Source organism: Megascapheus bottae, chromosome 8, assembly GCF_031878675.1.
Source record: "Megascapheus bottae isolate mThoBot1 chromosome 8, mThoBot2.hap1, whole genome shotgun sequence".
NCBI lineage: Eukaryota > Metazoa > Chordata > Mammalia > Rodentia > Geomyidae > Megascapheus > Megascapheus bottae.
In genome coordinates, this window is record NC_143516.1 from 12,665,973 (window position 1) to 12,738,061 (window position 72,089).

At 41.6% G+C, this 72,089-nt stretch overlaps 1 protein-coding gene across 1 annotated transcript; it reads right to left on the reverse strand.

Moving 5' to 3' along the window:
• Positions 1–8,951: 8,951 nt before the first annotated feature.
• Samd5 (sterile alpha motif domain containing 5) lies at positions 8,952–53,339 on the reverse strand. The gene is made up of 2 exons (XM_090337986.1): positions 52,717–53,339; positions 8,952–10,954 (listed from the first exon to the last, which is right to left on the reverse strand). Exons 1-2 carry the CDS (start codon positions 53,173–53,175, stop codon positions 10,892–10,894), a joined length of 522 nt encoding a protein of 173 aa, XP_090194112.1. The 5' UTR covers positions 53,176–53,339; the 3' UTR covers positions 8,952–10,891.
• Between the last annotated feature and the right edge of the window lie 18,750 nt (positions 53,340–72,089).

Below are 72,089 nucleotides of genomic sequence, written 5' to 3' on the forward strand. Positions count from 1 at the left end.
CACTGTCGCTTAGCTTGTTTGCTCAACACTAGTGCCCTAAATTTAAGTCACGGCTCTACCTCTGGCTTTTTTTTTTGGCTAGTTAACTGAAGATATGTGTCTCACACTCTTTCTTGCCTAGGGTTGGCTTCAAAGGATGATCGTCAGATCTCAGCCTCCTGAGTAGCTAGGCTTAAAGGCAAAGGTGTGAGAGCGACTGGTGTCTCAGTTACACCAGTCTAGGCTTTGCATGAGCTTCAGAGACCCTGCCACCTCCACCTCCATTACAAAGGATGCTTTCGGGAGCTAGGATGCCATGTGGTCACCTAGTGCAGTGCTGAGCTGCTGCACAGATTCCTGACCAGGGCAATGCTGAGAAGGGTGGCAGGAACAGGGTTGCCCTGGAGAACTCAGACAGGAAGGCCCAGTGTGTGAAGCCAGCCTGAATGACACACAGGCCCTTGAATCCTTTCAGGAGAGGACCTGCCTGGGTGCAAAGCCATAAGGGCCGAGTCACCTGGAATCCTGAGAGCCCAACCTCAGCCACAGTGTGTCCAGACGGTGGGATGTAAAGTCAAGAAAACATATTTGGCGGCTAATGATTGCTTGCTGGGTTTTGGCCTTACTTGGGGCCTCCTACTTAATCCTTTGTCCTGCTGTCCCCCTTCGGGGTAAAAACATCTGTTCTCTCCCTGCCTGGCCACATTGTATTCTGGAAGCACATAACTTGCTTGACAGATGTCACAGGTTTACAGCTGAACAGCAAGTGACCTCAGGATTCAATCTTTCATGAAGTGTCCCCCAAATCTGATTAAGATGGATACTCTGCACTTGCATTTTTCCAGTTACTGGACACTGGAAACTACTGGGAAGGAAAGAAATATATTTCTGCATATAATTTTGGGGCACCAAGAGAGAGTGTTATGATTTAAATATGGCTCCTCCAAAACTCATACTAGCAAGGTAACTATATTAGAACAGAGACTCTTTTAAGAGGTTCAAGAATTCAAGAGACTGCCTTCCCTATGAGTTTAAGAGCCCCTTAAAAGAGGCTTCACACTGCACCTGCTCTCTTGCTCCTCTGCTTTTGTTGCTGTTGTTGTTTTGGTATTTTCTTTTTAGTGGTGGGGCTTGAACTCTGGGCCTGGGCACTGTTCCTGAGTTCTTCAGCTAAAGGCTACCACTCTACCCCTTGAGCCACATCACCACTTCCAGTTTTCTGGTGGTGAATTGGAGAAAAGAGTCTCATGGACCTTTGTGCCCAAGCTGGCTTTGAATTGTGATCCTCAGATCTCAGCCAAGCCTCCTGAGTAGCTAGGATTACAGGTGTGAGCCACTGGCATCCGACTCCTCTGCTTTCTGCTAGATAAGGTCACAGTGATCTCAGCATCCATCTGGATAAATCCCTCACCAGACAATCAAAACCATTGATCTTGGACTGCTAGGTGCTAGAGCCAAAATTAAACAATTTCTGTTCTCTATAAATTACGCTGTTTCAGGTATTCCATAACAGTAATATAAGACAGGTTAAGACACCATCTTCAACAGGTCTCTTCAGCCTTCCAGCACCTTTGGAAAACATGTAGATCTGCTGCTCTGTGGTTAGACATTATATTTGATTCTTGTGTTAAATGTGGCTCTAATATACAATACCGTTGAGACTTAAGCTCTACCTTTTCTTGGCTTACTGGCTCTGAGGCTTTGGGAAAACTATTGAAACTACTTCTTTCATACTTCTTTCTTATCTGTAAAAAGGGAATAAAATGTAGGAGGGGGGTAGCTGTGAAAATCAAATGAGAAAGTATGTAGAAATTGATGTGAATTGACCTGGCACATAGTAAATGTCCTGTTATGTGCTGGTAACTTCATCTGGTGGTGCCATTCTGGAATGGACTCATGAATAGAAACTTTTCCTCTAGCATTATCTTGAAATCAATTTCACTATAACTCATAAATCTCTTTCTTTTATGTCCCCACCTCTTCACTCTCACCGGACAACCGGGCCTAGCTAATACAGAAGAAGGACATTTCCAGGTGCTGGTGGCTTATGTCTACAAAAAGACTGAAATCTGAGGATCACTGATCAAAGCCTGGGTAGAAAAGCTCATAAGACTGATCTCCAAATAACTACTCTCCTCGAGTAAAAAAAAAAATCACAAAACCAGAAATAGAGTTGTGGCTCAAATGGTAGAATGCTAGAGTGCTTGCACATTTCAAGCCCCAGTAATAGCGTGTGCACACATGTGCACACGTGCGCGAGCACACACACACACACTTGTGTTCCTCCAACATAAGGCTCTCTCTCAGCTTTCTTTTGTTAAAGAGGTTATTAATCTGACTTTGCAGAAGACAGAGCACACTCAAATGGACTGTATAAGGTCAAATGGGAAGCTGGGATTTCTATCCAGGTTTTTGTGACTTGAAGCTTTCATAGTCTACAGCATCCATGCATATGGTATCAGAGGAAGAGAAGAAAGACAAGCCATGTGGCCCCGCTGAGCAGTCAGGTGCTGGGAGGTCAAGCAGCCATAATTACCAGCTGTTTTATGGGCCTCAACCTGAAGTCCGCAGAACTCCTGGCCATTACTAATTACTCTTTTCTTTTTCCTTTCGGTAAAAGGTAAAAGTAACTCTCAAAGAAGAAAATTAAGTATTTCCAAGGACAAAATCATGAGTCACAAAGGTACATCAAATATATCTGAAAGAGAATATGGCAAAAATGTGTCCACAAAAAAAAAGGTAACATTTGTGTAGAACAGATCATTAAAACATCTTTTTATTTTGTCTGGCAGCATACCATATGCTAACACGTATGGATAAGTTCATTAACCATAGTTTGATTAGCTTTAATTGCAGGGATAGGTGGATAGTTATTAGTTTTAATTGCGGGAATAGATGTCATTCCTCTCACAATTCAGAGGAAGAAAACATGATGAAAGGAAAATCTTAATTCAAATATGGTATCATTTTCGCATTTGCAGGTGCCTTCAAAATTGCTATGCCAAATACATTTCTGCACAAGATAATTGTATTGTGTGTACACAATTGTCCTGCATGACTGATTTGCACTGCTTTATCCCAACACAATCAGAAAAATCCTCAATAACCACAAAACTACACCCCCAGATCAACTTCCAATCAAAGGAAACTTGCCTTCCCAGATTTGAGAATGACAGAGACGCGACATTTCAAACAGAACAGATCAAAGAATCCTCCAATTTCCTCAAATGCTTGAAATGCCTTGTGGAACCAAGTTGTACATCTTCACAGGTCAGTCCTCACAGGCATGAGAATTCATCTAGCCCACTCATTCATTCAGTCATCCATTCGTGAATTCACTCATTCAACAAGATGATGGAAAAGCAACAAAAAGCCAAGCAACACACCTAGCACTGAGGACGTGGGGTTCACGGCCTGGAGAAGGTCACCCAAATCATCACATCACACCACATCCATCAGCAACTTTCCCCTGAAGAACACGAGGTCATTCATAGATGCCCTGTGCAGCCTCTCCCCAGGCATGTTTGGGAATGCTGTCGCTGAACACTTTTACAGATGGGAGATGGAGGGTAGAAGAGGACAGTGGCTTACAGCGCTGACTCACCAAGGCAAACAAGATTGGACTCAGGGTTTCTGATTCATACGTAAAGCTTTAAAAATAAATCCAGAGGGATAGTCTTCACTCTAAATGGTTATTTGTGCCAACGCTGTTGTGTAGATAAAACTTACAAAATGACGTGGAAGATTAACTTCAAAAATGAATTGACCGAGCTGAATGTAACGTAAAGGAATGCACACTGAACAGATACAGCTCACCACCGTTGCTCAAACAAGAAACAGATGAAACTGTCTCCACTGACCTCCCGTTACTGAGACCTGGCGATATTTTAAAGTGGAGGAGTTTGGCCAGAAATGTGTTCAAAATTACATGAACGCACTCCATCTTCAGTTATTCTCAGAGGGGGCAAACAGTAAGGTTTTCATTAAAAATTGTTCAAAATGCCTCTCAAATTAAAAAAAAAATCTGCAGTGGGGTAGCAGATGCTGTGGAATGAGTCTAGAAGTATTCAAGACCCAGGAATTCAGATGAAAAGCTGCCTTAAGTAAAGTGATTTCATAAATGACATAAGCCAAGCTTCCTTCCTTGCCTCTTTCCTTCCTTCTTTCCTTTTTCTGGTACTAGAAATTGAGCCCAGGGACTCTCCAATGCCAGGCAGATACTGTACCACTTCAGCCATGCACCCCCAAGCCCAGTTGTTGGAATTGGTATCCAAGATAGAGTTTCATTAATCTTTCCTGAGATGTCCTCGAACACATGATTCTCCTCCCTCCATCTCCTGGTTATAGATATATGCCACTATAGTCATCTTATTCCTTACCAAACACTTAACAGTGAGCTTTACTAATATATGTACCTTCCGATTCAAACTTTGTGCTGCCCACCAGTATCTTGAATGTTTCTAAATGTATTCATGAGGTTCAGAAGTACTTGAAGCCAGAAGATAACATGCGGGGCCTCACAGTGGGGAAAGCTTTGGCTTCTGGATATAAGGAGCCAAAGCCATGTCTTGAAAGCTAAATTCAAACTAAATCCAATCTAGTAAGACCAAAAACCATTGTAGGTACATAGTCTAGGATATGCAGCAGACAACGCCAGGAGTAAAGGAGCTAGGAGAATGGCTATCACGTGCCAGTAGCCTGGGCTGTCATCAGGGGCTACTGTGTAGATTATGACTCCTTGATGGCTTAATTACACAATTTCTTAATCTGATGAGGTCATTCTTAAAAGTTCTTGCCATGTGCAATTTCAAATGCGTAAGTATTTCTCTTACAGCTTTTCACCTTACATTTATCCTCAGGGTGGGCAAATACAGTCATAATATTCAATGTACATATGTAACAAAAGAACCAGGAAACTTGAGGACATGGATGTGGTTGGGAGAGATGAAGAGAACAACCAAAGGGCTGACAGTCAGTCATCAAGATGCTTAGAAAAAATCAAATTAAGTAAGTCAGATTAAGAGACAAATATTGCATCATTCCCCTTATATGTGGAAGCTAGGATTAGTCTGTAAACATGTAAGTAGACACTGGGTAGTATGCAATTGGTTATAAATACATTAACTATAGCACGGTAGATTCAAGGGAGAACTCAAAATAGTGTAATTCCTTAGAAAGGCAAAGTCAAAGCTCAACAAAATAAGCAGCAGGAAGTGAGTACTTGTAAGAGGTATGGGTGGGGCCAAGGGGAGAGCAAGAGACAAATGGGAGAAAATGGCAGAAAGAATGCAGTCAAGAATGCAATGTACACACTACAGATTTGAGAAAAGTGAGGGGGAGTAGGTTGGGAGGGATGGGTGGGTCTGTGGAAAGGGTGACATGGCTCAAGATACATTGTATTCATAACCACTGTAGAATGGCAACTCCTTTGTACATCTACTTCTTTTATTTATATTTTGCCAGTCCTGCCCTTCCGCTCAGGGTCTGAGCCCTGTCCTTGGACTTTCTCAAGGCTAGAGCTCAGCACTTGAGCCTCAGCACCACTTCCAGTTTTTTTCTATGTATGTGGCCTCGAGGAGTCGAACCCGGGTCTTCATGCATGCAAGGCAAGCACTCCACCACTAGGCCAAACTCCCGACCCCTCCTTTGTACAACTACTAAAAATAATAAAATTAAACCAAAAAAAGATACATTGTATTCATAGGCTTACATATTGAATTGAAACCCATTTGTATAACTACTTAAATTTTTTTAAATAATTTTCCTTTCATATTCAGTGGAAATCAACAATCATTCGTAATTATCATGACATTTAGCTGAAACCCAAAAAGCTGTCACAAAACTTGTTCAAATTATTGTTTGGGAACTAGCAACTGTGCTAAGCAAGCAAAGAAATTATTCCATTTGTCTAAAGCCATGAAGCCAGGAAGGAAGTGTGTGGGATTTGAATCCAGGACTCTTTGTCCAGTGACCCCTGAGAACTTGTTTCTCTACATCACAACGATCTTCAGGTAATGGAGCTGCAGTGCTGACGAGACGATGGCAGAATGGCATGTTGAGAAACTCCACACAGGACCCCTTCCACCAATCCAGGCACCTCACCACTCCATCTCCCATTGTGTGAGGCTGACAACTGCCCCAAAGCCCTCAAGAGAAAGCCACAGGACTCCTGCATAGCCAGCACAATGGTCTAGGCCACGCTTTACATGCCATGAGGGGGACTTGTTGAAACTCCAATTCCCAGGTTGACCATAACACTACAATGCCATAAACACATGTTGTCAATTTAGACAGTGCACAAATGATGGCATTTATCAAAATGTGAACAATTTGCAAAAGAGGCCAAGGCAGAACTGCAATGAAAGCTGTAACATGTATTTATTTATGTATGTATGCCATAACATTTATGGAAGGGGGGACAGATGCTGGTAAATCACATCACTGGCCGGCCATACAAGACATGGTTCATGAGGGGGTCTCAATTAGGCTTTCTACAATCTTCACATACAGTCCCTTTTTATAAAAGATAACTGAAAGGAAAGAACAAAGGGGACAATTGGCACTTACCTTTCCAAAACAAAGAGTAGCTAGTCTGTGTTTGGCTACTTAGATAAAACACAGGTTGCTTTCTCAGACTTATACAGAGATTAACACATGGGAGAATGACTTCTCATATCACTACAGTATGTCATTTTTGCAGTAAAGTTAATCTAAGCAAAGGCATGATACAGAGTTTATGGACACAAGATACTTTTCATCTTAAGTGTTTAGAAGTTTATAAGTGGATCTTTTGGGTTTTTTTTTTTGAGGGGAGGAGATGAACCTGAATACAATTTTATGAAAGTGAATTAAATACTACACGAAAGAATTTGCATGAGTCCAATGTATTGTCCAGAACTTTATTTTCTTTACCTTGGGTACAACCCTCAGGCTCTTTACAGGGTGATTCTGCATGCCCATCTCAGTTCTCAGGCAGGTGCTTCCCAGAAGCCACTGCTGCTCATTTCTCTGTTCAGAGGAAAGAATCCATGATTCACCATCATCTGCATCATCTCCAGGCCAGATTCATCAAGGACAGAAGGCCATTTACACTCCTATTGTGTAAATCAGTCTTAACTCAGAGGAAAATGCACATCTGCCACTCACTCATTTTATACCCCCAGATGTGCAAACCTGAAGCTCTTATGAAAACAAAAATGGGAACAAAACACCTGGTGTCACATGGTGTCTAGGCAATTATTTTCTGAGATCTGAAAAGTGATAGCCTTTAAGAAAATGACCATCCGTGTTTTATTTTTCTTTAATCACATTCTTTGCATTTATTCACTACACATTTACTAAGCCCCTACTATACGCAGACACAGTAACCATCCCAACAAGGTTGAAATCCATGGATGGCCGAAGGTAGAGCATGGATGCTTGAGTTTTCCAATCCATTTTAATGTAATCTCGTCCACATACGGGGAAACCAAGGTCACTGGATGTCAAGAATGGAAGGCAGGGAGGTAAGCAGCACCTATTAAAGCCAGGCTGGGGCTATGAACTGGGAGTGTGTATAAGCTGTGGAACTCTTAGACCCCTTGAGAGCTGTAGGATGTACTCAATTTTTCCCCACATTGTGGACAGGGGAGTAGAGGCTTTAATAGGTTTTCTAATTGTGCAAGATCATTCCCCCAGCTGTACTTTGAACTTCTAACACATCCACCACTGGAAAACACGGTTAGGATAATTCTAGAATTCATGTTAAGCTCTGAGTACCTCCCAAAGAAAAACTCAATACTTGGCTCTCTCCTAATACTGCAAATTTATTGAGATTAAGAAATGCTTTGACCCAGGGGTTTTTTCCTTCCATTAGTAAGGATGGAGACCTTAAAATTAAGTGAAGAAATATTTCCCTCATATTTTTTCCTTCCTTTTACTATTCTTTGAATTATTTTTCTGAGACAGATTCTTGTTAGAAAGTGAGACTGGTCTCTTTTGCCTCTTGAGTGCTGAAATTCTAGATGGGCCTATCAGGCTCAGCTAACAAATATTCTATATGAGCAAAATATTCTACATGAATAAAGTATATTCATTCCTTGACTTTACCCCTCAAAATGCAATGAACTGAAGAAAACTTTGTTAACATCCTCTAAATTCCTAAATACTATGAAATAAATCAATTAATAACTTGACATTCTAGGAAGTACAATCAAGACTTGAATTCTGAAAAAATTATTTGTTTTTGTCAACTGCTACCTCCTTCACATTCAAATTTCAAATAAACAAAAAAAAACAGAAAAACTTCTTCCTCTTAAGCGTAATTATCTCTAGATACAATTCATGCTAAGAATTCTTTCCTCAGTCTTACCTCATCTTCTTTTAATGAGAAGGAATTAATTGTCTTCTTTTGATGCTCTTCTGCCTAAACATTTCTTCCTCTAGTTTTAACTAAGGCAGACTGGATAATTTCAAATTCCCATAATGGACACAGAGATAAAAGCTAAATTTGGCCAAATAATTGAAATCAGAACTTACTCAAATAGGAAATAAAACCTGAAATGACCTAACAGCCTTTTTGGGTTACAGTAAATTACATTATAATGCCCATAGTGAAAAATAATGGGCTTTTCAGAAATTAGGTCCTCTCCACCCAAATGTATGCAAATGAACATCTGTAAAATAAATCTGCCATATCTGCTGCACCTGGAAATGAGGTCTCAAACAAGAAACCGCTTATTATCATAATAAATTGTATCCATAATCTATACAGACGCCCCCTCACCCTTACAAAAGAATCTAACTTGGAAATTTCAAACACTACTTCACTGGGAAAAATGATGAATGGTTGACTAAAATATAATCACTACAAACTGAAGCTATGTATAGTGTAAAGGGTGATTGATACATGTACTAGAACTTAATTGCAGTATTTAAGAATAAGACAGAATTTACTTAGTGCCTACTTTAAAGTAGCTAAACTATTTATTTCAAGTTTTATTGTTGGGATAATGTATAAAGGGTTACAGTTACATTCACCAGGTAATGGGTGCATTACTTCTCACACATTGATACCCTTTCTCATGTTTTTGTCTCATTTCACTCCCCCAGCCCCCTTCCCTTTCCTATTTCAAATAAACAAATAAATGTGTATACAATATGCCAGGTAACAAAGTCAGATACAGCAACCACATGAGGTTTACTAAAGGGCAAAAAAAGAGAAGAGAAATAACATAGTACATTAAGAACAACAATCAAACAAGATAAAGCTCTTGTTTCCATATCCTAGAGTTCCTTTCATTTAACTAAACTATTTAAATCTTAGATTTTCAAAACAATGTTGTGCTAAAAACATGTTCTTATAGCAGAGCTCCAGAGGATCACAATTCAAGGCTAGCCCCATTTTTGGCATTGTTGAGATCCTATCTCAACAAAGGTAAGGTGGTACACCCCTGTAATCTCAACACCTCAGGAGATGGAGGCAGAACTCACGGTCTAAGACAGAAAGAACAAGATTTTATCTGAAAAAATAGCTAAAGTGAACAGGGCTGGAGGTCTGACTCAAAGTGTAGAGCACCTGTCTAGCATATTGAAATCCCAATATTGAATGATGGGAAGAAGGGAAGGAGAGAGGGAAAAAAGGGAGGAAGGAAGGGGGGAGGGAGGCTATAAAAAATGTGTATAAAGAGTGTATAAAGGGATATATATGCAGAAAAAAGAAAACAGAAGAGAGAAAGAGAAAAAAAGAAATATGCCCTTGGATGCCTAATTCCTTTTCATTGCTTATCTATTTCTAGTCAAAAGAAGATTAATGAGAATCTCATTTCCTCTAAGCTTCCTGTCATGTCCCTGACTAAGCTCATTTAATAGTATAACCTTCTAAGAGGTGGAAGGAAGATTAGGGGCTCTAAAACCCACCCACCCCAAGAGTCAGCTGTAAGTATGCATCTTCTTCCATGGCCTGCTTTCAACTTGGTTCCTATCCTATTGACATGCTTGTATTTTCTAAGCAGAAACTAAAACTCCCCATACCCAAAGGGAAAAGCTCTAGATTCACCTCCTTCTTTCCTCAGTCTACTCCCCTGGCTGGAGGTAGATAGGGGTCCTTGTGCCTCTGTCGCTGCCCTCTGCCCACCTCCAGACCTATAGTTGGAAGCCATTGATGGAAGCTTACAGCTCGAGAGGAGCTGAGCCTGGCTGTCACCTAGCAAAGAAAACACTGCGACCAGATGCCTAGTACTTGCTAGACACAAGTCAGAGCATGACATTCGTATCGCCTTCCACTCTCCCTCAACTGGATCCAATTTAAAGAAAAGAAGACATCTTCATGTTGTCACTAAGAGAAGGTATCAGTTGTATCATCATGCATTATATAAAATAACTCTACAGATGCTCCTAAAATAAGAATTCCTTCACCAAACCATTTTAAAAAATATAGAAGTGTGTGACCAATCATAACTTAATGAAATCTTTATAAAGTGAAGAAAGCTACTGTTCTCAAGATAAAGGGATAAAGCTAACAAGGAAATGATATGACTAATAGTTTTGTCATAAGCTTATGAATCAAACATAAAATGAGCAATTACAGAATTTCTTAGCACCATCTATTTTTATCAAGAAGTCACAGAAGAAGGAAGAAATAAATGCAGGTTACATATAAGACGTGTACTTTGAAAAGTGAGCTCAATACTTCATCTGTGAAGGGTTTGTTGTTGGTGTTGTTGGTGTTGTTTTTCCTCTATATTGGTATTATAAGCCAGTTTACAGATTTTGCTAAATTCATCATTCCAGAATTTTTCCACACAAAGAGTTAAGCTGATGAGAATATCCAGGGTCACCATCCAAGTTCCCTTTTTTGGAAGAAGATTCTAAATATGCCCTTTTCCAGTCGTCAGCATCTCATCAGTCCTCCACCAGGTCTCAAAAATGATAGCTAGCGGTTCTGTGATGCCTTCAGCCAATTCATTAAGTAGGCTAGGATGCCAGCCATAGGGACCTGTGGATTTGAACATATCCAGGTTATTCACATTCTTCTTTGCCTGGTTTTGTTTGTTTTTTTTTTTTAATTTCTCCTAGTCCAACATGTATTCACTGTCCTGTTCTCAAGTCACGCTCACCCCTTCCTGGTTATTATGTAGACTTGTAGAAAGAAAAAAAAAACTGCTTTAGGAGTCTGTCTGGAGGTTTTTGTTTCATTGTGTTGGGTCTTTTTGTGTATAAGGTTTTTTTTCTTTCAAGTTAATAAATAGTGCATTTTATTTTTCTCAAGCCAGTATTTCATTTGAAATAGTCTAATTTTTTTCTTTTTATGCTCCCTATAAGAAAAGGGAAGCAAAAAAGGATGGAATAAAAGACCACCTTATAATAGTTTTCATGGCTAAATCATACCACTCAACACTACACACTAACAAATTAATAACAGTCCTGGGAGACATTCTAGTGGTAACTTATCTCCCACTCAAAGAAATACTCTTCTGTGCAACTTAGATCTATAAGTGCTACTTCCAAATGCATCTTCCAAAATAAAATTAAAGATTCCCAATCATCTTTAATCATTCTCACTTGTTTGCATAAATAACCTATTTCGGATAGGCATTCCAAAAGCACGAGCTGGGTACAGATTCATAGAGATATCTGACAAAGCAGGAATCATCGTAGCTTGCATTTGTTCTATGATCATCAGCAACAAGGCTTTCAGGTTTATATTCAACCTAATTATCTCCAAGCTCTGGTGGGAATGGACAGTTGTTCCCTTCCTCATCACAATGGCCCCACTGGTCCCCAAAGACAAGGACAGATTACAGTTTTCTGCTCATCGGCTCTGCAGTGTGCTGAGGATCCTTTCACCGGTCCTGGGTGGACAGAGGAGAAGAAGTGCAGGAGAGATAACAGGGAGAAAGAGAAGGGTACTGATGTCAAGAAGTTTCCCGGGAGTCCTGTGCTGCCCACATGCCAGATGCTGCTGGTGTTGATATAGAGGCTGCTGTCCTTTTAATTTGAAAAACTGTATCAAACTTTGCCTTTTTTTTCTTAGAGTATGGATAATTGAACTCACGGCTTGCTAGGAAGGCCCGTTCTCACTGGAGCCACAACACCAGTCCCTTTTGTGTATTGATGAATTATTTTCATTATTACTTTTTCTTTTCTTTAAATTCACCATTATCCTTATTATTATTTTAAGCGAGGGTCTTGCTTGATACGGGGCCTGGCCTGGGCTTTGATATCCTTATTTGTGCTTCTTCTTGTCTCTGGGGATGATGGATGACACTACTGTACCCAGGTATGGTGCTTTCTCAGTAGGTGGGATGACAGAAGCAGACCACCATCTTGAGATGGAGTTTCACAAGTTTCTTTTTCTGTGGATACTGGCCTCAAACTGTGACCCTCCCCACACTTCCAGGCTCACCCCTGTTCCCTACTACCAAATAACAAAGCCACCTCACACACCCAACCTTGTTTGTTTGTTTATTTTTCTAGTCTGCCTCTCTCTCCCTCTCCCACACCTCTCTTGGCTTACCCCAGTTTTAGCCATGGAAGTTTTAATAAATAAGATAAAAAGAAAAAATGATATTGCATTGTAAAGAACAGTAATTCTGCATAGTTCTCTAAGGTACAATTAGTTGTACCACATAGCCCCTTTCCCCCCTGTTCAAATAGCTACCTGCTGATGGCTCCACATTAACTGCTGTGTCACTGCTCATTAGACTGGAAGATATTCTTAGGCAGTCACTGCTGAATGGGTAGAAAGTATTACCACACACGTTCAGCCATGCCTTTCTCCAAAGAAGCAAGCTATTTTCTGGCTTCCTTGTGTACGTGTGTTTGGCTATAACACTAAGAAAATGTCTTACTGGTAATTAATATATTTAAAAGTAACCCTAATGTCCCTTGGTTATCTCATATTGTTACAGTACCTCACTTTGTTACCTGATATATCGGCTATATTTGTATTTGGTTATTTGAAATTGGATAGGGAACGGGGGAAAACAAGATGAGGGGTGGGGGTAGGGGGGAGGGAAATGGGGACCAAGACATGTGAAAGGGTATCAATGTATGGGAATCAATGCACCATCTATCTGGCAAATATCATGTAACCCTTCTATTAATTACAATAAAAAATATATGAAAAAAGTAACCCTAAAACCTGCATTCAAGTTCAATGCCTCCATTAAAATTACCTCCAGTTATAATCAATGAAAAACACATGTTCAACCTATCTTGACAAAGTTTAGGGCCAAAGGGTATAAGAGAGAGTCCCACTGAAAAGGGGTACTGGTGCAATAAAAGAAAGTGAAGTTGTTTGGTTTTGACTGCTGTAGGACGTAAATCAATGAGAGAACATTAATAAAGTCAACTGCATATACTACAGATTGAAAGATAACTAGTTTTCATTTGCTTGCTTTGTGATGGCACTGAGTCTTGAATTTAGTGCCTGGCACTGTCCCCGTTAGTTTCTTCACTCAAAGCCGACAATCTACTACTGGAACCACATGTCCACTTCGGGCTTTTTGTGAGAGATGAAGAGTCGGAAAGACTTACCTTGTCAGGAAAGTCTTCCCACTTTCCTTCCCGCTGTGATCCTCAGATCTCGGCCTCTTGAGTTACTAGAATTACAGGCACGACGCACCAGCGCCAAAAACTGCTTAAAGGTTTATATCCATGTGGTCTGTTCCTCTCCAGCTAAAATTGAGACCATGTCTATCATAGTTCTTACATCAGGCTACCCAAACCTAATTCTTAGTTTTGTTTGTCCTGAATTTTTACAGAGTGGCAAGGAGGGGACTCTTGTGTGCTGAGATTTTAATTTCTCTTTTATCACCTCTGTGTGTGTGTCTGTGTCTGTGTCTGTGTCTGTGTGTGTCTGTGTCTGGTACACAAGCACCAAACCTGGGTTGCTGTCTCTGATCTTTTCTGCTCAAGGCTACCTTACACTCTACCACTTCTGACTCTTTTTTTGGTGGTTAATTAGAGATAAGAATCTTATGGATGTTCCTGTCCAGAATGAACCACAATCTTCAAATCTCAGCCTACTGAATAGCTGTTACAGGGGTGAGCCACTAGTACCCAGCTTGTCACAACTATTTTTAATATTCAAATTCTGATCTGATAAATGGAGTGTGGGGGTGAGAAGAAAAGTTACTCAATGAAGAGAAGTTATTACTCTGTGGTTACAAATTAAGATTTATCGGATTAGTATTTCCCCAGACGATTACTCTAATTTTTAACTGACTTCAAGCCTGTTACTCTTTTGAGCCTGTGATTATTCCCCCTAATTAAAGGCAGTTGGAGTTACATACAGTCTTCCCCATTGAGAAGATATTTCTCTGTGTGTTACTATGGTAAAGCCAACAGATGGAAATTCTCCATATTTTAATGCTTGAATAGAAAACAGTACAACTGGTCTGTGCCATTCATTAATGGTAATTTTCAGCCTCTTTGGAGTACAACTATCTCCCAGAAACAAAATAATTAAAGATGAAGACAAAAACATTGTCTTGTCTCCTCCCAGAATATAGGAAGGACATGAAACCCACCCTCTGGGTAGCTGATGACAAGGATTTGTCACCTCATGTCACACGCCTAAGCTTTCCAGCATTCATCCATGCCACACTGACTGCAATACATGGCCAATCAAGGCAAAGCCTTCCTTCAGTCCCCCTGCTAAGGAAGCCAAAATACAGTCTTATTTCAATAGCAAACCGGTCCCAGGGCAGTCACATTTCATACTTTCTTCTCCCTCTTAAGACAGACTGCATACTTGACGTTTGTCCAGTATTTTCATCAATTGCCTAAACTATCTATCTTCCATTAATTTTTGCATTAGTTTCTTGCAAAAAAAATATTTTTCTTTTCCAATGATACATAAAAGTGACCAGTTCACATTGACTAAGCCCATGTATCATGTGTATGCATGGGTATGAGTGTATGTGGTCAGTAGCGGGGTTTGAACTCAGGTACTGAATGCTATCCTTTAGCTTTTTTGCTCAAGGGTGGTTCTCTATTACTTGAGCCATACCTCCACTTCAGACTTCTTGACCATTACTTGGAGATAAGAGTCTCATGGACTTTCCAGACTATCTTCATATTAAGATCCTCAGACCTCAGCCTCTTGAGTAGGTAGGATAACAGGTGTGAGTCACTGGTGCCCAGGAAAGCCCATATATCTTAATGCTCTTCTTTCTGGTCCATGAAAGACCTGTATGGCTATCTTCTCAGACCTCTGCCATAAGGGAGGCCAAGGCTGGTCCCCAGATCCCCCCAGGAGGGAAGACCCAAAGTGATATTATACAAATAGCTAGCATACCAAGGTATACTAGTGTGTCATTTTTTTTTTTACAAGAGAAGAATCTTACAAGACAGATTCCTTAGAGTCCTACTGACTAGAAAACTGTTTGGACCACTCCAAAATGATGTAGATAATCATACATAAATACTTTCTTTTGTTAATTATCATCCAATTATAAACTGTCCTCATTAACCCTCTGATCCATCTTTATTATGGTATGTCTTTAGTAGGCGCTGATTTAGTGTTCTGTTTCGGGAACAAATGAAGCAGTTTCTAAAACACTGTTTCACGCTGCTTCCTTTGGACCCAGAAGTTCTAATCTTCACTCAGTAGTTCTCCACAGCTTTTCAGCAAATGTAAACTATACCAAGGAGGCTGCTTGGAAATTTTCCTGCCCACTTATTATGCAGAAATTTCTCAGGAAAAATTAAGGTTAGAAAACAAAAGCATCTTTGTTTATGCTATCCTTGGGGCATGAACTGATTTTATAATTTTTCCAACTGAATAATCATATAAATACCCTAGTTTCTTAACAGCTGTTTTGCTGTCCCTACCAGTAACTCTTCTGAATAAGCTAATTCACCACTCAGGACAACCTGCAGGATCATGCTTTGTTAGTGGCAGCCAGACATCCAGGGGAGTGTCCCTTCTGTCACCAGGCCCTCCTTATGGCCTAGAGTCACTGTCCTATCCATCTTATCTCCCTCCTCTGGGTAAAAGGATCAGGAAGTTAACTGCTGGGCATTTTGTAGTATGCTTTTATTAATTCCATAATAATGAACAGGTAGTCACAAGCAGAAGCCAGGGCTAGGTCTCTTGTGCAGAAGTGTAAAAGGCCATCTAAGGAGGTGAGATAGAGTTGAAGGGTATAGTGATTTTAAAAATAGATCAGAGAAGGAAGTATTCCATAGAGGGAAACTAAATGCAAAAGTACAGTAGCATAATTAGGGGCTGTAGTATTACTACTGGGGTCAAGATTAATGATTATGGGAAGAATTAGTCTCAGAGGGGACAGAGCTCATTCCTCATCCAAACACAAGGAAAGAAGACCAAGTGAGCAAAGATATGGACACCTTTGGTGAGGAGGAATGAAGGGAGAGTAGGCACTCGGTGGTGGATGTCTGCAGAAGCTGCAGTGAGGGTAGGGCCATGTCCCAAATTCCCACCCCTCCACCCCCTTGACAGCTGGGACAGGAATTGTATCTGGCTGCTACACAGAAGCAAGTTCAGATGGGAAAGCCGGAAGCCAGAGTAATGGGTGCTTCCAGGCTGTCTCTGTATTATGCTCCTGGAGCTCTAAATAGCAACCAAAATGTGAAGAAGACAAGGGAGTCCTATGAATGCTCAGAAAATGCTGAAGAGTGCACACCGAGCATGTCTGGTCCTTAGTGCAGCTCTTGAAAACATATCTGGTGGCCCTTCCTCTCTCTCTGCCTTGGTCTCACCTCTGCTTAGTAAAGTCATCCTGGCAATGGTAAGAATACCTGGCCTAGTATGCTTGAGACCCCGAGTTCAAACCCCAGTACCTAAATAAATAAAAGCATTCGTTCAGGCATCATACACGAACATAAATCACACTTTTATGAAAATAAATACTATTTTCCCAATAAAATCACACTTCTCTCAAGGACTTGGCCTGCCTGCTTTGACAATAGCAAGAGCCACTGAATTGATTCGGGAAATGCTAAGCACAGCCCATGAACCCAGCAAAAATAGCTGGTGGCTTCCTGGCATCAAGTCTCAGCCCCAAATACTGAAGCCTGGTCCTCCACTGGGCCCTGACTTCAGCTTCCAAATTGGAATGGGCAGGGAAGCGAAGCAACTGTCATAATCCTGCTTAGCAATTCTCAGGAAGGGTGATTTGCATGCACAGTGGCAGCCAGAGGGAAGGAAGAAGGCTGGTCTAAGACCTGCACTGGGCTTCGCATGCTACCTTGATTGGGGCAAGGTAAAAAGTGACATTTTCCTTCCAGAGCTCCCCTGGGACATCAAGATGAGGGATTCAAAAGGGCAGCAGGAACCCTTGGGTGGTTGATCCTCACCCAGTGAGCCTCAGGGAAGTGTGAAGGAGCTCATGAAAACAGCAAAATCTGTAAACAAGTCTAAGTCCTACCCGGTACTGGGGGCCTGAACTGGACACACACACTTCGGGAAAAGGTCTGCGAGCAATGTGTGGAACAGAGACAGAGATTAAGAGACTGAGAGACACGCAATGGGGGAGGGGTGAGAGGACACATGGGTGCATGACTTCAGATCGGGCGGCCTCTGGGTATTCCTAAGCTCTTGGTCTCACCCATCCTGCCAAGACAGCTGTGAAGTGCCCTCAAGGAGCAGCCAAAGACTTGACATCAGCTCAGAGTCTGGATTCAAATCTCATCCCTGCCTTTCAGGCTCGGCCATTCAACCTGACCACTCTCTGTTCCAGTCCCTCAACCATGGGGCGCACGTGTCAGGGGATTCAATGAGCTAGTATCTGGAACTTTGGTTAGAGGTTAAGCCTATCTAACTGGCTGTTTTTCCCTAGCACCTGCCTTACACCAAGACAAGGAATTATTCATCCTGGCTTGCTCACAGGAGGTGTGAGCCAGCCCCTAAGGAGGTGCAGATGCTTGGGTAACATCAGAACAAAAGCATAATGGATGTTCAGCAGTATTATTAAGTTAGTCTTCCACAAATGTTATTCAAATAAATCATGAATATGTACGCTTTAAGCACTATTTAGTCATTTTTGTAACTTTAAATTTTTATTTAGCATTGTGAAGCATACCCTACAGAACATAACTCCTATATAGAGTAATAGCTCTCGGCTTGTTGAAGCATAAAAGATCTTAATTGTTTTAAAATGCACTCTTTTCTCTACCCCATCCATATGTATGCTTGCCCATACATACACAAGAACCCAAAGATGGCATAACCTTACTATATATTTATTTCCTATTGCTTTATGCATGCATGCAGAAGTGTATGTGTGTGAGCATGTATGTGTGTGTGTGTACCAGTACTGGGCTTGAACTCAGGGCTTCCCACTTTTTCAACCCAAGGCTAGCACTTTACCACCAACCAACACCTTATCTTCTGTCTTTTTATTTGGTGATTAATCAGAGATAAGAGTCTTGTGGATTCTGCCTGCCTGGGCTGGCTTAGACTCAGGATGCTCACATCTCAGCTTCCTGAATAGGCAGGATTACAAGTATGAGCCATTGTCTTTTGACAGAAAAATTAAAGATCACAGACCAAGATACAGCAAAGTCTCCAGCACAGTCAAGTTCACTGCAACACTACTCATCAACAGCCAAGGTATAAAAATACCCCACATGCCCCTCAGTGGATGATTGGACTAAGAAACTGTGGTAGATATACACAAAGATGTACTCATCCATTAGAAAGAATGATATTGTACCATCTGTAAAGAAACGGAAAGACTTGGAAAAAATTATAGTAAGTGAAGTAAGTCAGGTCCAGAGAGATAAAGGCTGCATGATTTCCCTCATATGTGGAAGGGAGAATTAGCCTATACATCTGTAAGTAAGCACACTGGGTGGTATGAAAGTGGTTACAAATATATAAACTGAAATATGGTGGGTTCAAGGAAGAACTCCAATAGTGTCATTCTGCAGGGAAAAAAATAAGCACTGAAAAATGAATACTAGTAAAGGGTGGGGAAGGACGAAGGGGAGAGGAGTAGAAAAATGAAGAGAAAGTGGTGACGATGCAGTCAAGAATTCAATGTACACACTACAAAATTTTAAAAAAAATAAGGGAAGGGATGGGTAGAAGAGGCATGAGTGAGAATGTGGAAAGGGAGACATTAATCTACTGGAAGATAATTTTTAAAATGTAAATAAGTGACCAGGAATTTAAGAACTATAAATACATAGATATGTAACACATTATTTATGGAGAGATGTGCTGAAAACAGCTGATCTCCAAACAGGTTCTAGGACTCATACTAATTCCTTAGGGGTCAGTATTCCTGAGTCAGGAGCACTTTCCCGAGAGAAAGACATTGTCAGAAGCTAAAACTGGACTATGACAGATGTTCCAGTATGTATTTTGTGATGATTAAAAAGCCAAGTTTCAGAAAATGGACATCAAATCTAACATAATTGGTCTCTACATGCTTGCACTAGTTAGTGGTCATGGCAAGAAGGTCTCACAGCAGTATTTCAAGAAGCTAAATAAAGGCTAATCTTTTTTATGTCTTTACTCAGAAGAGCTGGTTTTCTTCTCCACCCCATCTTTCACAGTTAGACTTTGAAATATTTCATTGTTCACTCCTTCAGGAATCTGACCCAGAACAGCAGAGACATTAAGCAGACAACACAGATAATCCCATGTCGTTTCCACAGGAACCATAATTCCAGAGAGGAAACCAGAAAACAAATTTCTGTCCATAGAAACATCCCTGAGCAAAACCACAGCTCACTCGGCTGGCTATTTTTCAGAAGATTTAAGCAAGAAAAGGATCTTAGAATAAGAAGGATTTTCTAAACAATGGTTTTTGTCCATCAGATACACCACACATGACACACAAACACACACACACACACACACACACACACACCACACATCTCCTAAAATCACATTTAAGATCAGATTCTTCAATGCTTTGCCTCTGTGTTTCTCATCTCCCTATGAGACTAAATTTAAAATAACCTTTCACATTAAAGAAGTTGTTTTTATTTTCAGACCTAATGTGCAAAATCATACTACTTAACACTACATTATATTCACAGTTCATGCAAGTTAAATAAAGACACCTTGCAGGTTTCCTAATATAGCTTCAGCTAAGATTAGTTATGCATCTGCCACCTTAACATTCAGATTGAGGGACGGGGGGGTGGGTGGGGAAAAAACACCTTAGTTAAAAATCACACTTGCATTGTAAGTGTTTAGAATTTCATGGTTCATTTAAGAGCATCACAATCAAGAATTTAATTACGTCAAAAAGAACAGTATCTTCTTAACAGTCCAAATTATATCCCCCTCAATTCCTTTCCCCCACCCTAGCCAGCAGATTGCTTTTCTTGACCTGTACAGACTTGTTTCCTGATCTAAGAAATAAAGCAGTTGGCTAGATCATTTTAAAATTCTGTCTTTCATGCTGGGATTATTATTATGTTTTTATTTCCTAGGTAAAATGGTGCAGAGCTGAAAAACTACGGGGATTTGGGTCATCTCAGTCTCTAAACTGGAGCACTGCTTGTTAGAATATGGGCACTCTGTTGACTGGCCAGTTGGAGCAAAGAGATAGGAAGGTATTGTGGGATGGCAGCTCTTCGAAAACTTCCCAACTTTTGTGCTTTCAGTGTTTAAATATTTGCCTACCACTGACCTATTTAACCCAATACCTGAGTTCCACAAACATGGAATCCTCCCAACTAAAAGCTCGATGTTACGACATCGGGATGAACAGAGAATGGATGGATGAGCTAATGATGGGATGATGGGAGCAGATCTATGTGCCAGAGGTAAGGGGATGACTCATTTGTGGGCTAGCAAATCTAACAGTGACTTCCAGTGTGGGTATCAAAGTGTTTACTCTTGATATACTCTTTTTTTGCCAGTCCTGGAGCTTAAACTCAGGGCCTGGGCACTGTCCTTAGGCTTTCTCAAGGCTAGCAATCTACCACTTGAGCCACGGCACCACTTCTGGCTTTTTTCTATGGATGTGATACAGTGGAATGGAACCCCGGTCTTCACGCATGCTGGGCAAGCACTCTACCACTAGACCAAACTCCAGGCCCTCTATGATATACTCTTAACGTGCTGCAAAGTCCTTTAGACAGTGGAATTACTGACACAATTCACTTTGGTAGTAGAAAATGTTTAGCCTGGTTCACCTAAAGTCAATTCCATGACTCAGGATGAGTCATGCTCCTCTCATGCACACAGTGCAAAACAAAGGCTATTGCATAGGTAGTGTCTTTCTCTTCCTGAGAGTAGGGGAGAGGGAAAGGAAGGAGCAAAAGCTGACATAATACAAGGACTGGGGATGCAGCACAGAGCTGGCTATTGCATGTGTTGCTCAATTATTCAGTATTTTCCCAAGACCTTTGGAAACGAATCTCAGAACTGTGGGTGGAAGGGAGCAAGGATGAAAACATTTTCTCTGTCAGCCCCCATCATACCTACTTGTCAAAGTTTGTCTCCTAGGAACACAATTCCTTGCACTTCCTGTTTTTATACAGGGAGTGCTTTGTTGACTCCTACAGGAGTCCATGCCAAAGCGAGTAAAGCCATTGAGACTTAAAGCAGGAAGCAGAAGACTAACTCAATGAGCTGTCAGATGGAACCTAGGTGAAACCTGTGCTGAACCGTTAGCTCAACAGTGGCTAAAATAAAGCTTCAAGCCAAGATTCCCAAAGTGGCACATACACCATCAAGCCATACATTTCCATCAGTCCAGGATGGGCCTACTATGCTGTGGTAACAAATGACCAGCTGATTTCTCATTTGGGTTACATGTGCACAGCAGTCAACCACAGTTCTGTGCCATGCTGGATATTCTAGGTGCAGGGCTGGCAGAGTCTAGTCATTGAGATTAGGGGGAAAAGGTTTAAAGGGTGATCTAGGCACAGTTTTATACAGCTTATCCTTAGAAAATACCTATCTTGCTTATCTTTCATTGTCCAAAGTATGTCACAGTGCAAACAGCAGGGACACAGACTACTGCTGCTGGGAGGGGCAGTGAAGAAAGGTCACTGCTCAGCCAGTGATACTATTATACCATCGCCCTACGCCTTCATTTCATGGGCAGAAAGCCAAGGGTGGGAGGAATAATTAATTCACTCTGAGAACCCTGTGCAAATAGGTTCATCGAATCACATTTTCTTTGCCCACATGGCTGTGCCATATTTAGATAAATTAAGTCAATCAAAGCAGATCATTCCTGGTAGATACTTTTGTCCAATAAGAAAATAAAAGTAAGGCAAAGGAGATACCTTGGAGAAAGGATTACTGGGAATCACCTAATTTCTATATTGCAAACCCATTCATTTTATAGTACTGAGATAGTCTCAGTACCCAGAAATCACAAAGGAAGTGAGTGGCATTCTAGATTTCAACTCAGATGCACAGAATAAACAAATTCTGTCACACTATACAAAAACGGTCAGGGAGTAGAGTATGGTAGAGAGGGAGGGATAATGAGTAGACCAATTTTCAAATGATAATGTCTCTGAGGGGGCAACATGTAGGAAAATCATTAAACCTTTTAGGTAAAATTACAACCTGGTTTTATTTTAATAAAACACCAACTTCCACAAAGCATCATTACTCTGTGAAGATACTGTGGTTCCCACTAAATCTCTCTAAATTGGCCATCGCTGTTTTTTATTGTACTTATTATTCACCTGCAACTGAATGTTCTTAATTTTAGCCAAGCACATAAAGGATTTTGTATGCCAATTACCTAAGTAAAGTTAGTTCTGGAGTATTTTCTATATATCAAGTCTCGGCTCACACTTCACATCTAACTCTTCTAATCTGTATCTGGGCAAATGCCAGGTTCCTGTAAACAAAACTTTCCTTGCTAATGTACTGCAGGCAGAAACATGCAATGGACAGAATTCTCAGAATGACCCCTGTAGAGTTCTTGCCCTTGTGTTCTCTCCCCTGCCCACAGGGACTGGGTGGGTCCCTTGATTTCATGAGGAAATGTCACTTCCATGTGGTTATAGTACCTCTGACTAGAAAACAAGAAGAGATGTAAAGGTCAAGAAAGAAAACTCAACCTACCATTATTTGTCTAAACGTAACGGGAGCAACGAGGAAAGAGAAGATGCCAGTCATTAGGCTTATAGACTAAGCCATGGCTAACAGCCAGGAAAACTCAGAACCCTCACACCAACAGCTGCCTGGAACTAGATGCTACCAAAAAAGTTAAATAAGTCTGAAGGTATATGTTCCCTCAGAAGCTTTAAGTAAGAGCTCAAGCTTCATGACACCTTGCATTTGGAAGTGTAAGACCACTGAACAGAGAACCCAGTCAAGCTTGCAGCCTGAACAGAATTCTGACCTATAGAACTATGAGATGATAAATGGGCATTATTTTTAGCCACTAAGTTTGTGGTAATTAATTAGGTAGCAATAGAAAACTAATACAACATGTAACTGGATTTATCAACAGCAATGTTCTGTTAAACAGCTAAATAATGACTCTTTCCCACCTTCCAAATGTGCACCATTAATTCTCATGAAAGGAAAGGAAGGGAATTCACTGGGGACCAAGAGAGGAGGTTGGTGACAGCAAAGCTGGGCCCAACGTGGGACAGACTAATGGGAAACATCACCTGATCACTGGGTGGAGTCTTATTTTGTCTAGGCAACCAATGACTCTTAAGAGGCAGAATGACTAGGATAAATAACCACTAGGATAAGAATCTAGGTCCTACCAACTAATTTTATTCTGTGTATTTGAATGTAGGGCAGAAAATAGCAGAAAAATCACTAAATTATTTAAAAGATGTCACGTGTTAATAATATTTTGTTGACTGTGAATTCATAAGATTATATGTAGTCAGTTAGAAACAATGACAAACTGCAGCAGGCAGAAATACTGTGTATCCATCCATTATCATCTGAATTCTCTTTTCCTTAGCACCAAGGAAGGCACTGGTTCCCAGACTCCTTTACCAATAAAGCAGACTCTTTCATGGAGTCCTGGTCAATGGGATGTAGGAAGGCATACATAGTCAATTCTAGGCTGTAGGTTTTTTTTTAAGCATCCTAAGCCAATGTCCATGAAGAGGTGAGTACTGAAACAAGGAGGAAGCTCAAAGACCTGAATCACTGAATGAAAGAAAGCCCTAACCATCTCAACATACAAATTTGTCCAGTCAGAAACAAGTATTTGTTACGTTAGGGTTTTCAGTTGAGGGTTGAAGAGAATTCAGTTTAAGTTAAATCACAATCTAACCTATTCTGATACTACACACATATTTTCAACAGCTTTGTAAACACTCTTTCAGCATTTTCTTGATTTAGTATAATACCTAGACATTGCATGTGAATGTGAATATGTAACCGTGGTATCTATAAATTCCTCTTCTGACATGTCCTGAGATTATTCTGCATGCTTTCTCACATAAAACTCCAACAAGAAGCAGGCGGGGTGGCTCAGGCCTATAATCCTAGTTACTCAGGAGGCTGAGATCTGAGAATCAATGTTCAAAGCCAGCCCAGGCACTAAAAAGCCCATGAGATTTTTATCTCCAATTAATCACCAGAAAATCTTTGTGGTACTGCAGCTCAAAGGGTAGGGTGGTAGCCTTAAGCTGAAGAGCTCAGGGACAGTGCCCAGGCTCAGAGTTCAAGTCCCTCAACAAAAACAAAAAACAAAAAACAAAAACTCCAACAAGATGCACATGAATTCTAATTTACATACATATAGGTATACATATAAGCACACATTTATTCATACACATGTACATTTGTGCCTGATTAATACAAATAATGAAGGATAAACTTCATCTAGCAATGCTAGATTAAAGTACACTCATCCCTCACTGAAGCCACCTGAACCCACCTCCAGTCAGAAGAAGGGCCTGACTGATCTTTCCAGAGGAATTTGGAGAATATCAGCTTGAGAACCAAGAAGTTCCCATGAAGACTACCATGTGCCAAACATGGGGAAAGACAATAAGAAGCTAAAATTATTTTCACGGATGTCCAGAAAACTTTATACACCAAGAGATTGAAGGTGGTCTACCCAACTACCCCATTTTTTCCATTTATTTGAAATGAATTTCAAAAGACCTAAGAAGACACAAAAGGCTAGTAATACATATTCTTTAAAGTACATGATTATAATTAACCTAACGTCTGTTTCAAATTTACTATTATCTATTAAGGAATAAATAATTTTACAGCCCTCTAATGTAGCTCTTAAGCTTTAAATCACTGACCATAACTAATAAGCAGCTTAATAGCAGGAATACCCTAAATAGAGCCACAGACCGCAATTTCACTGAGCATAAATCATCATCATTTTTAATGCAAAGGCAACAGCAAATCTCTGTAATTACTGGGTGCATTTTGAATCATTTTTATTATTACTGCACTGGCCCCATTAAAAATCGAAAACACTGAACTGCATGGAATATAAAACTGGAATTATGATACACTACAAACTCTAATTGAAATCCATAAATTTTCTACTACTGTTCAGAATGATTTTGTTGCCCAAGAATTTCAGTTCTGCAGAATTGAGTTTGAAAGCCCTTGGTCAGTACAACAAAAAGTACAAAGGTTTTACACTGTCAAATTGAAGGAGTCAGATCTGAAGCCAAAGTTGGTAGACCATTTTTTATTCCCCTTTACCTTTTGAACTGAAATAATAATACGCAAAATGGTAGAATAAAAACATTAAATAGAAGTCCTTACCAAACCCACCTCAGTCGTCACAGCTAGCAGCAAGAGACACGGATACATCAGTGTTAATCTCCTTATTAAAAATGGCAAACCCATGACACAAAATCTACACAAGGGCAACAAAGACATAGTAGCATCTCTCTTAGTTATGTCCGCAAGATTTGAGCACAGGATGAACCATCAAGCCGTTTGCATGGATAGCCATACACTAACCATAACTTTGGAACGTAACTTTGTATGTTAAATGGCAAGGAACTTAATAGCAGCCTCTTTAAAAAAAAAAAAAAAAAAAAAAAAACTTTGGTAACACTCCTTCGAGAAATATCTTTGACTATTGTGGTTCGAGTCATTTTGCCAGACATGGGATTTTATATAAATGTAAGTACACAGACTTTCTGCTTTGTGTAGGAAAATCTGATATTTAAGTTGAGTATCCCTTTTTTAAAAAAATCAACATACAAATGTTCAGATTTCCAATCTGAGAATATTTGCATAGAAGAAATGAATACTCAATCTAAACACAAAATACATTTCGTTACATATATCTTACACAAATAGCCCAAAGGTAACCTTATAACCGTCTTTTTAATATTTGCATTTTATGAAAGTGTCATGATGTGCCATGTTGGCATGTATTAGGACTTTCTGATTTCCCAATTAACAGTATTGAGCCTGAATGTTTTTTAGAGTGTCAAATAAATAGTCCAGAAATACTGGAATTCACACAAATTCAGGTAAACACATTACTACTTATATCAGACAGCTTGATCATGCAGTATAATTTCTCCTTAAAAACAGAACTATCAGACCAGGAATATGGCTTAGTGGTAGTATGCTTGCCTAGCATGAACTAAGCCCTGGGTTCAATTCCTTGCTACCACATACACAATAAAAGTTGAAAGTGGAGTGGGGTACGGTGGCTCACGCCTGTAATCCTAGCTACTCAGGAGGCTGAAATCTGAGGATCAAAGTTCAAAGCCAGCCCAGGCACTAAAGTCCCTGAGACTCTTATCTCAAATTAATCACTAGAAAATGAGAAGTGGGGCTGTGGCTCAGGGTAGGGCAGTAGCCTTGAGTTGAAGAGCTCAGGGACAGCGCCCAGACACAGAGTTCAAGCCCCATGACTACCCAAAAAAAAAAAAGGAAAAAAAAGCTGAAACTGGTACTGTGGCTCAACTGGTAGAACACTAGCCTTGAGAAAGCTCAAGGACAGTGCCCAGGCCCAGAGTTCAAGCTCCAGGACTGGCAAAAAAAAAACAAAACCCTATATATTGTCATTAAAATGAAGGTTCCCGTCTTATAAAACTCAGACTTTTATTATAATAATGTTGGGATGCCACAGAAAGTCTTAGATATATTAGATGCACTCTAAATTTTCCATTCAAATTGTATCAGCATTTGAAAGGCCCTAGTTGCTTTTGAGTATCTTCATTTCAAACATACCTTTCCAATTAACTTTAAGAAATCTTGCTCTTCATCCAGCATTCCATTCCCAGGCTTCATATCTGCAATGACTTCAACATTTTCGAACGTCCCCACACTTGATCTCCCAACACCCAGACCAACAGAGCCCAAAATTATATTCTCAATGCCCAGAACACTTCAGCCTATTCTCAATTCTTAGTGCACTTGATAATCAATCAGATTGCTCACCTTTGACATTTTAAAATGTCTTTTAACTCTTAAGCACTTAGGATTTCATAAATTTCTTCATTAGAATCAACCATGAGTTCACTACAAACTCAATCTCAGTCTAAAGAGTGTTGTCCCTGAATAACTACTTGCCTAATTTCAGAATTACATGTCCTTCCTCGTGTCATTTGTAACTAAATTTTAGTGCACTTCAGTAGTTCTACCCAATTTAGCTCCAAATCACTCAAATGCACAAAAACTAACATGAACAATAGAGATTTCAATAGTAAGCAATTCCATGCAAAATGAAGTAATTTTCTCCTTTCCACAAAGGTTCAACTCATTCCACAATTCTGCAGTTGGGTCTTACCTACTGAGAAGCTCTCATTTCAAGCTATAAAAATATTTCCAGATAATGGGACGGGGAAGGGGATGTGTAGATAAACCAAGGCAAGCAAGGGCAAAACTACAGGCTTTGTACCACAGTGCACTGATCTTGGCAGTGAGGAGGAAGCTGGCTTCTAATCTTGACATTCTGTGATCTTGGGTCAGGCACTGGTTCATTGGGACAGCAGGGTGAGAAAGACACTGACTGGTGGTTTCTAACCATACTTCTGTGATGCTCAGCTTCCCCTGGGAAGCGAGGCCTTGCTTTACTCCCCAAACATTTCTTTAGATAAGAAACTTCTGTCAGATGGGTTCTACAAGAAAAAATTCAAACTGTAATAATGATAATAATAAAAACCCTTACGATGTGGAATGTCTCTCCATTGTCCATGTATGCCTCTGGAAGGATAAATGGGCTTTCACCTCCCTCAGGCCAATCCCTAAACCAGTTAACATCAGAGCAGGGATCTGAAATCCTTCTCAATCTCCACACTGTGGTGAGAGATGATGGCCTTTCCCCACCCCTTCCCAGCCCTTCTCATGGTCTGTGGTATAATGGTTCATTTTTATGTCTATTTCACTTGGCTGATGTGCCCAGGATTTTGTCACACATCGATCCAGATGATCTTGTAAACAATGTTTTAGAGGTGACTATTATATAACCCAGCATTTTTGAGCCACATGATTATTCTGCATAATTGGCTAGATGTCATACAATCAGCAGAAGGCCTTTGGGATGTCCCTGGAAAGGGAAGAATTCTACTTCCAGACTGACTCCTGACTCAAAATTTCAGTATCAATTGTTCCTTGGATCTCCAGCTGCCAGCTCTACCTGAAGGCTTCAGACCTGCCCAGCCCCCCAAACTGCATGAGACATAAGCCAGAAAGACAGGCAGACAGACAGACATGCTATGGTCCTGTTTCTCTAATACATGGCTCCTTGTCATGCCACACTCAGGGTAACCCTCTTCTTACATCCTATTGTCCACTTTTGTCGTCCCTTACTTGATTTTATAAATGTTCCTTTTTAATCCAAGGCTGGGCCACTGTGAAGTTATAGCTTCATGACCTCTTTCTTGGGCTTTCTTCTTCTTTTTTTAAATCTAATTTTATAATCCTGTTCTTAGATGTTTTTAATGTCATGTCCCAGAATTGTGGATATGCCTTGGGCCCCAATGTCAGCTCTGCCCTGGCTGACTGCCCGGCCCCTTCCGTGCCCAAGGCCTGCCTCAACTCTGCCTCTGTGAAGTTCGAAAGTCAGAAGGTGCTGTTCTGTGATGAATGTTGGACATTGACATTGCGGAGCGCAGTGATAATAAAGGGACATTTTTTGAGCATGTCCCACACGTGGGCTGCCTACCAGTGGGATGGGCTCAGTAGAGATGATGAAGACATGGGCCTACCTTCCCAGGCTGGGGAAAAGAACACTAAAAGCAGCAATTATTTTAATTACTCTGGTAATTATTCTAAGAGTCACAAGTAAATATAGTTTTAGGTATGGTCTATGTGTGTGTTTCTGTGTGTGTGCCAGTATTGGGGCTTCAATTCAAGGTATCACACTCTGTCTTGGCATTTTAGTCAATGCAGGTGTGCTACCACTTGAATCATGCACACCTCTGGTTCCAGCTTTGTGCTGGCTAGTTGGAGACAAGAGTCTTACAGTTGTCTCTGTTCAGGCTGGTGTTGAATGGTGATCTTCAGATCTTAGTCTTCTAAGTAGAAAGAAAACATTACAGGCATGAGCCACTCGTGCTTTGCTCAAACATGGTCTCTTAAGGCTTAGCTAGATTGAGTTCTACAACTTACAGAATCATAACTGATCATTATGACTTTAGTGTAATTATATAGGTAGACAGGTTTTTATTCACACAAACAGGATTAAAGTACTCTTATGAAACTTAATTGAATAATTTTGAGCCGAAGGTCTTTTACCTCTAAATATGGGAGAAGGTAGGGAGGAAAAGCTGCTATTTTTAAATCCTAAAAAGTATAAATTCCCTAAGACAATGTAATATATATTCTGGTTTTGTTATACAAACTTCTGGAGCCAGAAAGGATCTACAATGGTGGGAGGAGGAAGCGTATGTTTTATAAACAGAACACTGCTTAATGGACTACAGGCAGGACAGTAGTTTACAATTCTGAACAAGGCCAATTCCAAATGAAAGTAGGTCAAGTTGAGAGGTTAACATGGATTAACTTGGATCTGTGTGGTGTGATTTTATACTTCTCGGAACAACAGATTAAGATGTCAAATAGAAATTGAATAGAAGGCTGATGACACAAAGCACCCAAGGCACAGAACCAGACAGTGATTCTCCTCTACAGTTGTGAACCAGTGGCACAACTCCACCCCAAGCCACACCAGGCTGCACCCTGCTTCCTTTCCACCTTTTTAGCATTCACACGAGTTCCTCTGTCGCAAGGTTGGCTCTTACCATTTTATTTTCTGCTTATTAAATTAATTACACAAACCTCAAAGAGAACCACAAGACAAAAAGTAAAACCACAGCCAACTGTACTTAGGGACGCAAGGGTTGGGCAGGATTTCAGATTTCCAGAAGGCCAGGAGCTGGCTGATCCCAGAAGCCACTACGAGCTGCTTTGCCTCGTATTTCTCAGCTGAGAGGAAATGAGAACTGACATGCCCATCACAAGAAAAAGCCTCTGCACCTGCCTCCCGAGGGCCTGGCGAGGATCTTGTTCCTCCAAGGAAAATCCCAGGAAGATGTGCATGCACTTGTGTGCACACAGCATGCACACCTGTCCACACACACCTGAGAACACACATGCAGCATGGTGAGCTATTGTGTACCTCAAATCCTCCCTCCCTCCATATGCATGTCATTTCTGCCTCCGTCATCTCTACTCAGTTAAAATCTTAAGGTTGCTTATGCAGAACAGAAATTGCAACCCAAGAACAAATACTTCCTATTCTGCAAGAATGTTTGGGTTGACTGTTCTGTCTTGTTTTGTTTTGTTTTGTTTAAGCAGAATCTAATATCAAAAAATCATCTTCACACACAGCAAAGAATAATAATATTTTAAAGAAAAAAAAGATCATGGTAAGAAAAAAACTGCTAAAGATGCTATACTGTATGTATTTTGTGTTTGTTTAATTCTACTTTCTAATACCGCTAATCTACAGTTTTAAATTGCATATAAGTTTAAATGTCTTTTCAAGTCATTTCTTCCTCTTTCTCCACATTTTTTGTTATTGTTATTGGTCATGGGGCTTGTGCTCTGGATCTGAATGCTATCCCTGAGTATTTCAGCTTAACGCTAGCACTCTACCACTTAAGCCACAAACCACTTCCAAATGAGTTTGTTTTCGTTTGTTTCTTTATATGGTGCTGAGGAATAAAACCTAAGGCTTCATGCATGCCAGGCAAGCACTATTCCACTAAGCCACATTCCCAAGCCCTTTCTCCACATTTTTATCAGCCTAAGTTAGTTGTACAAGGAGGTTCCATTCTCACATGTCCATTTGTGCACACCTATAGACCTTGACAAGTTCACGACCTCCATCACTCCCCCTCCGCCCCACTCCTCTTCCCAAACCAATCTCATTGCTCCATTTTCACACATATACATGAAGTATTTTGACCATTCATCACCCCACTCCTTCCCACTCATAATAATAACAGACCCTGGATGGGGCCTGTTTTACCTTCCTGTTATTCTTGTTTTCAAACCATTTCTAACTCCAGAAAACCATTTTCCGCTACTTTTATTCTTTCAAAACATAAATATCAGCCCTGACACAAATAGTTATAACCATAAAATAAGTACCTAAAGGTAACATTTTTAAAACCATATATTACAAAGGATTCATAAATGCACAATTCATCTACATTTTAAATGTTTCAAATGTTCTAAAGTTAAAGTGCATAGAACTAGTAAAAATCAGTGCTTTGAAAAGTGCAAATAGTAACTTGACTACTTTACTCTCTGGTAAGATGTAGGAAATCAAGAGTGAAGAAAGTCCAAAGAAAAGGAAAGGAATCAGCCTTTTCTGCATGCTGTATCTCCTTTGTACAGATCTGCAAAACTTCCTCGGGAGTTATCTAGAAATGTTAATGCTATTAAATGTCTTAACAACAAATGAAGCCTCTGTTTTAGAAAATAAATTGGTTGGGGTAACTCTTCAGGCTAAATAAATATGCCTGATTTTCTAGTCCAGGGAGTAAATTCCTAACTCATCAATATTTTGATAAAATAATGATCCATATTTTGATAAAATAATGATCCAGAGGTTCCGATCTGATGTGTTCTCCATAATCTCACAGGTTAAAGAAGGCTTGGTGGTCACTTGAGGGAGCTTTTAGGAGGAGGTAGAAATCTTCCAGGGAGGAAGTTAGGTTGCTGGGGGCGTGTCCTTGAATAGATTTTGGCCCCTCCCTCTTTTGCTGCCTTGCCACCAAGATGTGAGGCACTTGGCTCTACTCCACACTGCCTGCCATGAAGCCCAGCTTCCTCACAAGCCCAGTGTACTCAGGAAAGTAACCACAAGACTACAGCTTCTAAATGCATGACTCAAAGCAAATCTTCCCTGTTTTTCAGGTGCTTAAACTCAAGTATGTTGTCACAACAACCGAAAGCTGACAAAAACGAGCTGTTTCACACATTCACTCATTCAAGCAACATTCATAGCAAGGTGCTGAACTTTTAAATGTTCATGAAACCTTCATGATCCTTCTGAAACCCCCAGACTCACCCTTAGCTTCCAGTGTCCAGTCCATGCTGTAGTATGCCCTCCTCTCATTTATTTTATCCTGTTTCCTCCTCAGACCCTAAACGAAACGAATAGTCCATCTTCTGGGAGGACCCAGGAATTCTGTTTATATTTGTTCTTGGCATTTGTGTCATGCTGAAATGTTGACAAAGGAAACATATTCAACATCTATTTATATACAGATGAATCTGTGTATGTGCATATCTGTGTGGAAGTGTTCCTCCTGATTATAAATTCCCTTAGACCATAATTAAACCTTAGTCACCCAGGGCCGGAGTTTGGCCTAGTGGTAGAATGCTTGCCTAGCATGCATGAAGACCCGGGTTCGATTCCTCGGTACCACATACATAGCAAAATGCTGGAAGTGGTGCTGAGGCTCAAGTGGTAGAGTGCTAGCCTTGAGAAAATCCAAGGACAGTGCTCAAGCCCTGAGCCCAAGCCCAGGACTGGCAAAAAAAAAAAAAACCTTAGTCATCCTTTAGTTCCTCCATGTCTTATCAGTGTTTACATATATCCAATGTTTAATAAGTATGTGTTGAGTGTAATCAGCAATAGTAAATTATTTTTAATAATATTAATAAAATAACAATATGCAATGCACAGTTTAAAAAACATAAATATGAAAACCATAAATCTAAGCCTAATGATCTGGACTCGTAGAGCTTTCATATTTGTTCTGCAAGTAAATTCTGCAATGTAGCTGGGCTGCAACGAACCTAGCTCATGTTTGAGCTCTGTCCACTCTGCTCATTTCTAGAAGGCCATGTGAAGCGGATGTTGTGTAGCTGACACAAACCAAGTGTCAAATGGCAGCCTGGTGTGTACTCCACAGTATGTTAGAAGACAATCTGCACCTGATTACCCTTGCTTCTTGGAATTTAAGATTGGTTTAGAGATGGATGTTTTGTGGCCTCCATAAAACTATTCATCTAGATTATCAGAAGACAAGCTGGAGTTCTCAGCTTGTCTACCTTTGTGGTAGACAAAATTACTCTCAAAAGAGCAATTGTACACAAGAGGGGGAATCTATCAGGCACATTCAAAGGCCAGGGCAGTAAACAGTGTTCCCCTTCAGAAGGGTGGCAAAGCTTTCTCTCTAGCACACTGACAGATGCCTCTAATTGGTTTGGATCACATAATAACCAACCAGCAAAGTCTGAACCTTCAAGGTACTTCTCCCTAACAATGTCGAGTGCAGGGACAGTACTCAGTGGAAAACCAACTGGATAAATGCAGAAATGAGACTCAGTATCATGAACATCAGTGATTATGAAGTAAACAGCCACTACTCCTAAGTTCTTTATTCAGAGTATCAACAGCACATGGGGATCTAGCAAGCCAGATCCCATTATTTATAGAAAGGAAAGTAACATCGACATCATCACAGATGGATTCGTCAGTGCTTGTTAGGTACTTTGTATGTAGTACCTAGATCCATGCTCACCAAAATGAAAAAACAGACCACTACCCCTACCAATAACAGCAACAAAGCAAGGTACAGTGGTTCACATCTATAATCCTTGCTACTCAGGAGGATGAGATGACAAAGAATGATGTGGCTCAAGACATAGAGCACCAAGCCTTGAGAAAAAACCTAAGGGACAAGACCTAGCACTTGAAGTCTGAGTTCAAGCCCTAGTACTGACAAATAAATTCTTAACATAATTTTATTAATGTCTTATTTTAGAATTTATTTACATTTATAGAAAAACTTCAAGGCAAGTATAGATTTCTTATACATCCCTGAAGCTCATTTTTTACTGCTAACCTTTTATATCAGCATGTTTTTTTTTTCTTTTACAAAAGTACACATTTGTAAATTTATGTCGATTACTCAACATCCTACTTCTGTCTGGGTCTAGCTCCAGTTGTTTGCTTTTTATGTTGGTAAGTCTATTTTTTCTCTTTCTCTTGTAATATCTTGTCATTTTTTATATTCAATGAAAAACACTGCATTAAAAAGGAAAAAAAAAAGCCAGCCGAGCCTGAGATAAACCATATTCCATTCTGAAATGGGCAAATTTCCCCTGCTGCACATCACAAAGGTGGTCTGAGTCTAAAGTTGCGCTGGGTTTTGTTGTTGCTATAGTAACTTTCAGTGCAGCAAGGGCCTGCCTGGAGCTCCTCCTGCAGTAGAGTTCAGCCAACCTGTACTTAATGCATGGCCTGAAGTGTCCCAGGGTTTTCTGCAATGTTCCTCTACCACCTCTCCCTTCCGAGGTCCTGCACAGCTGTGGAACAGAGAATGCCTCCATTGTGTTCACCTTCTTTCTCCTGCTTCAGACTTATGATTATCCCACACAAGTGTCACGGTGGGTCAAGAGTGATTTGATGGGTCAAGAGTGGTTTGCTCAATTCTTCTGCCACCTCTTCTGTCTGTGATACATTCTGTGCACCAGGGCTTTAAGAATGGGAATTCCTTGGCATTCTATATCTTTTTCCCACCAGCCTATCTCCATTTTGTTGTTGCTGGGGTGTTTTGGGGGTTCTATCTGATTCCAACTATGGTAGTTTGCTCAGTACACAAGTACAGACCCTGGGCAGAAATGAGTTTTCGAGCCTCCCCTGGTATAGATGGTACTTGCCTTGAGTGAGTCGGAAGGGCTAGGAAAACATTTTTTTTTTCACCTCTATGCAACAACTACTTGGTAGATGGGTTGTTAGAAAGGTCCCTTGCTTACATGTAGTGTTTGTGTCCCAAGGCAAAAGGACCTACCTAGACATTGGCGAAGTATGAGCCTGTTCATCAGGCAGTCACCACGCCCTGCGTGCTTGCCTTCTCTCCCGGGGTCCTGTCTAGTTTCTTATTCTCCTTATTCGTCTCATAAGCACTCTGTGAAGGCCTGTGATAAAAAGCCATCAAATGAATACAAACCTTCTTTCTACCCATGATTCAGAGAAATGCCAAACTGTCGTAGTAGCCTTTAAAATGTCACAAAACTTTGAGTTGTTTCTTTTAAATGCATTCTGATGGTTGCTAACCCTCTCTCTTGGGTTCTGTGAAAGACAAACCAAGGATGCATCCCACTTCCCTTGAAATTTAGATCATTTGGCTGTCTAGCCTTCAGGGCTCTGAAGGGAGGGAAAAATACACACTATCACAGATGATTCCACTTTATCTCGCTGCTGAAGTGGGAATCATGTCTTTGTGGAGCTTTCATCTCCTCTGTGGAAATAGAATTGCAGAGTTTAACATTATTTAAAATGAGGAATCAGCTCAATGGACATGACAGTGTAACTACTGAATTCTTACCACTTTGAAATTTTCTTTTCCTTCTTGCAAACACAGTCCAGAATATATATCTTCCGTTCACACTCAAATGCTTTGAAGGTAGCCGCCTAGGCTCATTCTCACTAAAGCTCATGTGATCTCACTAGTGGAAAAAGGGCCCAGTCTTCCCAGAATTGTGTACTGTTCTTCAGTGCCAGGTAATTTCCCCTTTCCCAATCAAGGCCAAGAACAGAGCCTGTTCCCTAGGTTCATAATTGCTACTAACTAAATTTCAAATATGTCTTCTCAGCACTATCAGCAAAATCAGACTATTCAAATACACCAGTGTATGCAAAGGGGATATTGATTAAAATGATTGGGTATATTTCTAAGCATACAAATTAAGACTGTGAATGCAAAAAAAAAAAAAACCTTCAAAAGTGATTTCTGCTGAGAGATTTTGCTTAGGACAAAAGTGGGGCCACACATACATGCTCGTGACATTAAACAATGATTCTCTCCAAAATCATATTTTTGCCTCACTGTAGTTTTTATGTACTTGTCAAGATATGGAATTTATAAGAGTTCTCACTAGTTATCTACTAAATGATTTAATTTTTCCAATCTCACCCTGGCAGCCAAATAAGCTATTCTAGATACTCAGAAACTATACTGAAGATTTATAAAAATAGAGCAAATTAACATACAGAGTTGATCAGAGTAGGAAAAGAATCATTTGGGTCCATATTATTCTACCTTTCCTAAAAGAGGAAAAGGAAAGCCTTGGGCCTTAAGCATGTAACATAATCTAAACCAGCAAAGCATAGTCTGTACTAAAAAGTAAAGACTTTGATATAGTAAAAATCCAGCTAAACTATTATTTTGCATTGAATATAACACAGTGGCATGCACACAGTTAATGAACATAGTTAATAACCCCCTCATTCCATAATAAAATAGGGAAGAAGATACAGGATGCTATCCAACTTTTGCTAACCAATGTTGCAACTTGATTTACAACAAAATGTAGGTTCATTCCATGGTAGCATCTTTGAAATTTAAACTGAGTATCCTTCTAACTTTTTAAAGAAACAATTAAAAAAATAACCTCTGGGTTATTGATTCCTGATGCCGCACTATTTAAACAACAGAAAGATGTACAGATACAAATCTCATAATGCATTATTTCTAGGCAGAATTACAATGATGAGGCCCATAGGTTTTGCAGTATTTGTCTATACACGATTTTCAAATGAAGCTTGCTAATGGAATAACTTCATGTAATTTATTTAAAATCTTCATTTTCCTCATTCTATGAAATAGGAGTGGCAAACATAATTCACTTCGCAAAAATCACTTCTACTTCAGAGGCTGGTCATGAGATTTGGATAAACAATGTAGTAAAACACTCTTTTTTCCCTAAATAATAGGAAGTACAAAGCCAAGCGTGATAACTCACACCTGTAATCCTAGTTACTCAGGAGGCTGAGACCTGAGGATTGAAGTTCAAAGCCAGCCCCAGCACTAAAGACCATGAGACTTTTATCATCATTTAACCAGTAGAAAACCAGAAGTGGTACTGAAGTTCAAGGGTAGGGCAGTAGCCTTGAGCTGAAGAGCTCAGGGACAAGGCCCAGGTCCAGAGTTTCAAGCCCCATGACTTGATCTGAGGATCAAGGTTCAAAGCCAGCCCAGACATAAAATGACCTGAGACCCTTATCTCCAATTAACCTCTAGAAAATGGGAAGTGAGGCTTGACTCAAGATAGGGCCATAGCTTGAGCTGAAGAGCTCAGAGACAACGCCCAGGCCCAGGGGTAGGATGGTAGCCTTGAGGTGAAGAGCTCAGGGACAGTGTCCAGGCCAGAGTTCAAGGCCCATGTCCCACAAATAAGAATAAGAAGTACAAACAAACTCCTGCCATTAATGATCTATTTGACCTATTTAAGTCTATTGTCTTACTTATACAGGTTGACAAAATGTGAATATGGGGCCAAGAGCCAGTGACTCATGCCTAGAATCCTAACTACCAGGGAGGCTGAGATCTGAAGATGGCCGTTCAAAGCCAGCCCAGACAGGAAAGCCTATGAGACTCTTGGGTCCAATTAACTTAAAAAAGAAAAAAAAATCTAGAGGTAAAGCTGTGGTTCAAGTGTCGAGCACTAACCTTGAACAACAAAGCCTCAGGGACAACATTTATGTCCTGAGTTTAAGACCCAGGATGTCACAAAACAAAACAAAACAAATGGAAACAGCATTTCATATTTCTAAATTCTATTTGGATAGAATTCTATTCTATTTGAACCTTTTATACATGCATAACCTTGTCCACATTCACATTGCATGTTCATATATGTGCATATGCATGTTGGTGATAAAGTTGTATTTTAAAGGCTGTTTATCTCATCTCTTGGAGCTGTGATAAAAGTTTGTACCTCTGACATTTGCAATTATGAAAAGAATATTGCCAAAGTGAAAAAAAAAAGAAAGCCATGAGGAAAGTAAGGGAGGTGACTCAAACAGAGACACAGACACCCCCTCCAGATGTGCCGAAGAGAGCCTAATATATCCAAACTAATTAACATGTGGTCAAATGAAGACTACGCCTCATTATCACAATTAATGAAATCAAAGCACAGCGAAAAGATCTGCAGAACACAGCTTCCGTTCACTGTGAAGTTCTTGCTTTTGCAATATACCAGCCTCCCCCCCCCCTCCTGTCTTGACCAATCACTTTTAATAGAACTGAGCACATGCATCTGAAAGCATCTGTGTCACAGGCGAAGAGCAAGTTCATACCTCTTGTCAGAAAGCACATCCAATAGGTACCCCCCTGTTCACCAAGGGTGTTTTCAATAAGTGATCAAAGTCCAAGATTCAATTCACTGCCTTTTTCAGGTAGATAGAATCATACACAGATCATCTTAACAGAGATAAATATACTGACCCAAACTGCTATGCCAAAAAGTGGCCGTGAAAACTTTCCATTTGTTGCACAGCAGTGCAACAAAGCGAGCCTCACCAATCTAACTCTCCAGCGCCTCTCAGTAATGAAGTCTCAAGACTAAATTACTTTGCATACCCTCTGGCTCCACTCTTAGGGATAATGGAAGCAGGAGGCGTCGCCTGAATTGTTTTCCTGGTATACAAGCCTAAGCAAGCTAGAGGTGAGAGAGTTTGCATGCTATCCTATGGCAACGCCATTCTTTCTTCAGATGCCTATAAATGATGGTGATTGGATGTAATTAACAACTTATCAAATTATCAGTTTCTTCTTTCATAGTAGACACAGCTGTTTGGTACCCTCCCCAGATTCCTGTCAGAAGCTACATGCTAAATATTGCTGTGTTTTTTTAAAATGTAAAATATTTTCCCTTCATAAAGCTCATCTGTAGCTTTATTACTTTCGGGCCATAAAAATATTGCTACTACTTAAAGCAGTACTATTTTTGTCAATCAAGGCTTCCCAGAGGAGCACTTCGTAATACAGCAGTGTTGCATTCTGCCTTGATACATGGTGCCTTGAAAGTGGCTCTATCTTTATTGCATGAATGATGGCTGGCCTGGGAAGTGGTGTGGGGTATCTATTTCTGCAAACTCAGCTGACTCCAATACCTGATTTACGAATCTTCTCCAGAAACATACTATATTCCTAGATCTCATTTTTAATCCTTGCTTCAATGACTTTTGCAATCCATCTAGTTGACCTTTCAAGGAATGTTTAAATGTAAATCAAGGTTTATTAAATTAATATTTCTTATAGAGTTTGCCCATTTTATCTCTGTTACACATTGAGCAGCTATTGCTGAGCAAAGCCCAAGATTCAAATTAAAATAAATGCCACTTCAATTTCTTCTGTAAGAGTTTTCAATTTGACATGGTATCTGACAAGCCAGTTCTGTCTGAATCCTCCACTCAAAAATCTGGGAATGCGCTGGATACAGGAATGGGCAAAATTGCCAGAAAGGAGCAGGAAAGAACAGGAGTGGGTGGAATAATAAATAAGAAGGAAGGAGAAAAATACAATTCTAAAATCTCAAAGGAACTTCCTCAACTACACTGTATGGGGGAAAATGCCTATCTTAGCTGTGAAAAGTTAAACAGGGATTCTAGCAATCTCTTAACCACCCGAAAGTCTCTGCCCTTTGATGCAAAAGGGCATATCTGCATAGGCCGATAGTACTCCGTTATTGGACTGAGACTTGGCTCATGTGTTAGAGCACTTGTCTAATAAGCACAAGGCTGTTAGTTCAAATCCCAACACCAAGAACAAAAGAAAAATATCAAAAGAAAATAGTCCTTATTACTCATAAAACATCTAGAAAGACATGAAGACTCCCTAAAAGTTATTGGCAGGAATTCAATTTACAATAATTGTTGATCTGGTTATAAATCTAAAGGTGAGTGTCAACTATTCATAAAAGATCAGGCACTGTGCAAAAAATAAAGATCTGATAATGAGATTCTGATAATTCCTCATCACTTCGTGTTTTACTTCATTAAAGCTATTGAAGAATGATTTGATTTTTGGAAATCACTTGGGTCATATATTTATTACTGGGTAAATCCCAGGTAAAAAAAACTATTATTATTAAAAATATAGTTAAGGCTGGAGATGTGACTAAGGTGGTGGTAGCTGTGAGCTAAAGAACGGAGTGAAAGCTCAAGATCCTGCGTCAACACCCAATAACGGCAAATAAAAAATAAAATAAAATAAAATAAAAAACTTCTCAGAATGCCAACAAAAATTCTTATAAAATTAGAAAAGGGCCAGATGCAGTGCTTACACCTGTAATCCTAACTACTCAGGAGGCTGAGATCTGAGGATCACGGTTCAAAGCCAGTCCGGCACTAAAGAACCTGAGACTCTTGTCTCCAATTAATCACTAGAAAACAGGAAGTGGGGCTGTGGCTCCAGGGGTAGGGTGGTAGCCTTGGTTGAAGAGTTCAGGGACAGTGCCCATGCCCAGAGTTCAAGCCCCATGACCCACTAGGAAAAAAATGAAGGGAATGTGTTTTTGTGTGTGTTTGTGTGTAGAACTCAGGGTCTTGAACTCTGGTGAAATCTCTACCACTCAAGTCATAGGTATCATCAGTTGAGAATTTGATGGTTAATTGGAGATAAGAGTCATGTGGACTTTTCTGTACAGGCTGGTTTTGAACCACAACCTCAAATCTCAACTTCCTGAATAGCTAGGACTACGATATATACCACAGTGCTCAGCAGTATGTTACCTTAACACCATGATGACAAACCTAACCTGAAAGCCAATAACCAGACTAACAGCAGACATCGCAGTATTGCCACTGAAATTTGAAATAGGAAAAGAATGCCTAATTGTAATTACTATTTAACACTGCTCTACAAATTCTAGCCAACGCAGTAACACCAGAACTAAGAAACAAGAGCTATAATTTCTGTAAAATAGGAGACAAAATGATTAGGTATGTAATTATGTGTAACCCTGGAGCTTCATATTTTATACCAAAATTAATTCAGACATATTAGAGAATTAAAAGTAAAAAAAAAAGAAAAGAAAAGAAAAGAAAGAAACTTAAAAAAAAAAGTTGGGGGGGGGGGAGACAGGGACAGAGAAATCCTAACAAGTCATGGAAATGAATAAGGATTTAGGAGAAATTTTTAAAAATCACAAAGACAAACAGCAATTTTTCTCATCTCATTAAAAGGAAAATATAAAAGACAAAGAAAAAATTCAGCCAAATTTTGTCCACAGGCAAAGAAACTATTATTCTTGCTAGAGCGTTTATTTTTTAATTAGAAAAAGAACACATATGCCTCAATAAAATAGCATGGAAAATAATAATTTAAGGTAAGGGTTCAGATTGAAGACAACTGTATAATCATTAAGCTGTGTATGATAGCATAAACATTAACCACACTTAGTGAATGCCCAGTATTATACTAAGACCTTTGCATGCTTCCTTAACTGGCCACCATACCCTTAAGTAATAGTTCGTGTTAGACCCATTTAATAAATGAGGTGATCTAAGTTGTGACAAAAAATAGTAAAAAAAACAAAAAGCAATTCTGAGCTCAGTCCATGCCTCTATCCTGCATATTTCTTCATCTTAGAAGAAGCCATTTTAACATCATTGATTTTTTTTAAAGAACACACTTTTTAATTTACAGGCACCCAAAAAATAGCATCAAATTCTCCCTCCCCCCTCTCTCCCTCTCTCTCTCCCTCTCTCTCTCTCTCTCTCTCTCTCTCTCTCTCTCTCTCTCTCTCTCTCTCTCTCTCCCTCCCTCCCTCCCTCCCTCCCTCCCTCCCTCCCTCTCTCTCTCTCTCTCTCTCTCTCTCTCTCTCTCTCTCTCTCTCTCTCTCTCTCTCTCTCTCTCGTGTGTGTGTGTGTGTGTGTGTGTGTGTGTGTACACATGTGTACTAGGGCTTTAACTCAAGACCTTGGCACTGTCCCTTAGCTTTTTCCACTCAAGCATGGTGCTCTACCACTTGGCCACAGCTCTACTTCTTGCTTTTTGGTGATTAGAGTTAGGACTCTTACCATCTATCCTGCCATGCAGAGCTCAGCCTCCTGAGAAGCTAGGAGTACAGGTGTTAGCCACCAATAGGCAACACAGAAAATTCTTAACTAAAACACATTCTGATGTTTTGAGGGGGAAAATCTTCAAAGATTCTATTTTTTAAAAAAAGCTATGTCCCCAAATACCTAAAGAACTTGTGCAAAACAACTGGAAACTGTGCAAGAGTAGCAGGGGTTAAAATAACAAAGTAGCATGAACAGATGATACATGATTATTTAAAACAAAAATACAAACAAGTCAGTGCCACTAGCTCCCACTGTGCATCCGAGCTACTCTATGAGGCTGAAATCTGGAAGATTTCAGTTTGAAGTTAGCCCAGGAAAAAAAGCCCATGAGACTCTACTTCCAAAGTAACAAGCAAAAAGCCCGGCTTGAGGCATAGCTCAAATGGTAGACTACCAGCTAAGTAAACAAGCTTAGCATGCATGAGGCTCTGAGTTCAAACTCAAGTACCACCCGCAAAAATAAAAACACACACAAAAAAATATGAACTGGTAAATCAACAAAGTATAAATCTAGTACCATTTCTCAGACTTGACATTTCCAATTAATCAAATTACAATGATCAATAATAATAATATTGGTAAAGGTTCAATTCAGTAAGGGAATGCTCAAATTAATTCTGATCAGCCAAGGATAGAATATGTCTTAGCACTAAAATCATTACTCAAGTGGTGCATAATGTTGGTTAAAGGGTATAAAGTTTCAATTAGACAGGTTGAATAGATCTACAGATCCATTTTCCAGCAGTGATTACAGTCAATATTGATGCATTGTATACCTGAAAATTGCCAAGGTGAGATGTTAAATGTTTGCCCCCATGAAAATATGATAAATATGTGAGGTGATGGATAAGTTAATTATCTTGATTGAATCATTTCACAATGAATACATATATCAAAACATCACACTCTCCGGTATAAACATATGCAATTTTTACATGTGTCAATTACATCTTAATAAAGCAGAGGCAAAGTGTTTTACAGATGATACCTGATGACACAGGAAGAGCCTTCCCTTATCCACATATGGCACCACACCAGTGTTAACATCTGCACAAAACAGATGTTCGGACACATAATTGCTTTTAAAGAAATACAGTGTGATATTAGAAATTTTAATACAGACCATCAATAGTATCTCTTGACCCACTTTCTTATACTCAAACTTCTCTCAATTCAATATCTATGCTTTTCAACAGAAATGTTTTAAAAATTGTATTATAAATGTGATGATTTATTTGCTATCAACCAGAACACCTTACATCTGGAAAGCTCTCTCTTTAGAGCTGACAAAGCAATCGCACATGTATTGTACCATTTAATTCATGCTACAATTCTGTGAGATAGAGGCAGGCAATGTTTTTTACAGAAGGAAGACATTTTCTTAAAATGAAGACTTGTCTATCTCTTGCACCAACAAAGCAAAGAAGGAAAATTGGCCCTAGTGGCAGACAGTAAAGGGTTCCTTAGGAGCAAAATAAAACTTTTTTTTTTTTTTTTTGCCAATCCTGGGCTTGAGCTCTCAGCCTGAGCACTGACTGTCCTTGGGCTTTCTCAAGGCTAGTACTACTACCACTTGAGCCACAGCACCATTTCCAGCTTTTTTGTGTAAATGTGGTACTGAGGAATTGAACCCAGGTCTTTGTGCATGCTAGGCAAGCACTCTGCCACTAAGCCAAACTCCAAGCTCATAAATAAAACTTTTTAATAAGATGTACACTGCTGATAACACTGAGCAATGAAAATGATAAGACACTGATAAAGATCCTTCTCCAAGGAAAAAGATTGCTATTCTCAATAATTGCTGCAGTTACTATTGAGTTTTGATAGTCTATGAACTCAAATATCTCTTTTTACTTGTCTTTTTTGCATGTGCATACCAGTACGGGGTCTTGAACTCTGGGCTTTGGGCTCTCATTTAGCTTTCTCTACTCAAGGCCAGCACTTCACCCCTTGAGCCAAGCCCCCCACTTCTTTTTCCTGGTTAATTGGAAACAGACATGCCAGCCCAGGCTATCATGACCCTCAGATCTCAGGTTCCTAAGTAGCTCATGATGAGCCAGCAGCATCCAACTGGCTCTATTGATTAATAAACAGTGCAATCTACACAAAAGTTAGTCCAAACTCCTTGTATATACCGTTGGTAGTCCTGAACCCCCATACCTGGTTACAAGTTTGCAAAGCAAACCAACCCCTCATACCATCTCCTCCTGAGTTAAGTAATCTATTTAAAGCCAACATGATCATTTGTTAAAAAAAAAAAAAAAAAAAAAGCAGAAATGGCCAGGAGTTTGGCCTAGTGGTAGAGTGTTTGTCTAACAAGCACAAAGGCCCGGGTTCAATTCCTCAGTACCACATACATAGAAAAAAAAGCTGGAAATGGCTCACTAGCCTTGAGGAAGTCCAAGGATAGTGCTCAGACTCTGCGTTCAAGCAGGGGGAAAAAAAAAGCAGAAATAGCCCTTGAGTTGCTTTAGTGATTTTTATTCTTGTATGTCCACTTGAAGTTTTCACTGGGGTTAAAAAGTTTAAACACAGAAATAGAGGGACAAAGGGTGTAAAAGAAGGCAGCAGTGATACTCAACGAACACTCTGGTGAAAATGAAATATATAACTTGTGGGCGGTGGTTGGGAGAGCGTGAGGGAAGGAGTGACAGTGTCTAAAGAGAAACATACTGTACCTGTTTGTAACTGTAACCCCGCTATAAAATTTTGTTTCAATTGTTAATTATTCTCAAAAAAATTAAAAGAAACAATATAAACTGTAAAACATAATGCTTTAGGTTAAGTGCAAATCTACTCAATAAATGAGCCACTGCTACTCAGGAGGCTGAAATCTGAGGATCATGGTTCAAAGCCAGTCTGGGCAATAAAGTCCATGAGACTCTTATCTCCAATTAACCAGCAGAAAACTGGAATTTGTGCTGTGGCTCAGGGGTAGAACACTAGCCTTGAGCTGAAGAGCTCAGGGACAGTACCCAGATCAAGAGTTCAAGCCCCACAATCGACCCAAAATAAAATAAAACTAAATTTGAATACTTTAGAAATTGAAATGTATTCCTTCTCTTGATGTTCACTTGCTTTCAAATTAAAGAAGGAATCAAGAAACTAGGTTAGCTGATTCTTTATATAATTTTGTTCAACAGGATGTGGTCACACATGCTATCAGCCCTCAGAAGGATTCTGATTGGAGGCCAGTATGACGAACAATGGTGACATCACATCTCAGATGGAGGCAGCGTCTGTATAATAATTCATTATGACTGGCTTGTTCACTGGCTATCCCTTTAGTCTTAATACATTCTTGGAGAAAACCTTAAAATGTATCCATCCTCTTAATTCTGATGCTGGCAAACAGGGATTGTTTTTCTTACGTTTCTAGCATGTGTCCTAACAGAGTAGGTCTTATTTTGCTTGTATTTATAACTTTATGGAAATGTAACCGTAAGCTTGTTAGAGATCCTCAGACCATTTATTTCAATTAGAAGCAGTAATGAAATCTCTTTAAACTATTAGATGTCACTTAGTCTTTATGTAAGACAGATTGTATGCTTAATGCCTTTTGGCATGATCCACAGTTATTGGCCCTTAATAGTTTTTATATTGACTAAAAACAAGGATTTGCTTTCTTCTGGGGCCTCTCCAAGTCCAAACCAGTGGCTGATCTGAAATGCCATTTTTTCATGAAACACAGAAAGTAGCTACAACAATCATGGCACCCCAATTCAATTAGAAATAATACTAAGCCAAGGAGTCACTGCAGAGAGTGTGGTCTTGAGACTTGCTATGCATTTTCTTTCACCACAGACAAAGTTCTTCTCTATCTCAAAATGGCTCTTGTTTCTCTCAAGCACCAGCTCCCATTACCTTTGTGTAACCTACCTCACTTTCCTTCAGGAAAATTCTCCTCAGAACACACCACTGGTAAACAGAATCTGGGTATTTAAATAACCCGAAAAGAATTACATTTGTATCAAGATGCCTCTCTTCCTTTTTCTTTTCTTTTGGGGGGGAGGGTCATGGTAGGTCTTACTATCCTTACTATGTCTCCTGTCTGGTAATTCTGTACCACTGCTTTAACATCTGGTATTTCTCTATGAAGTGAGGAATCAGGGTAAGTTCAAGTATGAGCCCCTAAGACCTGACAAGACTGTGTGGCAAGAGGGATTTCTAAAACAGCAGGAGAAGCAAAGGCCAGGTCTCAGTGCACCACCCCACCTATCCTCCTGCCCACCAACCCTACCACCCACCATCCCACTCACTATCTCACCCAGGCCATGGTGCAGCTTCCTGGGGTTGCTGCTACCCCACTCACTTGGCCCACAACACTCAGGAACTCTGCCACTTACTCCTACACAAGAATACCCACAATGAGCCTATTGCTTTTATTTCTTTTCTTTTCTTTTTTTTGTCAGTCATGGGGCTTAAACTCTGGGCCTGGGCGCTGTCTCTGAACTCTTCAGCTCAAGTCTACCACCCTGTTCCTGGAGCCACAGCGCGACTTCTGGTTTTCTAGTGGTTAATAGGAGATAAGAGTCTCAAAGTCTTTAGTGCCTGGGCAAAACCACGATCCTCAGATTTCAGCCTCCTGAGTAGCTAGGATTACAGGCATGAGTCACCATGTCCAGCAAGCCTGTTTCTTAAAGGGCTGAAAAGCAGGGGAAGGGTTATAAACATTGTACTTCTAAAAACCAGCTTGCAAGTAATAACAAAAGGAAAAAAATATATTTTGTTTTTGCACATTTTACCAAATGCTGTTCCTTTTTTCTTGTTGTTTTGTGGTACTGAGGTTTGAAGCCAAGGCCTTGCCTTTGCTAATAGACAAGGGCTCTACCACTTTGATCCACAAGCCCAGCCTCAAATATCAGTCCTTATGATTCCCTGATTTGATTCTGAATGCCTTTAGATGTTCAAACCAAACCACCTGAGAAAGAGCTTGATCCCACAGAAGAAAACCCAAAAAGCATCGGCAGTTACATGTTCCAGAAATACACTGAGTAGCCCGCAGCGCTGTAGTCTTCCTCAGGACTGTTTTAAAGAGGACATTCTAATTGAATATCCAAATTTATAAACACTTACATTAAAAAATTATTTTGACAGCCCAGTGTCAGTGGCTCATTCCTGTAACCCTAGCTACTCAGGAGGCCGAGATCTGAGGATTACAGTTCAAAGCCCACCTCAGCAGGAAAGTCCATGAAATTCTTACCTCCAATAAACTACTCAGAAAAAGCCAGAAGTGGAGCTGTGGCTCAAGTGGTAGAGCACTAGCCTTGAGCACAAAGAGGTGTAAAGCCAGCATCTAGGCCCTTCCCCCCAAAAAATCATTTTCACTATTTAATACTTAATACATAGAAATGAATAGGCATATTTGTACAATCCACCACAATAGATTTATTACTACATATCCATCTCATCCTGAGTGGAGACGGGTTTCCAGGTTGTCTCGTACACGGCTCTTCTGAATTCAGCTGTTATCTAACAGATATGCTCAACTCACAGTAAAAGATATATGTGTGTACATACATATAAACATATATATACTCAATACAGTAGAAAATAGAGCATATAGATTGTGCATGCTCCTGTACTTCAGGCACAGTGCATTTCCTTAAGATTTTAGAGCATGGCCCACACCTTCATGTTGGACCTGGAGCCTCCAGAAGAACGGTGAGAGAACACACTTCTGTTGTTTTAAACACTCCACGTGGGCTACTTGTTGGGGCAGCTCTAGACAACTGATGTAAATGTTCACCTGGCAAATTCATGAGTGTGAGCTCATCCCACCTCCATAACAAGCCTGTGAGGTAGTCCTATGTGCTGCCTTTTCTTCACAGAGGAGTCAAAGAGAGGCCAGCATGGAACAGAGCTGGGCCTTGAACTCCACAGCCTGGTTCAGAGCCTGTGCTTACAACTGTTACACAGTGGCATGTGCACAATGACAGATTACACATGCAAGAACAGTTCTGGCCTGGCTAACGTCTGGAAGTTGCTATAATGCATAGACACCATGTTTACTAAAGTGCAGGAAACCAATACTAACTCGATGCAAGAAGATGGGGAAACACAGACTGTGGGCTTTCAAAAGATGCCTGTGCTAGTTACTCAGAGTTGGTTATCCAGGGTAAAGAATTCAATTTGATATGGACGGTGAAGAATGAGCAACTCCTCATGCTGTGTGCCCTGGGTGACACTCCAGCCTCCTTCTAAATGTTCTACAAGATTAACATTTTAATTTCCAGTCCTTCAATAACCTTAAGGAATAAACACATTTGGGGTTTTTAATATCATCAGTAAACTGTCCTCGAGTTTCTACCAGTTGACCTTTTTATACCAGTTGAAGTAAACAGAAGTGCAAAATTCTTCAATGCTTCATGTTGACAGAAATAACATTTAACTGTGATATGGCACATTTACTATATGTCAGGTGGTAGATTAAACCTTTCACATATAAGCAAAGACTTTGTGTCTCCAGACCCCTGCAAACCTAATCCAAGGAACCAGGACACATGCTCATGGATGATGGCTGGCTGGCTGGCTGGCTGGATGCACCTACATTAAGTAAAAAATGGTTAAAAAGATCCATATAGGATGAGGCTAAATGAAAGGACCTCCAGGATATAGAAACAAGAGCCATATAATGTGTGCCTGTTGTTCTTAATGTACTATGTTATTTCTCATCTCTTTCGCTGTCCCTTGATTATCCTCATATTGTTACAGTATCTTACCTTGTTATGTGATATATACATGTTTATTTGGTTATTTGAAATAGGATAGGGAAGGGGGAAAACAAGATGAGGGGCGGGGTGGGGGGAGGGAAATGAGGACCAAGACATGAGAAAGGGTATCAATGTATGTGAAGTAATGCACCTTCTAGCTGGTGCATATATTGTAACCCTTCTAGTAATTACAATAAAAGATATGTAAATTTGAAAAAAAGATCTCAGTAGAGGGTAGTTCAAAATATTAATGGAGTTGGAAAAATTGAAGTCTACTAGCTTTTGTCAGCAGAAGAAATTGTTGGAAGGTTAATTCTGTCATTTCAGCTTCCGTCAAGACCCCCAGCAAAAATTCCAAAAGACCCCCCCAAAAACATCTTTGCAATCTCTCCCTTTCTAATTACTTTTTCTGTAACTTCCCCACACGTATGCCTTCACACCACCTCAGTCTCTCAGATTCCTCCATCCTGAGCCAGCCCTCTCCCACGCAGCCATAGAGACCTCATTACCATGGAGTCTTGTTAATTAATTCAATTCACACTAAAGTCTAAATGAAGATTAACCCTCATGCAGCATGGTCCAGTGAGGTTTACTAACGCAAACACTTTCTATTGGTTGATGAGCAAGGAGATATTTTTCAGTGAAGAAGGTTACAAGCCTATCCCACCCTCTATCTACCCAGCATCCCCTCCTCCAAGATGGATGCAGCTAGGCCAGCTATCACAGGCCTCCCAAAGCTATCACCACATGTCATCACTAGTGTTCATTGTATAATGTCTTCCCAGCCCAGAACTCTGAAGGCAGGACATCCATCTGCAGCTCCCTTCCCACAGTTAACTGGAGCCCAGAGGAATGCACGGCACTGAGGGGCTTGGTTGAAGACATAAAAACTAACCCTCCATGTCACAAACGTAGAAATCACATAGTCAAGGAAGCCAAACACAGTCAAGGAGTCCTAAACTCATCTAATGTCCTTTGGTTTCAAGGCTCGGGCTCTTTCCAGACTTTCCAGTCTTCCTGAGAAAACAAGGAGGAGCGCACATGGCAGTGGTGGGGCTTGAACTCAGGACCTGGGCACTGTCTCTAAGCCCCTTTGTACTTAAGGCTAGCACTGCCCTACCATTCAGGTCACAACTTCCATTCTTATTGCTTTTTTGTTTTTAAGTGGCTAATCATTTGTTTTTAAGTGGTTAATTGAAGATAAGAGTCTAAAGGGGACTTTTTTATCTGGGCTAGTTTTGAACCATGAGCCTAAGATCTCACCTTCTTGAGCAGTTAGGATTACAGGCATGAACCACCAGCACCTGGTTTTTACCTGTATTTTTAACTTGCTGATCTTTAAGCCAGGATTCCTTCACTGCTATGAAAAAAAAATCCCACAGTTTTTTCATATGATTCTTGGAGAAGTGCTTCAGCTGAAGAGTCCTTTGCAAAAGCCTCATTATCCCCACCTTGATCATCTCTGATTTGATCCAATGGCAAACCCTCTACTCTCCTTATCAATGTACAAACAGGAAGGGATTCCTAACACTAAGTCTATAAAGGAAGCTGAATCTGTCTAGCAAGCAGAATTCCAAATGTACCTACATTACATGATCTAATGATACAGAGCCAAGGATGGAAGAAAACTTACGATGTGAGTCACACTTTAATGAAAACCTCTCAACGCTGTTCTTGAGGGAATGAGTCGCATCAGAAAAAAAGAAAAAAAAAATTAAATCCCTCAAAATCCAACACTTGAGAGCCAATTTATACCTAAGCAACAAATTCCAGAGAATGATGAGCAGCATCTTCAAGCTTGTATGTTCAGGGTCCTGTACATTAATTAAACTTCCTACATCGCTGTGTGTTATTGATTCTCATGATAAAAGTTTGTCAGTTCCAGTTTTGGGAGTCCCCAGCTGAAGCATTTATGAAGGAGATAATGAGAACATTTGTGCACTCAATCTATTGTTCCATTAGTTGGAAAGGCAAGTTTATTGTAGACAAAGGATGAACAGGGCATCTCTGTCAAACAGTATTAGTACAGGATTTATATAAAAGCAAAGTTGAAAACCAGGCATGTTACTGCATGCCTGTTATCTCAGCATTTAGGAGGCTAAAGCAGAAGGATTATAAATTGGAGGCCAACCTGAGCTACACAGTTAAATAAATGAAGTCAACATAAATAATTCTTTGCACAAAAAGCAAATAGTATAAAACAAGTTTGAGGGTTTTCGATTTAATATGAAATCTGACTTACATAATTGCATTACTATATGATTCACTGATCTAAAGAGGAGACCAAATTTCATACAGATGTGACTCACCCTCAAATGCTTTGCAATGTTCACTCTCAAATGCTTTGCAATGTTTGGTACCGAGGCCTGCCTTTGGGACTTTGCATAAAACAGACTGAAGATACATTCCTTCATGAGAACTGCTCCACTCCTGCCAACAACCTTTGCACTCTCTCCACCTGATCACACTGCTGTGTTCCCTGAACCCTAGCTACAGGAGCCTCAGTCACCCATCTTGCATCCCTGGTTGAGCAGGGCTCTCACTGGGCCCTGTCTGGGGGCTCAGATACACTCATTCCCTCCGCCTGTCCACCGGGATCTCCTAGCATAGAATACACAAACAGCAGCATGGCTTTTCTCTCCTTGCGTCCAGGACAGACGTGGCACAGTAAAGACCCTGGCATGCCAGCCGCACAGACAGCTCTGTCCTTTCCACTCAGGCTTCTGTGGAAGCAGGCACCTGGAGCTCGTGTTGAATGTGCGAGGCAAGCCATCTCCCGACCTACGACCTGCTCTTTTACAACATCAATTTGTATTCTCAAGCAGCGCCTTCCTTACCTGCTAGATAAGAGGTGGATAATATTAAAGCCTTTATTCCCATCTACTTTATCTACTTCTCATAAAGCTCTCTTGAACCTCCTTCAAGCCATGCATTATGACCTTCGTTGACAGCTGCAAAGCAACTGGGGACAGAAGACATCCAGAAAACACTTAGATCACCCCAGTCTCCCCCTCCTTTCCTCTCACACTCCCTGCCACCCAGAAGCAGCAGCATGCTCCCTTCTTAACATTTCAAACCCACTCCCCACTTGAGCTTTCGGCACAGCGAGGCTTCCAGAACTTTCCAACTTCTTCACTTTCTTGTCCTCTGCCCCGCTCTCATTTGCAGGTTCACCTGGACTTTGCCAACTCACAGTCATACCTCCTTCCTTTCATGTGGAAGGGAAACCACCCGAGCGCCTCCCTCCCGGGGCCCTCTCTCCTCCAGCCCTCAGGAGTGTGTCTCTGGTGGGTGTGCGTGCGTTTCTGGTGTCTCATTCACTGTGCTGTCACGGGCTGTTCACATTAAGGGGACAGCTCTCAAATCGACACCGACATCTCAGCCAGATGCAATTACGAGCAGCATGGCTCCCTTCTCTCCTCACACCAACACCCCGAGAGAGGAGAAAGTTAAGACAGCAAAACAGGCATGTCAAGAACAATGTCTGTATTCCCGCTGGGGGAGCGGGGAAGGGGGATCCCCTCAACCCAAACACCAGCACGCAGGCCTTGGGAAGGTGCCAGGAGGACCAGGCCCTGACCGGTGAGCCGCCTGGTCCCGGGTGCGAGTCTACATCTGGGCGCGGGATCTTGTCTGACCAATCACGGGTGACACCGGGAAGAAAAGGAAGGGGGGAGAAAGAGAGAAGGAGAGAGAGAGAGAAAGAGAGAGAGAGAGAGACAGACAGACAGACACAGAGGAGTTCCAGAAACCCCAAATACCCCCGCCTCGTCCTGGCCTGGCCGCCGCGCCCCGCAGAGGCCCCCGCCGGACCCCGCGCCGCGCCCCGGCCCCCCGAGGCGCGCCCTTACCTTGCGGGAGTACGGGGGCTTGCTCAGGTGGATGCCGTCGCGGACCAGCTTGTCCCGGATCATAATCTTCAGCTTCAGCTTGGGGTAGCTCACCAACTCTCGGCTGCGGGGGGCGGTCGTCTGGCCCCGAGGGTCCCCACGCGTGCCCGGGACCAGGCCTCCTCGCGGCTCCCCCCGGCGGCCGGGGGCCATGGCGTCCGCGGGCGGCGCGGGCGGCGCGGGCTGCGGCTCCAGGGTGAAGTAGAGGCCGGCGGCCGCCGCGTCCTGCTCCCGCAGCCGGCACACCGCCTCCAGGATGCGGCGGCGGTGCGCGGGCGCCAGCACCCCGATGGCGTCCAGGTCCGGGTCCCCGATCTGTTTGCACACCTCCAGGTCGTCGTACCCGTTGTCCACGAAGGACTCGGCGTACTGCGGGAGCTGGAGCGCTCTCAGCCACTCGTAAACTATATTGGTGCCCATGGCGGGGCCGGGGACGCGGGGCGAACGCCTTCCCGGCGCCCTCGCCGCGCGCAGCGCACCAGTTCGCCCAACTTTTGATCCGTTCCTCGAAGGGGAGGGGGCAGACGCCGCAGGAAAGTTTTCCCGTTAAGCCAGAGGACCGGGCCGGGGGAACGCCATCCGAAGCCGCCCGGGACCGGCCGAGGCGTGACAGCAGCGAAGCGAATCCCCCGAGCCACCGCGGAGCTCCCAGGCGCTGGCGGCTCGGAGAAGCCGCTCTCCTCCGCGCCTCCCCTGGATGCGCCGCCGCCGGCGCGGGGAGGGGAGAGGAGGGGAGGGGAGGAGGGAGGGGCGGACACGGGCGGGGTGCGCTCACACCCCTCTGTCCGCGCCGGTCAGCGCCGCGCCGCCCCGCCCCGCACTTTCCCCAGCCCGGACCGTCCGGGGGCCGCGCGCCACATCCTCATCCCGGCCGCCGCCGGGGGCGTCCGTCCGCACGCGGGCCCCGCACCACCGCCGGAGAGGCGGCCCCAGCTCCGCCCGGCGCCGGGCACCGCTGGGCTTCAGCGTCTGCCCTGGGGTCTGGTTTCTTTTCAGTCGCGACTTCTCCAGGCTCCGGGCGTCTCGGCGCTCACTTCTTCCCGAGCCGGCAGCCTCCGGTGCGCCCTGGGGTGGGGTGGGGGCGCCCCGCGCGGAGGGGCGAGGCGGGGAGGTCCGGTGTCCTTTCTCCCTTCCCGGTGCGCCTCGACTCTCCCACCTCTCCGACCGCGCTCTCCAGCTCCAGCCCAGCCCGGCGATCGGTCTGCCGCCGTGGTGTCGCCCACTCTGGTCCCGGCGCGGGGTCGCGGAGGCGGGCGGGGTCGCCCGGTGCTCGGCGCTCTAGCTGCTGCGGGGCCCGGCCGGGCGGCGGGATCGTCAGGCCGCAGCTCCCGCGGGCGCCCCTCCCTCGGCCCCCCAGACGTCTGCGAAAGTTTGGGTTGGGTCGGACCTGGTCCTCTACCCGCCCGGCCCGCGCCCGCCCCTTGGCCGCCTTGACCGGGGTGGCCTCGGGGGGACCCTGCGGGGTTCAGCCCGGGAGATCCCGCACCGCGGCCGGCCGACGCCCCCTTCTCCCGCCGTGGGTTGGCGCGGCCGTGGGAGACGCCCGCCGTGCACACGCTCGCTCTAGGCGCCGCCGGGACTTTTCTTCTGCGGAGTTTAGCGAAATCCACGGCTGGGGTTGGGGGCTGGCAGGGCTCTTCCCGGCGTGGAGGGCGGAGGCAGCGAGGGGCCGGGCGGCAGGCACGGGCTCCCCGCTCCCCGCCGCACCGGAGCTACCCACGACCCGGGTTCCCAGGGGTCCTCGTGGCGCGGGCCAGCCCCTCGCCCGGGGCTGCAGGGCGGGCACCCGGTGGCTCCAGACGCCTTGGTGGGGGGGGGGGGCTCCTCCTCAGGACCCTGGAGAGATCTGAGGCCAGCTCTGTCCTTGATGCTCGGGAAGGCCCCGGAGTGGGAGCACCTGGAATGTTCCCTAGACTTGGGGTGGGGTGAGGCGCCCAGCTGGCCCAGCAACAGGACTCAGAGCGCAATTAAAAACAGCAGTGTTATCCGGGCGGATCGGGGAGGTCAAGGCGAGCAGCCGTGGGGCCCCGTGGGGCCTCGGGACTGGGTCTCCCGGGCCGCCCTGGGGGAGCCCGAGTTTCGGTCGTGGACGCCGTGGACCGCTCCTGGGCGCTGGCCGGCGGGACGTGCCCAGTCCTCCCAGCCCGGCCCGGCGGCACCTCGTCCTCCCCAAAGCAGACCCACAGTGCCCCCCAGCGCCCGCAGTGGGGAACTTTAAGGCGTTGCCCCAAGTCTCCAGAGCTGGTGTTGTTCAGCCAGGACTTGGTCTTCACAGCTTTAACTGGTCATTCCTCACCCTGCCACCTTTTTAAAGGATAAATGCTGACATCACGCTTATCTTTGTGTCTCAGCACTCCCTCATAAAGATGCGACTCTTAGAAGGGAAATGGTTCAGTAGTTTGAATTAGGCTACTAAAAATAAAAGGAAATTATCTGCAAATATTTAGTGGGAAATTAGTGATGTGCATAATACCACTAGTAGTAGCCAGTACCTTACACAGGAAGAAACCGAGTCATGGAAATATTGATTTGCTCATTTGCTCACAGCAGAAGTGTTGAAATAGTGAGGAATAAATTCGGGACAGGCCTCAGGGATTGCAGCTGTGAGACAGAGCAAGCCTGAAACTGGCATCTAGTAGTAAAAGGTGAGTTCTTTTTGCTTTGTTTTTACCCCCTAGGAAGCCAAGAGCTCTGCAGGAATTTGTTGTTACACGTTGTTAAGTTTTGTGAAAGGAACTTAACAGTTCTTGGCTTTTCTTGGTCTTTTCCCCTTTGGGAGAAAAGGAACATTCATCTCTCTCATTAATCTTCAGCAAAGACAGTGAGTATTTTTATTTCCATTTTACAATTAGGAAAACTGTTTTGGAGGAAGATAAATGATTTGCCCAAGGTCATCTAGTAAATCAGGACAGAGACAAGAACAAGCCTGTTTCCTCAGAGTGTCTTCTCTACAGGCAGCTGTGATTCTCTTTTATTTATGGGCTCAGCACTGTCCAATTAGGAAATAAAGCACTCTGTGCTCTCTAGAGGAGAGGCCTTTTATAAATTAATCACTGTTAATCAGTCACAGATAAAAACCTACTCACTTTTCACCTCTGTCATAAACTTCACTAATCTGAGCAAAGGCGACACACACACACACACACACCCCTCTTGTACTTCCTTTGGACTTGAACTTCTCATTCACTTGCTCAGGTCTCCTAGGAGCTTCAGGGCTTCTGTTTCTCCCTAGCTTGCATATTGCACTCCTTGGTGAGTTCCCTATTCGCATCGACTCTGTGCCATCACAAATGCACAACTTCTGCAGCTGTAAGGTGTCTCTTCCTCCTATAGAGACACAAGATGCAAGCTCAGAGTAAATTTTAAGATTGAGAAATCAAGGTTGGCATAGGATTACAGGCCTGTAATCCGACCTATTCGGGAGGCTAAAATCTAAGGATCAAGGTTCAAAGCCAGCCTGGCCAGGAAAATCCATGAAACTCTGATCTCCCATTAACCAGCAAAAAGCTAGAAAGGTGTGGCTCAAATGGTAGAGTGCCAGTCTGAGAAGAAAAAGGCAAGCAAAACTGCAAGATCCTGAATCCAAACCCCAGTACTGGCACCAAAAAGAAAGAGGAAAAGGAGGAGGAGGAGGATTATTCACAAGTCTTTAGAGCTAGGAAGGCCTTCAATGTTAGCTCCAGCACCCAGCTTTACATACAGGAAGAAGAGACCCAGGAAGTCAAGTTCCTTACCCAAGGTGACTTCTTGGTCTGTTCAGGGGTGCTTCACCCTGTTTCCAAATCAACTTTAAGGAAAGTTGAAGAGGGACGCCATGGTGACATAAGATAGTCAGGAGACACAAGGCGTAAGGGTGGAAAGGGTGAAGGGACATAAGCAGGGTCCTGGGTGACAGTGGCTAGAGACCACAAAAGTTTCTGGATGTGCTTTGCAAGTTCTCGGTAACATTAAACAAAATCTGAAATTAAACCATATTTGATATCCAGACAAAAACATATTGGAAAAAAATGGCTGTTATGCCTGGAGTCAGCCTCAGAACACCAAATCAGCTTCCGATTGTACAAGATATTTTCAAATGATCATGCTTGATTAGGTTTTTTCTTTCTTTAAAGAAAAATATATCACCTTAAAACTTTGACATGCACTATGTATGCAGGGAGTATAGAAGTCTACATGAAAATTGTTGTTCAGTGCAGGGATAAGGAAGGAGGAAGCAAAGCAGAGGTTACTCTGAACAAAGTAGAATGTATGCATGTGTCCTGAAAACGGTTTCATACATACACACTGATGGGAGAAAAGAATGGCAGGAAAAGAAACCAGGCTCTGTTGGGGGATGGATTGGTATCCATAGAAGGGGAGGTTAAAGAAGAAGATGAATGAGGGTGAATACAGTTGAGGAAGTTTATTTGCATATATGAACATGGAACAATGGAACCTGTTGCAATTGTATTAAGAAGGGTGGGACGGGATGGGAGAGTGATTAGGGGGTGAAGCTGGTTTGGATACAGTGTGTACATGTGGTAGTGTTATATTGGAACCCACATGTACATAAGCATCTCTAATTAGAATGACATATTCATATCATTATGCATATATTTTGTTTAGTGCTATATTTGTGTAATTGGAATTATATATTTAAAGTATATATTTTGTTTGTATTTATACCACTCCAATTATTGTTAAGTATATTTGGAGGCCTGACTGTGTTTCAAGATTCTTTTTTTTTTTAATGCAAATCACTAGGAAAATAGGTCTTGGAGAATGTTTCTTTTTAAGCACTATTTTCGAGCTATTTTGCAATCATAAATAACGATAGCAAAATTTAAAGTTAGCACTGACACTCTCAGTGTAATTAATGATAATTATATTCAAGTTCTCAATTCGAAATATCAAAAACAGCTCTTCTGCTTTGTTCAAAAACTCAGTGTTAGGTTATACAAAGAATATAATTTCCTTTGAAATGTTCTTGGTGCTACATGAGGTTTCATACTATTTTATTTAGAAGATAAATGTGCATACCTTGCAAGTAGAAAAATTAAATTCCATTACCTCTATTAAAAGTCAGTCCCCAGGGTGTCTAGCCTGGTAAAAGTCAAGAATATATAATATTAACTTTAAAATGCTAAATAGGTCTTGCCTCTGCTCAAACCATGGGCTAAAACGCATCTCCAAGGAAGGGGTGCCCTGGGTAGACATGGGAAGAAGAGGTCTGAGTGACGTCTAAGAGGCAATCAGTTCTCTAGTAGCTGAAAGCAAGGCAGGGGTTGGCACCTTAATTGGGGGCAGGCTGGGTGGGTGTGTGGATGTTAGACTGGAGTGTGACAACACACTTACTTGAAAGCAGTAGGGAGTAACAGCAGGATCCCATTAGATTATTCATTGCTATTGTAACAGGCCTTTCTTTCTTTAAAGAAGGAACAAAGAAGTAAAATATGTGTTCAAGAAGTCATTGGCTTAGAGGTCACTAAAAGAAAAAATCTGTGTTAATGGTAGAAAATAAAATGAGATCTATTAAAAAAAATTTTTGATCCTCCTATCTCTAGGACTCTCTGAAATTCTTGTATTTTGAAATTCACTGAAGGATGAGACCAGTGCTTCTTGAGGTTAAAACAAAAAGTAAGCATTGTATTTTGCTAGATAACTAATCGTGGTCAGCTCTTGAGACATACTCTCCTCCTACCTGAGTCATAAAAGTGAACTTCAGCCAGGTTCCAGTAGCTCATTCCTGTAAGCTTAGCTACTCGGCGGCTGAGTTCTGAGGGCTGAAGTTCAAAGGCATGGTAGGTCTCTTATCTACAAATTCATTTTAGCACATAAGCTTTGAGTTACATTATCTAAAACAAGTGAAATGAAATGGATACCATCCCATTATCCTCATGTGTCAGGGAATGGAAGAGAGTGGGATTTGGAGAGGGAACCCTGCTGAGCTGGGTAGAACACAGCTGGGGCAGCAGGATGCTTCCCCCCCACAACCTCCCCTAACCACCCCCCATGCTGGGACCAGACCTCTAAGGAAGAGTCTCTCCTTGATTGGAAAGAGCCTTAGGAGGTCACTGCAGAGCTCCACTGAGCCCCCTGAGCTATCAGTGTGGCTAGTACTGATATCTCACCTCAGTGTCCTGGGAGTGTGGGAAGCTGTAACTAAATTCCTTCCTAGTAAAAAAAAAATGGTTACCAGGTGGCACACAGGTTAGGCCTGTGGCAGGATGAACCACAGCCTTCATTCTCTCTTTCCTACCTTTCTGCTTGCCTCATACTTGTTTTGGTTTTGGTAAAACTCAAGAGAGACACATTCGTAAAGTAGAAATATGCATGGACAGACAAACCCCAAAACAACATCTCAGTGTAGAAGATAAAATATTAAGTACAGAAATGACAGGGGAAAATCTGAATAAGCTGAACAATGTCCATGGGGTTGGAGGCAGGGAAGAGGCTGAACAATAGCCAGCCAGTTTCATGGCATTTTCCCTGAGATTTAGCTATCCGACTTCTACAATGCTCTCCAAAAATAGTCACAAGAAAAGTAAAAATAATATAGAACTATGGATAAAAGTACTCACCACCATATTCTTTCTTATTTCCTTTGTTCAGAGATGGGAACTCAAGTTCAATATCTGACACTTTTCTTATTGGCTGGTACTCTAGAAACTGAGTCACGCCTCCAATCCCATCACAGCATTCTTTATGCCAACTAAATATTGGAACCAAACCAACCTTCCATCAGTAAGAGACTGGTAAGTTCTGATGCACTTTGGCAATGGGTAAAAGAGCTGAAGACTCTGCACATTAGAATGAAAATGGTCTCCAGGATACAGGACTAACTGGAAAGTAAGCAAGATGAAGAAAAGTATGACCACCATGTTATTCTATAAGAAGAAAAAGGTAAGATTATCTATATATTTCCTAATATTAAAATTAAACAGTGGAAACATAAGTATACAACTGAAGAAATGATTTCCGAGGATAATAAAAAGTATCTTCTAGCACTGTCTATAGAATTAACTGTGAAATATGAAGAGATTTTCCATAATCACAAAACAAAATTAAGTTTGAAAAAACAACCTCCCAAAATGAATAAGCCAAATAAGCCAGTCACTGCAGGCTCTCATCTGTAATTCTAGTGACTCAGCAGGCTGAAATCTGAGAATTGAGATTCAAGACCAGCCCAGGGAGACAAATTGGAGACACTCTCATCTCCAATCAGAACAAAAAGCAAGTAAAAGTGTGGCTCAACTCATAGAGTGCCAGCCTTGAGCAGAAAAGCCAAGTGAGAGTAAAAGCCTCTTGGAGTTCAAACTTCAGTACCAATACACACACATCCATACACACACACATTCATTATCTTTGTGATTGTTGTTGTTAATGTACTATGTGAAGTCATTTCTTTTCTCTTTTTTTCCCCCTCATGGTTTATTTCACCTTGTTACTGTATCTGACTTTGGTACCTGGTATATTGTATACATGTTTATTTGAAATAGGAAGTGAAGGGGAAAATACTTGATGATGGGGAGGGATGGGGGAGGGGAAGCAAGAGAAAAACATGGGAAGAGGTATCAATGTTCAAGAAGTAATGTACCCACTACCTGATGAATGTAACCCCTCTATACATTACTCCAACAATAAAATACAATTAAAAATATAAAACAAATGAACTTATTTGCCTAGTGGTAACATAACAGCAATCACACACATAGGAACTATTCCAAGGGATTTTAAATAATTGTAATTTCACCATACAAATTGCTAACTGTATTAGACTTGTTACATGAAATCATGAAATCCCCTGTGGTGTGTGTGTGTGTGTGTGTGTGTGTGTGTGTGTGTGTAGTGATAGAATAAAATACAAAATCAATCCTTCCTTTGTCCCTCCCTCCCTCCCCCCTCCTTTCCTTCCTTTAAGGAGTTCTGTGTTTGTTTTTGTAGTACAAGGAATCCAAGCACCCATCAGGGCCACAGCAGGCTACAATGGAGCTACATCGCTAAGCAAAATAAATGTTCATCTGGTTGAGATTCAAGACTTTTGTCACAATTAGAGAATATGGTTGTAAAACCAATTTGTTTACGGATTTTTTTGTTTAGAAAATCTAGTAAGTCTTGATTACAATGTCAGTTGTATGAGTTTAGGCTCTGCTTTTGATCTTTCAGAAACTAGTCCCAGGGTTGAGTTTGAAGTTTACTGTTTCCACATAGGATAGTGTCACAGTGCAATCCATGCTGCAAACGTATCTTAACTCCAAAATTTAAAAAAGCATTTTCTAGACTGTTTATGAGAATATTCAGAAAGAATGATTGAGCCAATGGAAATGCAACCTCTAGTTCCCAAGCTGTATCATCTAATGAGAGTTCCCACTGAAAGGAATTTCTCCCTGGAGAAATGCCTGCTTCCTGGTTGGGAGTCTGATTTGAAAAAGATGAGTCTGGAAACATTTTTATCAGAAAGTAAGGACAGTCGGGCTCTAGTAGCTCACGTCTGTAATCTTAGCTACTTAGGATCTGAGGATTGAGGTTCAAAGTCAGCCAGAACACAAAAGTCCATGACACTCTTACCTCCAATTAGCCACCAGAAAACTGGAAGCGGCACTGTGGATCAACTGGTAGAGGGCTAAGAGCTCAAGGACAGTGTGCCTTAGGCCTAGAGTTCAAGGTCTACCACCAACAAAAAAAAAAAGGAAGGAAGGAAGGAAGGAAGGAAGGAAGGAAGGAAGGAAGGAAGGAAGGAAGGAAGGAGAAAGAGCACTGTCAAAAATGGTGCAGACTCACCCCATATGGAGCGAGGACTATTGCAATGAGTGCCCATCACCAATGGAGGTCTCAAGGAATCATTTACCAACAACAATAATTGATGTGGTTGAAAACCCACCAAATATAGGCTCGTGTTATATTTTAATGAAACCTATTTTCCAAGGTGATTGTTGCTGAGTTCAACATAAACTTGGTCATGTCAGACACAAACTTAAAGCTGTGAAATAATGAAAGGAGGTGCTGGCTTAAATAAATATTGTTTCCAGCGATTTCTAAGGGTCTTCAGAAGATACTTTTCATCTGTTTTCTATAAAAACTAAATTCCATATTCTATGCACACCTCACACATATGTCCAAATTGCTATAACAAAGACTATCTTTCGCATTCTTTAAGACTGCAACAATTCAGAGAAACCCCACTCAACAGAGCATTGACTCATAACTTACTCCAGGACATGTACTCCCATTGCCGTGCACGGCAACTGCCAAATGATATCATTATTCTTTTGACAGTCTCTCTGTGACTGTTATTTAGGTAATAATAACCTTTAGAGAATGTTAGAGACTCACAGTATTTTCGGAAACAAATCGAGTATTTTTTCTGGTATTTTTTTCTCTCTCTTTTTTTTTTTTTTAACATATCTTAGTTCTCAGGAAACTAAGTCATCCATGAAACAGGATTTCCTTTTATGAGCATTTCATCTAAGAAAATCAATATATTGCCAATGCAATTCATGAAGAGATCTCAACCACCAGATCTTAAATAGAAAGAGCTTAAAGTGCACTGAGGCCAGGTGCCAGTGACTTGTGCCTGTCATCAGAGCTACTCAGAAGGCTGAGATCAGAGAACTGTTGTTCCAAGCTAGTCCAGGCAGGAAAGTCCATGAGACTCCTATCTCCAAGGCAGAAGTGGTGCTGTGGCTCAAGTGTTAGCCTTGAGTAAAAGGAACCCAGGATAGTATGCAGGTGCAGAGTTTAAGCCCCAGGACTGGCAAAATAATAGTAATAATAATAATTCACTAACTAAACTCAGTTCACTAAGCTCTTAGACATTCACAAGGAACAAGTCAGAAATGCAGTTCTTACTACATGAACAAATCACAGCCTCCAGATCTAGACGGCATACCCTATGCTTTTGTTTACTTAATTATCATTTAATATTTATGGAATACCTATCATTTTAATCACTGCTGTTAACATGGAGATATAGCAGTGGCCAAGACAGACTAAAGTTCTCTACTTGTGATGTTAAAGAATATGAAAATAAGGTCAAATAGGATGAGACTAACTGAAAGAAATTCTAGGATGTGGGAACAAGAGCTTTATATTGCGTGATTGTCATTCTTAATGTACTGTGTTATTTTTCTCTTTTTTTGCCCTCATGTTGAATCTCATACTGTTACTTTATTACCTTGGCATATTGTATATACATTCATTTGTTTATTTGAAGTAGGAAAGGGATGGGGGAGGAGGGAAACAAGATGATTGAGAGGGGGTGGAGGGAGGGAAATGGGGACAAAAACATGAGAGGGGGGATCTGTGTGTGAGAAGCAATGTACCTACTACCTGACAAATGTAACTGTAACCCCTCTATACATTATCCCAACAATAAAAACAATGTGAAGAGAAAGCTGGGCACAATTAGGTCCTAGCTACTCGGGAGGCTGAGGCTGTGGGTCAAGGTTGAAAGTCAGCTTGGACAGGAAAGTCTGTGAGATCTGTATCTCCGATAAACTCCCAAAAAGCCAGAAGTAGGACTGTGGCTCAAGAAACAGAGCAATGACAACGACAAACAAAAACACAGAAAACTCAAGGTTAGTGCTTAGGCTGGCAGCCACCGTTCAAAAAATGCAAAATGAGTAAAACATATCATAAAAAAATAGGAAAAAGCCAAGCTCACGCCTGTAATCCTAGCTATTCTGGAGGCTGAAGTCTGAGGATTGCAGTTCAAAGCCAGCTGAGGAACTAAAGTCTGTGACACTCTTATTTCCAATTAACTACCAGAAAATGGGAAGTGGCACTGTGGTTCAGTGGTAGCCTTGAGCTGAAGAGCTCAGGGACAGCACCCAGGCCCAGAGTTCAAGCCCCACGACCGACCAAAACAAAACAGAAAAAAACAACACCAAAAAAAAAAATGAGATGAGGAGTGTTTTGAGTAGGGGGAACAGCAAATCTCACTCTCTGGAGTAAATGAGAAAAGCAGTGGTACGATAGTAATGGAGAGAGGGCCCAGGTACTTAAAATCAGAGGAGAAAAGAAGAGAGAAAAAGATCAGGACAAAACCCCAGGGTACTTGAACACATACAAACCTGGAGGGATACTAAGAGTTGCAGAAGGGAAGAAAGAACAGCCCATAAAGAAGGAATCTAGAATCAGTGAGAAGAAAAAGTTTCCCTTTTTAAAAGCTATACCCAAGGCCAGTAGGTGGGTCAAGAAGTAAGGCAGATTTAGGCCAGGCCTCACAGAGGCCAATGTTGACTTTTGTCACCAGGGATCTGAACTATAGTTAGAGAGGATGAGGGGCAGAGGAGAAGTTGGCCACATGAGCAAATATTCAGAATTCACACGGTCAGGACCTGAGAAGTTGGCAAAGAGGTGTGGAGGGAAATGTGGTAAAGAAAAGGTCTCTTGATTATGGACAAATGACTATATATAATCAGGTCCCATGGCTCACGCCTGAGATCTGAGGGTCACAGTTTGAAGGAAGACTTTCCAGGCTCTTATCTCCAATTAACCACCAAAAGTGAGTGATGCAGAAGTGGAGCTGTGCCTAAAGTGATAGGGTTCTTCCAGCTTTTAGTGAAGAAAGCTACGAGACAGCCCTAGATCCTGAGTTCAAGGTCCAGTACCAGCATCATTCATAAAATATCACATGTGGGTCTGAAGAAGGGTGTCACCTGGGAGAGAACAGTGGAGAAGACAAGGCAGAAATAATGCCTTTAGATAGCTGAGCAGAAATAGACTCCAGTCCAGGATAGAGATCTGGCCTTGGGTGATTATGAGCCCATTCATAAAGTTGGTAGAGTGGGAACCTGTGCTGGAGGATTGAGGATGGCAGAAGGTAGACATTCATTCTATTGGGATTAGGTGAGCAGAGGCCAGGAAAGAAGGAGCTCTGACATGATCCATTCAGGTTTCCAGAGAGTGAGAGGTAAATGGACTACACAAACAAAGCATGCATGCAAGAGTCATCCCTGAGGCTTATGATCATAAACCTGAAGGAGACTGCCAGCTGAACTGTGGGTTCTTCTTCCGCGGCACCCCAGAGGGCACAGGTGCCGTGCAGAGCCAGTAGGCGTTTGCTCTCACCAAACTTCAGCTCTTAGAATGAAAACACAGTGTATAATCCAAGGTAGAGCCATACCGTGCTTGCCAGCTTTCTGTCACTATAGGATAATTTATGAAGAGCAAGGATTTATTTCAACTCATAGGTTTTAGAAGTCCCAGCTAAAGATTGAGTGGATTCATGGCTTTGGATCTCTGGGTGTACCAGATAACAATGACAAGGAGCCCATGAGTCCCTGGGAAGCAAAAGAGGAAGAGGAAGAACCCAGCATCCCACAATCCCTTTCAGAAGCACACCTGCAGTGACCTGAGGACATCCCTCGGGCCCCTCCTTCCTGAAGATCAAGTGCCTCTCTCTCTATGGAGCCCTTTATTTTATCCCAGGAGGGGATGGCATTCAACATCTGCACACCAAACCTGCTCAGAACTCTTAATATCCAGTGAGGGAGGGGCTGTTGAACCAAATAGTCTGACTAAGATAAACTTGGTTATATAGAGCTATAACTTTCAAAGCAATTTATATAAATAAAGTACCTAGTAAAACCCCCTTGAAACTATCTTGATTCACAAGACCGTGTGGGACACGAGGGTTGTGAGTACAATGACTACACTTGAAGAAGCACCTGCTCCAATATTACAGAGACAAAGAATGGTTAGCTATACTTGATAGAATTCCAAGGAAACTGAATTACATTCTAATCAGAAGCACCCTAACATAACCTACCTCCCTGAAACTGCTGCAGAGAAGAAAATCATAGGACTCAAAAATCTTTTTCTTTTTTTTTTAAAGGCCTGAGATTAGTGGTGCAGATGGACAAAGACAATTTATAAGTCACTGACTGTGGATGCTGAGAGACATAAATTTCAGGTACAAAAGAAATAAAAGAACTGAGCACAAAAGCTATAGTAGAGGAAGACTTTCTTCTTTAAGTTTTATTGCATTAATTTAATTCTATTCCTGGAAATAATAGAAAATGACCTAAGGCAATTTCTTTTTCTTTCTAGAAAAATCCAAACGATTATGCTTTTGATTGGTAAAAGGAAGGTGAGAATAACTTATAAAAATCACCAGGAAGGATTTATAAAATATAAAGGCTATAAAGTAGACTTTTTCTGGAAGAGTTAAAAATTTAAGATCTTTGCAAAACCCATCTTCTCCAAGAACTTTTGCAAGATTAATGTAGAAAGGGTTTTAAATTTTTTTTTTTGCCAAGAATCTTAGGCTGTGCATTAAAATGGAAATGCAATGAGGAAGATACCAGATGAGAAATAAGAACACATTGATGAATTATGTAACCTTGCAGGAACTTACATTCATACATCTTCTGGTCCCTTATGGAATTGCAAGGGGGGTGGCAGGTTCTTTGAAATAGATGGTGTCAGTGTTCGTGCGTGGTGGGAAATACAGGATCGTACCTGCTTTTGGAATATAAACAACACGTACACGTTCAGGGGAACTCTTCTGGTATAATGAACAGAAGGAGTCGGCCATGGTTTGAAAATTAAACTTCATACCTGGTGTCAGTGGCTCATGCTTATAATCCTAGCTACTGAGGTTGACATTTGAGGATCGTGGTGCAAAGCTTGCCCAGTCAGGGAAGTCTATGACACTCATATCTCCAGTTCATCGCCAAAAAGCTAGACGTGTAGCTGTTGCTCAAGCAGCTCACTAGCCTTGGATCCAAAAAAAAAAGCCCTCAGGGACAGTGCCCAGGTCCTGCCCCTGGACACACACACACACACACACACACACACACACACACCACCACCACCAACAACAACCACCACCATAAAAATAAAGTTTTTTACAGTACCACCTACTCTTCAAGCAAAATATTCCACCATAATTTATTTCTGAAAAATGTGTTAATTTAAAAAACTATTAGATCCTGAATTTCTTCCTCAGAGTATTACCAATATTCTGCAACGAAGCAATGACAAAACTATCCAGTGTTTTCATAGATAGGAGAAAAATGTACTTTTCTAATTATCAACATAAATGAATTTACTCTACAAGAGACACTAACTAGTGTAATGTAATTTCAGACCCAGCACCTCAGCTTGGCCTTATTCTGAGGCTCTTCTTCATCTTCCTCCTCCTCTTCCTCTTCTTCCTCCTCCTCCTCTTTCCTCTTCCTCTCTTCTCCTCCTCCTCCTCTTCCTCTCTTCTACTCCTCCTCTTCCTCCTCCTACACTTCTTCCTCCTCTTCCACCTCTTCCTCCTCTTCCTTTTTTGTTTTGTCAGTTATGGGTCTTGAACTCAGGGCCTGGGCACTGTCCCACTTGAGACACAGCTCCATTTCCAGTTTTCTGGTGGCTAATTGGTGATAAGAGTCTCACAGAGCCAGGGCGCCCATGGCCCAGGAGCCCAGGCACTAATGTCCATGAGAGCCTTATCTCCACTTAACTACCAGAAAACTGGAAGTGGTGCTGTGGCTCAGTTGGTAGAGCGCTAGCCTTGAGCTGAATCGCTCAGGGACAGAGCCCAGAGTCCAACAGACCAAAACCAAAACAAAACAAAAAAATGTCTCACAGACTTTCTTGCCTGGGTTTCTTGCCAGAGTTTAAAGCTTAAACAGTTCTCAGTCCTCAGAGCTCAGCCTGGTGAGTAGTTAGAATTATAGGTGTGAGTCACCAGCACTGAGAGCTGAGGCTGTTCTTCTGCTTCAGGGTACAAGACATGGATCCCCCCTGACACCCATCTCCCTGGCCATGTTGGCTCAATCCATTTTCCTCCAACCTTTCTTTCTGAGCCTGCCCTTGGGCCCCTCTATCCATGGACAACCACCAAATAAGCCTATTTTCTATAGCCATCTCAACACACGACTTCCCCACCACCTCTCCCGCTGAGCCCTGCAACAGCAGGAGGGAGAGTCAACCCTGGGGCTGTGGCTGCAGCACTTCCATGGCAGCTCACCCTAGGGAGTCTGACAGGGCACCCTCTCACTTTCTGTAAACTTTTCTAGCACTGTGTTCTCATCAGATAGAACTACCTGTTCTCACAGGTAAGATACCTGTGCTGATGTTCCAATTATAAAAAAAAAAGAAAGGATGATAAACTGTGGTCAGTGTTTAACTTTGCTGTTGTTCCTAACATTTTTTAAGTTTTTGGTTTAAGACACACTCTCATGAAGTAGTTCAGGATATCCTTGAACTCAAGATCCTCCTGCCTCAATCTCCCAAGGGCTAGGATTGCATGCATGTACCACCAGTGTACCTGGCTTGTCTATATTCTTAAAAAGATCCATGGACACCTGACTGACAGGGAGATCAAACCAGGCAGAGCGGTAAAGAGTTTAGAGCAGCAAATTCTTGGTAAGGAAACTATTTTCATCATGTGAATAAAGAGCACCATTACTGCAAATAGTTGAAAATCTAGACTAGAATTCAAAGACTTACTGGGAGTTTTTAAAGGCCTTTGAGGTTTTGGCTGTCGTGGTCTGGTCTTCTGGGTTATTTATTTTGTCACATCCAGGTCCTGTTGTATTGATGGACTATTAGCAGAATGATGATAGCTTCAAAGAACTGTGCAATAAAAGAAAAATTGGTCTCATCTTTTATAGTTCTTTGATACACTTTTTTCCCTCTTAGTTTTGCCCCATCATTTGCTGTCCAACTTTTAGGGTATGTGTCTCTGCCTGGAACTGTGCCCGTGTCCTACAGATAAACTGGGAGAGAAAAGGTATGAATGTGTGAACTCTAAAGCATAGTTGTGTTCAGGTCTTAGCATAAACTTAGAATATTAACAAGGACAAAACAGCAGATTCAATTATAGATGTGGAAAGTCTCAGAAATACCAAAAAGAAGGCAAGACGAAGACACATTAAGTCTTAAAATAATAAGCATACTGGTATTTCGCCACATAAAGCACTTTGTCTAATCCTCATTCTCTCTCAGCTTTGAAATGAGCAGTATTTTCCCTCCTCATTTAAAAATGTACAAACCAGAGCTCAGGGGAGCTGTCAGTCATCATTGCCATGTGACAATGAAATAGTAAAGAGCAAGCAGGCCCTACTTTCTGCAGCTCTACATTGCATGCGGTTTTCACTGCTTTGGGTTAATGTACTAATTGATTCTGGATCAAAAACTGCAAAAGCACCTGCAATGAAAGCTTGTAAATAACACATTGGAAGCATATTTCATGGAGTGTTTTAGAAAAAGGGAAAGATTGAGGAAGAAGAGTAAAGGTCATTGTCAACCATTTTTAAAATTCAAAGTCCAGCAAAAACTACACACCAAGATGACCCTAGGTAAGCTAGAGGGTTTTCTATGTCACTGAAAGCACAGAACAGAGCTTTGGGTTCAATGAGACCTTCTGTGTACTCCAGTGGGTGTGAGGAAGCCTTAATGGTGTCACAGTCTACTGTGCTGTCTTGTACATCCGCCTGATAAAACACATCTGAATTGATGTTTTACACTGTAAAGATTCTTCCTTTCTTTTCTGTTGGCACACCACGCAATGTCAATCTCAGGGAAATTATAGGCACATGTTATAAATTCAGACACAACCAGAATTGTAAAAACAAAAAAGCAAGACAGCAACAAAAACCCATAAAGCCAGTTCTTTGATGGTGTAGAATATGTTTCATTAATGAATACCTTGTGAATTTTTCAAAGCCAAAGAAAAATATCTTATAAAAAAGTAAAGTAGCACATCCTGCTGTGGCACTAAGTTATAAACCCAATATAATATCTTTCTTTTTTAATATTTCAGAGAACAAACTGTTTTAGAAAATAATGGTGAAAATTAAATTAAATATAAAATGGTTTTCTTTCCAAAGCCATTATAGTAGAAACAAGTTTTAGAGACATATAGAAAAGAGGAATAGACAGATTTCAAATTTTTCAAGGCAGAGTTATCATCAATTAATTATATACAAGGATAAATTACTCATTTGTATTCTAGGCTTCTATTTTGTCACCAATGCAACTTATTTCTAATTTTAAGCTTTGACATCCTGCAATATTTTAGAAGTATTATTCTTAAGGTACTGGAAGAACTATGGATTGAACACCTGTTCTCCATACTCAGTTTACAATAAGGTCTTTATTTATTTGCAAAAGATTTTAGAAAGCCAACTGGTCACACACTTGTACTCCCCAAGCACTCAAGCAACTGAGACAGGAGGACCAAGAGTTCAAGGTTGGTCTAGGTTACATAGGGAGACTCTGTCTCAAGAACTATGCTTTTTTTTTAAACCCCATGACCTTCCCTAGGCATGTCTCTGTCTCCTGTTACTCATTACAACAGGGCTAGTAAAGTTGTCTTTAATCAGAGTCTCCTATGATTAAAGAACCTCTCCTTTTCCCTCTCTTGAAAGCTTTCCAGTGACTTCCACATTGTCAAATCAAGAGGGGCATCTTTGTCCCTTCGTGGGAATTCAGTGCAGGTAGGCACTTCCTCTCAGAAAGGACGCTCACCCCCCAATTTGGAGTCTGTGGGCCATATATCTCTTGATTCAAACAACTGAAGATAGAAAATAGGCTCCAAATTATGGGTATTCTGAATACGTGCAGACTTTTCCTCTTGTCCTTTTGTCAACACTCCCTAAAATTACAAAAGCCTCATCAAGGATTATAAGTAACTTAGAGCAACTTTAGATTTAAATCATATGTCAACAGGAGGATATATACAGTTGATAATTGCAAATATTATGCATATAAGGGATTTTTATCCAGGGAATTTGAGCATTTGTGGATTCTATACCTAGGAGAGCAGAGTCCTGGAACCAATCCCCGAGACTATGGAAGGGTTACAAGATTTCCTTCCCTTAGTTCCTGTACTCCTCTCACATCTTGGGGAACATAGAGCAGGACTTTCATCTTGCTTTTCTCAATCTGGGTGGAGAAGGAGGAATTTAAGAAATCATATTAAGCAAAGTAAGCCAGACTCAAAGGAACATAGGCTCAATGGTTTCCCTCATTTGTCATAATCAGTAGAAACCTTGGGCTCTCCTAGCAGAGATCCTCAATAGAGCAAAACCTTGATACATAAGGCCATATAGTATGATGCTAATTGAAAAGACCTCCAGGATACTGAAACAAAAGCCATATAATGAGTGATTGTTGTCCTCCCTTGGTTATCTCATAATGTTACAGTATCTCACTTTGTTATCTGATATATTGGATATATTTGTATTTGGTTATTTGAAATTGGATAGGGAAGGGGGGAAAACCAAGATGGGGGAGGGTAATGGGGACCAAGACATGTGAAAGGGTATCAATGTATGTGAATTAATGCACCTTCTATCTGGCAAATATCATGTAACCCTTTTATTAATTACAATAAAAATATTAAAAAAAAAAAAAGAAATTCCCATGGCTGGGGCAGCCATGGTTCATGCCTATAATTGTAGCCACTCAGAAGGCTAAGATCTGAGTATCCTGGTTTGAAGCCAGCCAGGGCAGGAAGCCAGTGAGACTGTTATCTCCAGTGAACCACCAGAAAACCAGAAGGGCCACAGCGCTGTAGCGCAAAGCCATAGAGCACTAGCCTTGAGCAAAAAGAGCTCAGGGACTAAGGGATTAGTGCTCAGGCCTCGAGTTCCAGGCCCACTATGAACCAAACCAAACAAAACAAAAATGGAAGTGATCAGGAATAGAGCACATCAACATGGTCCTTGTCCTCACAGTTGGAAAGTTATGACCCTAGGTGAATAGATCTGTTGTGGTCCTGCCACAGCAGTAAGGGGTCCAAGGGCCTGACAGGCCAGCCACACACAAGACAAAGGAGCTCAGAGGAGAATCACTTTCATTCTGGAGCCATTCATAGATGGTGAGCATAAACAAGCTTTTCTAAAACCACCTTGAAAAAATGCACTACAAAACTCTAGTTTATGTCAACAGACATATTAACTGCCGAACATTAGGAGACTGTGTCTTTTAAGGCTTTGTATGCCGAGGACAGAATTGGATAACATTACAGATGGGTCCAGAATGTTCTCTAGGCATTGACCATAATTCAAAGTATTTGTCTTTGAACCCACATGGTCTTAGACCATTATTTTATATTGTTTATATTAGATCCTGTTATTGCAGTAATATATCCTAGAAGCAAACTAATTAAGTGCCTTTTGATTTGAGTGAAGTGAGAACAGTTAAAGAGGCTGGATTCTAATTTGCTTTTAAAGTTAATGGAGTCACAGACTGGTGGGAAGTTAGGTGTTGAGGAAGAGACTCTGCAGGGACAAGAAACAAAAGGCCCCCTTCCTCCCCCCAAATTGGGCTTCTTTCTTTGTCAGCAAGGAACCCTTGTTAATTATGAAGTACTCATAAATCTGCCTCAACTTAAATGCCCAGTAGCTGAG

Coding starts and splice junctions, on each gene's coding strand:
- Samd5 (XM_090337986.1), bottom strand. CDS start 53,175: ATGGGCACCAATATAGTTTACGAGTGGCTGAGAGCGCTCCAGCTCCCG. Junction 10,955..52,716: donor AGCCCCCGTACTCCCGCAAG/GTAAGGGCGCGC, acceptor TCAAATCCACAG/GTCCCTATGGCTGGCATCCT.